The 72,089-nt window shown below is 36.1% G+C and overlaps 1 protein-coding gene across 3 annotated transcripts; it reads left to right on the top strand.

Annotated features, from left to right (window-relative positions):
* The first annotated feature begins 36,257 nt into the window (after positions 1-36,257).
* tlx2 (T cell leukemia homeobox 2) lies at positions 36,258-58,040 on the top strand. Of its 3 annotated transcripts, none has more exon segments than NM_153651.2 (4): positions 36,309-37,214; positions 44,653-44,890; positions 55,183-55,363; positions 57,652-58,040. In NM_153651.2, coding segments are annotated over 4 exon segments (906 nt in total). In that variant the 5' UTR covers positions 36,309-36,739; the 3' UTR covers positions 57,664-58,040.
* Positions 58,041-72,089: the final 14,049 nt, after the last annotated feature.

Raw genomic sequence — 72,089 nt, 5'->3', positions numbered from 1 at the left:
TCACGCCGTCAACGGCTTTAGTTTTTTTTCGCATTACAAGCTGACAGCTTACCTTCTTGAGGACGACTTTACTATTTTTATATTGCTTTTGAAAATATTGTAGGTTGGGTTTAGGAAAGTGGGTGGGTGGGTCAATCTATGCTTTTGAGAACACTATTGGTTGGGTTTAGGGAAGGGGGTACGTGGGGATGATCAGTCGGTCAGTCAGTAAGTCAGTCGACAGTGGCCTCTGGTGTATTTATGTGAATACAACTAGTGCGAATGGCACTTGGCAGAGAAATTTGAGATCTGAAAAAATGTACACAGGTGGATTTTAAAAAACAAAAGTTCCAAAAAATGTACCTCTCCAGAAATGTATACTGGGGTACGTATCCATAATGAGCCTGGGTTGCATTTTTATCTTGGTTTTGGTGGTTTATGAGTAATCGTAAAAAAGACTTATTACAAAGCCTTACACAACTACAACCCCTAAACCCAAGGCATTCACCAAACCTGTTGAATATATTTGTATGTCAAAAGACCCTATTTAAGAGTAAGCCATGTCCTCATAAACCACTTCAATGTTGTTTTTACATAAATCATACTCATGTCAGTTTACAAAATTCTGTCCTCGTAAACCCCAAAACCAGTACACAACCAAATCAGTTTCTGCAGATAATTCCAAGCCAAAAAGTTAGTCAGGCAGGGGCGGACTGGCCATCTGGCAATTCTGGCAAATGCCAGAAGGGCCGGACCATTTTTTAAATGTGGGCCGGTATGCTATTTTATTATTATTATTATTATTATTATTTTGTATGTATCGTTTTTACATGCAGGCAGCTTTTATCTCTTGCAAGATGTGAATATTATGATGATGATGATGATGATAGTAGTAATAATAATATTAAATGTTAAAGGGTCACGAAACACCAAAACACATGTGTTTGAGCTGTTGACAGTCGTATATGTGTCCCACACTGCTAAAAACACCATTAGGACACCTATATTTCACTAAAAAGTGTAAATTGGTTGTTTTTGCGCTATTTCAAGCAAATTTGTACTTCCTGTTTGAAACGAATTTTTGAAGCTGCGTCACGGTCATGACATAATAGCGTGTATTCCAGCGTGCAGACTGGGCGTCTGTGCCAGAGTGTGTCTTATTACGTCTTACAGTGTGATGCATTAATGCATGAGTAAGGCTTGGTTCAAACCAATCAGCGCGCTCTATTGTGCAACTTCATTAATATTCATTACTGTCACAGTGTAGACGGCAAAGACGCCACGTTGTGTTGGCAAAACAAGCGTGAAGTGTTGCTTTTATAGTTTGCTGCAGTTAAGTTTCGTTTTCATTTTCTCTCTGTGAGAGCTCAGAGTCACGCGTGGATTAACAGTGTACGTGACGCTCGACAACAATAACTTACGTGTCTAAGGAGGATTATTGTTTACCTGAGAGCTGTTCTCATCTGCAAACGCTGAGATCCAGATTGTAGTCTCCTCTAAATAAAGACGTGGCTCTATTTGCTGGTGATTGTCCTGTCTCTACAGATTTGGTAAGTGAGCGACCAGTGCTCTTTGTTTATTCAGTTCGTATATTATTCGTATCAAACAAACTATTGCACCAAGTGCAATAGTTAGCACTAACAGTTACAACCAAACTATAACTAATTTTGTGACCGGAATAACACACGCGGGAAATGCTGAGTTTCTTTTCTCTCATTCACCGTGCGGTATCAAACATTGCATGAAAAATACACGCTTAGAGCAGCGCCTCGAACCAAATATCTCGTTTGTTGCAAGGGACATGAATGAATTCCCTGAATGAAAGAGCCAAACTGCAGTTAAAGTCCACCATTTAATAATTTGGCAAATAATTCGACTACAGATGTCCATGTAAACAGTCACATTGTCCGCTGTGGTTGTGTGTTTTGACTCTGAAACTCAGCGCGCCCAAATAGACACTCCCATACCAAGCCGCTTTTCTTCCTCCAACACTCCCCCCTAAACAGAGCTGGACACGCCCACTTTTCTGACTTTTTCCAAAGTAGAGGTGTGAAAACACACTGCTGAAACGAGGGGGTTTCATGGCCCTTTAAGCATTGGCCCAATCGGCAATGGCCGGCTGGTTTCGAGATGAGCCGACCCAATTAGAGGTTACGCAGACGTAATCAAAATCTGGCAAGAATTTCAAACAAACAGTAAGTGCAACACAAGCTTATTGTCAGAGATGGATGGTAAAAATGAAAGCCGGTGCCGAAAAATTCAGAGAAAGCAAAAAATTGCTCTAAAATCAGACGCTGCTAAATGCAGAAAATTAACTGAAATAGTCTTGAAAGTTGGTGTTTCTGTGTGGAGTTTGCATGTTCGAATGGGTTTCCTCCCGGTTTCCCTCACATGTCCAAACATTAAATGTTTAAATATCTATTACATATGGTACAGCTTATATTATTTCACAATCTGTACACCAATAGTGAATTGGCTGTACATCAAGTAGTGAATGTGCGTGTCCGTGGATGGGGCTGTGTTGGTGTGGTTAAGTGGACTGGTGTGGCTATAGTACCAGGGCTGATTTTTAGTCCCAGTCCGCCCCTGTAGTCAGGCACAAAACAAAATGTGCATTTCACCAAATGTCCTGCGTAGAACCCTCCAATCTCCAGGATACTGATGGGTTATAATTATCCCCATTAACAGTGAACCATTCACTCAACACTCCGCAGAATTTAACTCCATCATTTTTTATTTCTCACTGTTTTATGCTCTTTCGAATCCGTATGTCAAACAGCACTTACAAAATCACCCGAGCATTTACCCAAAATGTTACCGTGGATTAACAAATAGGAGATGGGACTGCAATGGATCATCAGACGAGGCACGTTCGGACACATCTTTAATACATCATCAAAGAGTGTGAAGGCTCTCATAGTCACTTTTAGGCAAACAGCTGAAGATGCTTCGCATGATACGCTGACACCAGAGCGGCTAAAGACCAGCAGGCTGAAACAAAAGCATGCTGGCGCTGCTTGGATTTCTGCAAACGCCCCCAGCTTCGGGCCTTTGGGGCCTGGGCGTGAAGTTAAAAACCCCGGGCCTCATCTATCAACCAAAACCATCACAAAGCATCGGGGTTCCTCACATCCTGGCCGTTCATCCGGAGATCAGAATCTTGCCATTTCCCAAGTAACATATGAGGGCGCTACAAAAGGCAGCTTTTTTTGGGGCGGATCTGCACTAAAAAAAAACTTATGGGTGCTGAGATGTCTTTTAATTCATTAGTGCCTAATGGTTGCGAAGTTAAAAGTGTGGAAAAACAGCTTTACGGCTCAGTGGTAAATGGTTAGAGATGATCAATCCGTCATTGTACAGAACAACATCTCCGTTATTTCAGGTTAAAGGCCACCGATGTGTTCTCACTTGGGAAATGACACAATCAGACATGTGCAAACAGTTTGTGCTATAGACGTGAATCATTATTAGGAAACCAAAATGGAAACTTCTGTCATCATTTACTCACCTTTCACTTGTCTCAAACATGTTGGAGTTTCTTTCTTCTGTTGAACACAAAAACTGTTTTGAAGAATGTTGGAAACCTGCAGCCTGTCACCATCACCAGAGATCCAGGCTTGTAGATTACTGGAAATTATTCACTCAAATCTGTTACCATGTGGACTACAAATCCTGTCATGCACCACACACTCACACCTGTTCGTGTTTTCCACTGATTGCCAATACACACACAGCTGAAGCTGTTCACTTTGTTTTGTTTATTTACGTTGTCTGCTGCCTGCCTTTTGACCGTTTGCCTGTTGTATGACCACGACTGAACAAGATTTGTCTGTGTACATCTGTTTGCCCCTGTGTTGACCGTTGCTTGCCTGACTATTCTATGTTGAATAAACCCTGCATTTGGATTTGCACTTCCCATCACACTGAACAACCACTGGATTCCATAGTATTTGTTTTTGCTTTATTGAATGTCAGTGGTTACGTTCTTTCTAACATGTTTTTTTTAAAATATACATTTACCGGCCACTTTATTAGGTACACATTACAAGTACCGGTTCGTGTGCCCTTTTGCCTTCAGAACTGCCTTAATCCTTCATGGTATAAATTCGAAAAGGTACTGGAAATATTCCTCAGAGATTTTGGTCCATACTGACATGATAGCATCATGCAGTGGCTGCAGATTTGTCGGCTGCACATCCATGATGCAAATCTCCCTTTCCACCACATCCACTATTGGAGTTCTGGTGACTGTGGAGGCCAATTGAGTACAGTGAACTCATTGTCATGTTTAAAGGGTCACGAAACACCAAAACACATTTTTTGAGCTGTTGACAGTCGTATATGTGTCCCACACTGCTAAAAACACTATTAGGACACCTATATTTCACTAAAAAGTGTAAATTGGTTGTTTTTGCGTTATTTCAAGCAAATTCGTTCTTCCGGTTTGAAATGAATTTTTGAAGCTGCGTCACGACCATGACATAATAGTGTTGTATTCCAGCGTGCAGACTGGGTGTCTGTGCCAGAGTGTGTCTTATTACGTCTTACAGTGTGATGCATTAATGCATGAGTAAGACTTGGTTCAAACCAATCAGCACGCTCTATTGTGCAACTTCATTAATATTCATTACTGTCACAGTGTAGACGGCAAAGACGCCACGTTGTATTGGCACATCAAGCATGAAGTGTTGCTTTTATAGTTTGCTGCAGTTAAGTTTCGTTTTCATTTTCTCTCTGTGAGAGCTCAGACTCACGTGTGGATTAACAGTGTACGAGACGCTCGACAACAAAAACTTACGTGTCTAAGGAGGATTATTGTTTACCTGAGAGCTGTTCTCATCTGCAAACGCTGAGATCCGGATTCGCTTTAGTCTCCTCTTAATAAAGACGCGGCTCTTGTTGCTGGTGATTGTCCTGTCTCTACAGATTTGGTAGGTGAGCGACCAGTGCTCTTTGTTTATTTAGTTTATTCGTATCGAACAAACCATTGCACCGAGTGTAAACATGTTAGCGCCACAACCAAACTTTAACCTCGTGTAGGGTTTTTACCGCATTTAGTGACAAGAATAACACACCCGGCTTTCTGATACTACCTGCCGTGTGCATCTAAGTTTCCAGGAAATGCTAAGGTTTTTTTTCTCTCATTCGCCATGCGGTATCAAACATTGCATGAAAAATACACGCTTAGAGCAGTTCCTCAAATCAAAAATCTCGTTTGTCGCGAGGGAGATGACTGAATTCCCTGAATGAAAGAGCCAAACTGCAGTTAAAGTCCACCATTTAATAATTTGGCAAATAATTCGACTGCAGATTTCCATGTAGGTTAAACACTATCACTTTCTCCTGTGTGTGTCTGTGTGTATTTTAATTCTAAAACTCGCGCATGCCCAAATAGACACTCCCACACCATCCCACTTTTCTTCCTCCTACACTCCCCCATAAACAGAGCTGGACACGCCCACTTTTCTGACTTTTTCCAAAGTAGAGGTGTGAAAACACCCTGCTGAAACGAGGGGGTTTCATGGCCCTTTAAGAAACCAGTCTGAGAGAATTCGTGCTTTATGACATGGTGCGTTATCCTGCTGGAAGTAGTCATTAGAAGATAGGTACACTGTCGCCATAAAGGTATAGACATGGTCAGCAACATAATTAGGTAGGCTTTTGTTGTTGACATGATGCTCAATTGGTACTAATGGGCCCACAGTGTGCCAAGAAAATATCACCACCACTAGCAGCCTGAACCATTGACACAAGGCAGAACAAATCCATGCTTTCATGTTGTTGATGCCAAATACTGACCCTACCATCCAAATGTCGCAGATCATGTTTTCTCAATCTTCTATTGTCCAATTTTGGGGAGCCTGTGCCAATTTTAGCTTCAATTTTCTGTTTTTAGCTGACAGGGGTGGCACCAAGTGTGCCGCAAGCCTACGTTTGAGTGAAGGTTTCGGCCGTTAGATCGCCCCCTGGGGGCTGGCTGCAGTACAAGTCATAAAGCCCGCCTCCTCCGTGTTAATGAAGGAGACTTGAGCCCAAATAAAAAAAAAATATTACACTTGCAATAAAATGTCCCGAAAGATAGTTCTGGTCGATTAAGGCACTGGTTATTGTGCTGAAATAGGTGCAGATCTTCATTTTTGTAAACAGTTTGTTTTTAGCAGTAATTTAATGCTGGGCGTGTCATCGTGATTGACAGCTGTGATTGACAGTTTCTCAAAGCGCGGCGTCTGAGCTTCGGCAGGAGACTGAAGTAGACTGAAATGTTATTATTCGATTTCTGTGTTATTTTACCATGACAAAATGAGTTCAGCAGTAAACTATAGTTTCTGACATACATGATCCTGGTGGAACACTGTTTATTCGCTAAGTTCAGGGCTTTTTTCGGGCTTTATTAGTTTGCTGATACACGCCTAGCCACCCAGATAGCAAAACACAGTTCCGGCTAGATTCTCGCCTGCCGGAGACTTATCTCTTAGAGCTCAGACTGACTAATGTTACCTCTGCTGGACCTACTCCGGATGCCTGGACTCACTACCCAATTCCAGCCCGAGTCAATCGAGCCAGATGCGGCGGCCGAGCGAGCAGGCGCTGCCGCATGCGAGCCGGAATCAGCCCGCGACGCCGCGAGTAAGTTATGCGCTGCGGCCTGGAGCTGGCGCGATTGAATATATAAAACCCTCATATTTGTTAACGTTATTACATCCATTTGTGTTTTTATGACAGCAAACGCATGCTGAGAAGTTCGGGGGGCGTAGTTGATTTTACATAAAGCGTTTGATTGGAAGCTCGACTCCGCTCATTTTCGCGGCTCCTCCTCTGGCTCCATCAGACAGTCCTTCTGCGCATGTCTGGCTCCAATTTCAGCAGTCTTTTGCGACAGTTTGTGCCCGTCAAGCAGGCGTTTTGCCCTCAAGGCGTTCAATGGGAAAAAGGGCTGGCGCCATATTATGGCGTCCATATTTTTTACAGTCATTGGGTTGGATGTGTTGTGCATTTAGAGATGCTCTTCTGCATACCTTGATTGCAACGATTTAAGTTACTGTTGCCTTTCTATCAGCTGGAACCAGTCTGGCCATTCTCTTCTGACCTCTAGCATCAACAAGGCATTTGCGCCCACAGAACTGCCGCTCACTGCATACCTGGGTGCCTGTGCAGCATAACGCAGTATTGCATACTCCTAAAATATTCAGTTATTCAAACTTGACTTGTTCTTTTAGGATGGAATACATTATTGGGTGTACATTTTGAATTCACAAAGAAATACAAAAGCTTACATGAAAAGAAATATTAGAATGAGTATAAAGGCTCTTACGCACCAGGATACTTTCCGTTTGCATTTATCGTCAGCGTTTTTCCGGATAAAACCCAATTAATTTTCACGTTAGATGGCACTACACAACTAAGCTTCTCACACCAGCTTGTAACACAGAGGAAGAAGACACGCTTGTTGGTAAAGTTACTGGCGATTCGAACAAGCATGGATGGTCCCAAGTAGCAGCTCCAGCTCTAGAAATAAAGAAATGATCACTGTTCATAGTATCCAAATTAATTAAACATTTTTTAAACCAATCATATTATTTGTTTTGTCTTTATTATAATTAGCAGGTTGCGCTAATACTCTCTGATTGAGAATTTAGGGTTCCCACCCTTCTAAAAATTCCCAAACAGAGACTTGCTTTGTTTAATTCTTTCTTTCAAGTCTAGTTTCCATGCTAATATGATTAAGCATCTCTCCGATTCTGCTTCAGAGACAAGCGTCATCTTAAATGTCAGAAAACACAAGCGCAGATGATTACAGGAAACCGGCGCATGTGGGCACTGCTTCCAGAATCTGCAAAGACAACATCCCGGGCCGTTTCTAATCATCCCTTCATAATGTGAGTGAAAAGACGGAAGAATGACAAATACTGCGGCTTTGTGAAAGAAGGGATGTTTACATTCCTTCTCTGCCTTCTCTTAAGTGCTATAATGATTTTAAGGTGCGTGTGTGTGTCTGTGTATGTAATAAGGGTGTGTTGGTGTTACACTGGAAGCAGTACTACTGTAAAATGATGGTATCACAAATACAATTATAGAAGGTATTAAATAACTACCAAGGTACTTCATTTATATTCAAAAGCATTTACATTGTGCTCCAGCATCATATGCTATATAGGCTTTGTTGGATGTTATTGTTTACTTACTATAAATAAATTTATTTTCTACTGAAAAACTAAAGAAGCAGATTATTTTAAATAGGTAATCTAAATAAGTTGCTTATACTGTGTACACACTTGCAGTAAATACTTTAAATCAATTCAATAGTCCTAAATATATGTATAAATTCAGAGAAGCAGAGTGATATAAAATTTGAAGAATAATTATATTTTTCAAATAAAAAAGAAAAGATTTTTCATTCATTAAGACTATTGCATGCGCTAAAATAAATAGCAATTGAGTTCTTGACAATGTGAGGTATGAAGTCAGAGAAGCAGAGTAATTGTAAAAGTGTGTATATACACAAGTATATATTTTGTATATGTATATATTTTTTGCGATTTAGATATTTTGCTTGTTCATTTTTCAACTAAAGAAAGCTTTATTTGACTGACAACTGCACATGCATAATAAACAATTAAATGTTTTAGACATGTATGACAGTATATTTGTTTAAGGGTGAGAAGATTTTTCAACACATTTCTAAACATAATAATTTTAAGAACTCATTTCTAATAACTGATTTATTTTATCTTTGATAAATGATGGTTTGTTCTGTTGACTATCGAAAAAAAATTCAGTTGAAGTCAGAATTATTAGCCCCCCTTTGAATTTTATTTATTTATTTTATTTCCGAAATGATGTTTAACAAAGCTAGGAAATTTTCACAGTATGTTTAATAATATTTTTTCTTCTTCTGAAAGTCTTATTTGTTTTATTTCAGCTAGAATAAAAGCAGTTTTTAATTTTTGAAAAACAATTTTAAGGTCAAAACTATTAGCCCCTTTAAGCTATTTTTTTCGATAGTCTACGGAACAAACCATCATTATACAATAACTTGCTTAATTACACCAACCTGCCTAGTTAACCTAATTTACCTGGTTAAGCCTTTGAATATCACTTTAAGCTGTGTAATAGTTTCTTTGAAAATAATCTAGTAAAATATTATTTACTGTCATGATGGCAAAATAAAATAAATCAGTTATTAGAAATGAGTTATTAAAACTATTATGTTTAGAAATGTGTTGAAAAAAAAACTCTCTGTTAAACAAAGAAAATTAAAAAAAGAAACAGGGGGGCTAATAATTCTGACTTCAACTGTATATATAGCTTAAAGGGGCTAATAATTTTGAAATTAATTTTTATTAAAAACTGCTTTCATTTTAGTTGAAATAAAACAAACAAGACTTTCTTCAGAAGAAAAAAATATTATCAAACCTACTCTAAAAAATCCCTTGCTCCATTAAACAGAATTTGGGATATATATATATATATATATATATAGTTTTTTTATAATTTTATTATATATATATATATATATATATATATATATATATATATATATATATATATATATATATATATATATATATAATTATATATAATTATATATATATATATATATATATATATATATATATATATATATATATATATATATATATATATATATAATAAAATGATAAAATGAGTTTCTATTGTCTATGCAAAATTTGAGGTTTATGTGGAGTTTTAATATTTAGTCAAGTAATTAAGTTACTTATTGAGTAACTTAAGTTACTTTTCAAAAAATGTAACTTGAAATGTAATGTAAATGTAAATTTTATCAAAAAGTGAAGAGTAAGTTTAGGGTTATTAATTCAATATCCTAAAGCAAAGAAAGTTGACTTTACTTTAAAAGTGAGTAAATTAACTATTGTGGCTGGAAGGGCACTCACAGTGTAAAACATATCCCAGAGTAATTGGCGGTAATGTGGCTGTGGCGAACCCTCATAAATCTGGGACTACACCCAAGGATAGTGATCCAATAAATTAACAATGTGCAATGTGCAAAAGTTACGTTAAATCAACTTAATAGTTTCAAGTTTCAACAGGTTTGCTTGATTATTAAGTATCTAATCTCCATTTTAAGAATGTGATGTTGAGTTTCTATCATGCTAAAGTCATTTAACTGTGACATACTTACTTACGGAGCCACGATGAGGGCGCATGAAACAGCTCATGCCTGTTAGACATTACTTTTCCTCTGATCTCTGACACTACAAAAGACAACCAGCTTCCTTGTGTTTCACTTACACACAGCACGCATGTACATGCATGCAGACACCCACACACCCATCCACACATAAACACACACACACACACACACTGACTGAAGAGCACTCAGCATCGTCAGCTGTCAGCACAGGGTCTGCGCGGGTTCGAGGGCTGACGAGTGGAAGAAGATACGGAGAGAGGTTTGGAATTAAACTGTCAGTAGTGCGAGCGACAGGCGGCGAAACGACTGGAGAGGTGAGACAGCTGACAGAGTGAGACAGCAGCTTCTTGTACAGAGTCATCAAGTACAGCGGCCCTTCTCCAGCGCTCTCAACAGAGCTGTCAACGTGACGGAGGATGAAAGAGAAACTCAGAGCTTTGCATAGACCTTCTCTGATTTCTATATTCATTCCTCTCGTTGTCTTTCAATTCATTTGGAACAGAAGAGCGGACGTTTAAAAGAAGTTTAAACAGTCATTGACTTCCAGTGTGTGTGTGTGTGTGTGTGTGTGTGTGTGTGTGTGTGTGTGTGTGTGTGTTTTGTTATTGTTCCCACTATGGCCGTTTTCTTCCAACATTCTTCAAAATATTATGTTTTGTGTTCATGCATAATTCATAAAGATCTAAGCCTTAGTTTTTGACTCTTCTAAAGCATACCACTATCATAAAATGTTTTCTAAGTGAACATGTTTACCTGAAAAGCAATGCTAAAGTCAGTTATTTTCCTTTGAAAATATGTGTTCTGGATCAGAATGTCTGTCTTTGTTTTGATCCGTGTAGCTCCTCCCACTGACAAATTACCCAATTATATTTCAGCACCCTGGGTTCCCTTGGTGGCAAACACAGCATATTTCATTTTAGTCGTAAAGGCTGCCTCGATGTATGTGGGCATGGCCAAAAATGCGACCTACGAAGGACAGTAGCAGAGTTCTAAAAAATCATGTGATGGATTTTAAATGGCAAATAATATAAATATTACAAATGTAAACATTTAGCCCAGCAGCCAAAAGTGTAAGACTTAATGGTCAGTGTCATCAATCTGGCAACCAGCATTTACATAGTGTCATCTTCGAGGGGCCGGGTGAAAAGAAAAACTCCCAAATATTTTGAATTTGGACTGCAATACCCAGATCAACCACTTGGTGTCAATCCTACCGGAAAAGACTTGAGTGTATAACAGTCACATGTATCCGTAAACAATGGAAATATGAGATTATGGCTGTTTCTCAATGCCAAGAGCGCAGAGAACGGACTTGCGTTCTTCTGGAGATCGGTTTTGCCAGGTGTCCTCTGAAAAACGAACTCGGGAGACTGCGAGGGCAAAGAACGTGTCCTGTGAGAAATGAGATGCTGCGTTCTTCCTGATGGTCACATGACCTTCACGCATTTTAAATGGTAAATTATTTAAACAGTGCCGCATTCATTCAACGATTTATTGTTTTCCCCCTTTTCAAAATATATAGTTTGCATAAAAACATTATCAATATACTCTGCACAATATAAATCAAACAGATTTTTATACGAATTTCAGCGAACAAACACCCTTAATGTGTACTTAATGTGTATATTCCTTTATTAAGATGTCCATGTTAATGTTTACTTTCACCGTTTGATTGAGGGAAACTCCTGAGGTAAATAAGTTACATCTTTGAACTTTAATAATAAATCTAAATAAAATGCTGCGCTTCCCACCTCCAGTCCCAATGACTTCTGGGGCTTTTAGAGCGAGTTTGGTGCTCAAGTCTGCATCAGTTTAAAAAACTCTTTTTTCACATTGTCATTATAGGGTATTGTGTGTAGAATTTTGAGGAAAAAATTAATTTAATCAATTTTGTAATAAGACTGTAACAATCTATCATTAATTTCCTTGTTGGCTTAGTCCCTTTATTAATTTGGGGTCTCCACAGTGGAATGAACCGCCAACTTATCCAGCAAGTTTTTATGCAGCAGATGCACTTCCAGCTGCAACCCATCTCTGGGAAACATCCACGCACACACTCATACACTACGGACAATTTAGCCTACCCAATTCACCTGTATCGCATGTCTTTGGACTGTGGGGGAAACCGGAGGCACGCAAAGGCAGGGAGAACATGCAAACTCCACACAGAAACACCAAGTGAGCCGAGGATCGAACCAGCGACCCAGCGACCTCCTTGCTGTGAGGCGACAGCACTACCTACTGCGCCACTGCCTCGCCAAGGCTGTAACATAAAAAAATATTTTGAAAAAGTGAAGCGCTATGAACATATTTGGAGATACTGTTGTCCTAAAGAACAAAAGAAAATGTAAATAAAAAATCATACACATACCTTAGGATCGGTATAGCAGAAAATTTTGGCAGTTTTGCAACCTTGAATTTTCCAAACAGTGATATTCCTTGAAAACAGTTTTCATCCCATGCCTACTTATGACTGGTTTTGTGGTCCATGGTCACACATCACTAAACCAGTCTAATAATACATCTATACAAAGTTTTTCCTATTAAAACCCATACTGCAAAGAATAAACAAAACAACTTGTACTGTTTGACCTTTTTAAGCCTTGATGATGACTTGTCATATAAAGAGATCTGCATATTTCCCCAAAGCAGCAGCTGTGTGAGAGCCGGCTTTAGTCAGTGAATGCTGGTAGTGTCTCGCAACACCTGCACGGATCACCGACCTCTCCTTTAACAACATGAGGCAGACGAATTAAGCTAATCAACTTGCCATATTTAAAGCCTCTCATAAATCTGCTGGCTTTATATCGAAGGTACTTCCTTTATTGCGTATCTGGTTACCAATGCGTGTTCTGCCGTTCTCTCTCTGTCTTCAGAACTAATGCATTTTCCTCATGGAGGCCTGCATGTGCGACTGGACAACCTCACATCAACGTGCTGAAAACGAACACTGCTTCATCTCGGGCTTAATCCAGATATTTCTTCCTTGACGTTTTTATGGAAGGTCCGAGCAGAAGAGTGTTGAAGTTGCATTACGCTGGAACAAAACAAGCCTTTAGCTACAGTAGCCAAGAATCTGGAGAGCAAGTGCAGATGTGCGGGTTCAGATTTCAGGTGAGCCGCGAGAAGGAACTGCACGTCTCCGCAAAACACAAGAGGTGAGAAAAGTGTAAAGTTTCCATCGAAACATGGATTAGGGTGGCATGATATTAAAAAAAATAATGCTGGCTTCCACACAATTGCTTCATGTTGTCCCAACACAAATTGATAAAGTTATTGTTTTTACAAAATTTAGTGGAATGAACAAGAAACAATTATGTTGTCCCCAAAAAACATGTCCAAAAGTCTTAATCTCTCCTGAAACGTACAGTCACAGGACTTAAAAGCAGATGCAAATGATAAACGTTCACACGATTATGGTTAAACTTGTACTGTAAAAAATGCTGGGTTCCACACAATTCCTTCATCTTGTCCCAACACACATTGAGTTAACTGAATTGTTTTTACAAATTTAAGTTGATTTAACATAAAACAATTAAGTTGTCCTTGGAAAACTTAAGAATTGTGTTGTTTCAACTCATTTTTAATTGTGTACAATCAGCAAAATAAGCAGCAAGATTTGAACAAGCAGCAAAAATCATTTTTGGAATGTGTGATATTTTATTTTTCTGCAATAAGTATTGCGATATCAATACACTGTCAAAAGATGGTTTGAATAGCTTTAATTGACGGTATGCTGGGGAGTCTAACAGTATTCAGGTAGAGAAATATAATAATTACAATGCAAAAAAACCCGACTTTTCTTTGTCTCTTTTTTAGTCAAAATATCAAAAAATTCTTAGATTAAATAAAAATATTGTTTTGCTTCATAAGTCAAAATTAAGAGTGTTTCCTTAAAACAAGCAAAATGATCAGAAATAATGTTGTTTTTATTTTTTATTTTTTTGGAAATGTAGACATTTGGACTAGAAACAAAACTAAAATTCTAAGATTTTTCATTTTGTTGTTGTTGCATGAATCATATAAATAATTAAATACAGTCGGTCGCAATAGCCTAGTGGTTAGTGTGTGGACACATAGCACCCAGATTGCCGTTCATTGCCGTTCCTTCTTCTATCTCTGCTCCCTAATATCAATAAGGTGAAAACCCCTAAAAAAATAATTATTAAAAATAATAATAATTTAATACAATTAAACTTTCTAACACCTTCAAACATCATCATTTTTGGGTCCAAATAGTTTAAACTCTTGAAACGCAGTTACAGGCCTTAAAAACACATGCCAATGATGATAAACTTAATATTAACAAATTATGCAACAAAAAAAGAGATACTTAGATTTTGTGTTTTGTTTCCAGTCCAAATATTTACATTTCACAGCAAAAGCAAGATTATTTCACTTACCCCACTGGCAGATAATGTTGCTTGTTTTAAGGGGGGGGGGGGGGGGGGGGTGTTGACATTTCTTCTGATGTTAAAAACAAAGCATTATTTTTACTATCTCTAAAACTTTTTAGATTTTTAGACTAGAAACAAGAAAAAACAAAGCAATAAAAGTATTTTTTTTTCATTGTGATTATTTTATTTCTGTACCTGAATACTGTTAGACCCCCCAGAATACAATCAAGTAGAGATATTCAAACCATCTTATGAAACTTTCCAATTTTTCAAATGTTTTGCTCTATTAGGTTCCACACAATTCCTTTAAGTTGTCCCAATGCAAATTGATTAAGTTACCTTAGCATTGTTTTTACAAACTAAAGATGATTGTACATTAAACAATTAAGTTGTCCCCCAAAAAACTTACAAATTGTGTTGTTTCAATTCATTTAAATTTGTAGTTTAAACAGGAGAAAAAGTCATTTTTGAGAGTAATAAAGGTTCCTTGTTAACTAATTCAGACTCAACATTGCATATCTTGCCATGTGAATATAGCAGATGAGCACATTGCGATATCAATGCTAAAACTATATATCGTGCAACCCTAAGGTGGATGCTGTAACAGTAGTAAAAACAATAGCTAATCCGGTTGCAGAGCAACAACGAATTGAGCGTATTAATCCTCGGTCTCTGCGAAACACAAACATGGCTGCTAATGTGAGCTCCTCAGACAAAACTCAAAATGCCCTTCGGCCGGCGGGAGATTGCGGGCAGGACAAGTGGATTGACCTCGTTTTTGAAACATGAGAAAGAGCAGCACTCTGGAATTCACAAACTTTCATCTTGTTGGTCCAAAGCTTTCAGCACCGTCGCCTCAAAGAGAGATAGAGAGGGAGAGTCAGCTGTCACGATTGTGCAGAGCGGATGAGCAGAGACCTGCGGTTTAACACACAAGAGGAAACACTCACACTCTCAACACTGGCTTCATGTGTTGTACAAAAAAAGTTTTACAAATCTAAACACACAGACAGGTAGATAGAAGGCTAGATAGATAAATGTCACATGTACATCAGTATTCACAGCCTTTGCCATGAAGCTCTAAATTGAGCTCAGGTACATTCTGTGTCCACTGATCATTCTTGAGATATTTCAGCGGCTTAATTGGAGTTCACCTGTGGTAAATTCAGTTGATTGGACATGATTTGAAAAGGGATACACCTGGCTATATCAGGTCCCAGGGTTCACAGTACATGTCAAAGCACAAACCAAGCATGAGGACAAAGGAATTGTCTGTAGACCTCAGAGACGGGATTGTCTCGAGGCACAAGGCTGGGGAAGGTTACAGAAAAGTTTCTGCTTCTCTGTAAGTTCCAATGAGCACATCGGCCTCTATCATTCGTAAGTGCAAGATGTTTAGGACCACCAGGACTCTCCCTATAGCTGGCCGGCCATCTAAGTTGAGTGGTTGGGGGAGAAGGGCCTTAGTCAGGAAGGTGATCAATAACCCGGTGTTCACTCTGTCTGAGCGCCAGCGTTCTTCTGTGGAGAGAGGAGAACCTTACAGAAGGACAAACATCTGTGCAGCAATCCATTAATCAGGCCTGAATGGTAAATTGGCAAGACAGAAGCCACCCCCTTGTCTGGAATTTCCCAAAAGGCATCTGAAGGACTCTCAGACCATAAGAAACAAAATTCTCTGGTCTGATGAGACAAAAAGTGAACTCTTTGGAGTGAATGCCAGGCGATACGTTTAGAGAAAACCAGGTAGATTATATAGGTAGTGCTCATCACGAGGTTAGTGAAGCATGGTGGTGGCAGCATCATGCTGTGGGAATGTTTTTCAGCAGCAGAAACTGGAAGACTAGTCAGGATATAGGGAAGGATGAATGCAGCAATGTACAGAGACATCCTGAATGAAAACCTGCTTCAGAGTGCTCAGACTGGGGCGACAGTTCATCTTCCAGCAAGACAATAACCAAAAGCACACCGCCAAAACATTAATAGAGCAGCTTCACAACAACTCAGTGAATGTCCTTAAGTGGCCCAGCCAGAGCCCAGACCTAAATCTTATTGAACATCTCTGGAGAGATCAGAAAATAGCTGTACACCGTCACTTCCCATCCAACCTGATTGAGCTTGAGAAGTCCTGCAAATCTTCCCTATCTTCTACTACCGTAGTAAAAGTACCATTAAAATATATGATTAATTTTTTTCTTCAGCTTTGTCCCTTTATTCACCAGCGACCCCCAACTTATCCAGCATATGTTTTACACAGCAGATGCCCTTCCAGCTGCAACCCAGTACTGGGAAACACCCATACGCTCACACATTAACATTCATACACTACGGCCAATTTAGTTTATTCAATTCACCTAAAGTGCATGTGTTTGGACTGTGGGGGAAACCGGTGCACAGGGAGAAAACCCACACCAACAGAGGGAGAACATGCAAACTCCACACAGAAATGCCAACTAACCCAGCTGGAACTCGATCCAGCAACCTTCTTGCTGTGAGGCGACAGTGCTAACCACTAAATCACCATGTTGGCCATTAAAATATTTGATTGAATAAAAAAATAAACAGAATCAACAAAAAAGTAGAAATAACTGAAACAGTGTGTGCTTCTGCTATTGTCAGATGTAATACAGTATCTGATTTTAAGTGTTTTGTGCAAATTTGGTAAAGTTCATACTAGAGCTCCTGAGGTTAGTCAGGGATTAATTTAGTATTAAGAAATTAGAAGGTTGAAAAAAAGACAATATAAACTGAAAAAAAAATAATAATAAATAAATAAATATATGGGAAAAGCTGTGGCGCAGTAGGTAGTAGGTAACACAAATCGTTTGAGGAAACCGTATGCAACAAACCATTTAATTTCAAAAACTAATCCTAATGAATAATGTGAACTTAATGCATTTGAGTAAATTAATGTGTAATTTACAACCTTTTCCAAAATAATTTTTTTAAACAAAAAATAAATAAATAAATAAATAAATAAATAAATAGAAAAGAAAACTCAAACAGGCTTGTGAGAAGTGAAGAGTGAGTAAATTATGACAGATTTTTCAATTTTGAGTGAACTATCCCTTTAATTTTCTACAACTTCAGAATTTGCAAATGTTACTACTTCTTTTTTTTACGGTGTAAAAATTGCTGAGTTCCACACAATCGATTAGCGTTAACATGAAGGACAACAGTTAATATTTTAGTTTTTACAAATGTAAGTGGGTTGAACAAATGAATAAAGGAAGGCCTAAAAAGGCATAGACAGCAGCTGAAATATCTCAGAAGTTAGAAAGCAACACTGTTCCTCATCATTGTGAATGAATATTAGCAACTTTAGTCTCAACAATCATTTATTTATAGGGATCCATTAATCCTTTTTACCTGACACAGACACACACACATATACAGTTTACAAGGAATAGTTCCCCCAAAAATCACATTTGCTCACCCCAAGTGGTTCCAGTTTCTTATGAGTTTAATTATTCTGTTAAACCCACACACAAAAAAAGATATTTCGAAGAATCTTACAAACCGATAACCATTGACTTCCATAGTAGGCAAAACAAAGAAGGAAGTTAATAGTTCCTGGTTTACCTTTTCCAAAATAACTTACCTTTCTTTTTAAAAACCCTTTTTAACTTAAACAAGTTTGTGAGAAGTGAAAAGTGAGTAAATGATGACCGATTTTTATGCATTAAGTGAACTATCCCTTTAATAATACACAATTTCAGATTTCGCAAATGTTACTACTTCTTTTTGTAAACAACGTCATGTCAATCGGTTAAATAGTTAACTTGTCGTGTGAGTTTGAATGAACCTGATGCAACCTGAACTCTCCGACCCTCATCACTCATAAACTGAAATCATATCATGTTTATTCTTTTCACCGACTTCATCAACAACATTACTGCACGGTTTTGCATCAATCAATGACATTTCAGCAAATGTCACTGACAGACGTGTGGTAATTGTAAAACTGCTGTGATTCCCCTTCGTGAGCGTGTTTGGCATTCGTCAGATTCCACCGAATCAGTTCTTTTTAAGGCCGATCAGACCTGTTGATGTGCCGGGATCTTCTGGCAGCGCTCAGATCAGTTTAATGAGTATTTGTGCGGCGAGGTGACGCATGGAGCAGAAGAGCTCAGACTCCGGCTTTAACCGCTGTCAGTCTCGCCCTGTCATCACTCATCAAAGCCTGAAGATCTACAGGGTTCACCTGCAGCGAGGAACTATTGACATCAGTTACCTGACTGACATCTTGACACATACACTTACAAGTGCGCAAACACACTGAGCCTTATACACACACATCCGCAAATGAGCAAACACAAACATATAATCTCACGCACTTAAAATACAAACACATTCAACTTTGGTTACAAGCTATCAAGCACATGTTCGCTCGTGCCAAGAGCAGATGTAGAGTTTGATGCCGATGGAGAAACTCTTGAACTTGCTTAAAATAAGGTTTCAATCTTTGTTGCTGTCAAGCCTTCATGTGTGGGTGTTTTAAAAAAGTCCAAATTAGTACATACATTTTTATAGGCCACATCAAAAATGTGGCATTAATGATTCCTACTGGAAATTCATACAAAGTTCTTTGTTTCACATTCTGTACTGCAATATTTTTTTAGATTTGCTCTCCTATGAAATAACTAAAAATAAATACATTTAAAAAAATGACAGTGTGCACCATATAGAGGGGATAAAAAAGGCATTGAGGACGTTGGAATTTTCACCAGATGTCATTAACAACTAAAGTAATCCATCCATACAAAGAAAACAAAACTAATTTAATGAAGTTATGTGTAATAAAATTAAATGACACAGGGAAACACATGAAGAAAGGAAGGTGTAAATAGGCATGGAAAGCCCAGACAGCAGCTAAAATATCTCAGAAGTTAAAAAGCAACCCTATTCCTCATCGGTTTAAATGAATATTAGCAACTTCAGTCCTGACATTAATATATTTATAGGGATGCATCAGTTTGTTTTTGCCTGACACAGATACAGATTTAAACTAAAACTTTTGGCCAATACCAATATTAGTCAATTGCATATAGGATTTATACAGTACTAGCTATTTCTTTCTGCATTATAATAATAACAATAATTTTAGCTATTTAATATTTATCTGTCCAGCAGTTTATGAGGCACAAAGTTAGATTACAGCATAAAATTAACATCTGCCTTTTTTTTATTTTTTGCCAATAAGCTTTATACATATACAGTACATACACACTCGACGGCCACTTTATTAGGTACACCTGTCCAACCACTTGTTAAAGCTAACTTGTTGATGCCAGAGGTCAGAGCAGAATGGCCAGACTGGTTCGAGCTGATAGAAAGGCAACAGTAAGTCAAATAAGCACTCGTTACAACCAATGTAGGCAGAAGGGCATCTTTGAACACACAACACGTCCAATCTTGAGGCGGATAGGCTATAGCAGCAGAAGACCACATCGAGAGCCATTGCTGTCAGCTAAGGACAGGAAACTGAGGGTACAATTGGCACAGGCTCACAAAATTGGACATTGAAAGGATTGGAAAAACGCTGCCTGGTCTGACGAGTCTCGATTTCTGCTGCGACATTCAGATAGTAGGGTCAGAATTTGGCATCCACAACATGAAAGCATCAAGCTGCTTTGTATCAATGCTTCAGGCTGGTGGTGGTGGTGTAATGGTGTGGGGGATATTTTCTTGGCACACTTCGGGCCCATTAGTTCTAATTGAGCATTGTGTCAACGCCACAGCCTACCTGAGTATTGTTGCTGATCATGTCCATCAGTTTATGACAGCAGTGTATCCATCTTCTGATGGCTACTTCCATAACACGCCATGTCATAAAGCACGAATCTTCTTAGACTGGTTTCTTGAACATGACAATGAGTTCACTGTACTCAAATGACCTCCACAGTCACCAGATCTAAATCAAGCACCATTTGAGATGTGGTGGGAGATTCGCATAGATGTGCAGCCAACAAATCTGCAGCAACTGTGTGATGCTATCATGTTAATATGGACCAAAACCTCTGAGGAATATTTCCAGTACCTTGCTGACTCTATGCCACGAAGGATTAGCGCAGATCTGAAGGCAAAAAGGGGTCCGACCCGGTACTAGTAAGGTGTACCTAATAGAGAGGTAAATATATACTGGATTTTTCTATTTATACTACAGGGCTGTTCAATGCTTGATGCTGATTGGGTGGTGCCACAGAACTAAAGTAGTTCTAGGCAAGTTTTGACCGCATTACAGTGACATATCACTGCACTGAAACATTTCCATTACTTCACAGCCAACATTTGTCAAAAATCAAACTAAAACCAAGATAGAAGACTTTGGATGAGTTGCAAAACACACAGGAACTGTCTTGAATTACAACATCTGAACCATGTCTTTAGGTGTGGCAAAAATGGTATAACCAAAATAATAATTCACCCTTCCCCACGTAGCAACCACTTTGAATACCCCTTTAATAACCAGCAAGTAGTTATTAAAATTAATTATTAGAAAATAGATGTAAAAATGAACAAAGATATAACACCTAAGAACTACAAAGAGAATTTCAGGATAGTAAGACAAGTCTGTCCTGTTCAATCTTTCGTCTTTTTCAAGCTGCAATCATTTTCTCGTTAGTTGTTAATGCATTCATTTCTCCCTTTCCCACTGCAAGACTCATGGTGAGTTTATTTTAACCCTCTTAATTAGCAAGGGGACAAAATATTCTGTTGCAGACACTCCTACAGGGCACCGAAGCAACCCTAAACACAAATACTGTTCATTAGATTTGTCCTTTAGCTTCCACCACCACTGATTCTGCCACTGAAAGGGTGACCGGATCGATTTGCCGCTGTTTGTGAAGACATAATGAAGTCCTCAGACGGTGTGTTCTTATAGAGTTAAGCAGGGCAGAGGCCACTAGCAGACTAGCTGTTACTCTCAGATTTATTAGACTCAGCCTGGAGGTCCAACCGTGAACTGTAATAAATGATATCAAAGCGGCCATATTTCTAGATAACTACATTATCAGCTAAAATCTCACCTCAGGATCTCAGGGATAATATATATTATTGATCTGCACACCTTTTTAATCAAACACGTGAAATGGAGTGATCAAGATAGTTTGCTTACACACCTTTAGGCACATTTTAAAATGGCCAGCAAATGAATGGTGGTGCATGTACGGTGAAAAAAAAACATGTCCTTAAATAACCCTTCTATCCTGATGGATAACTCTGGGGTTTTGCCTACAAAATCACACAAATGGAAGTGTGGAATTTGCATATAAAATATAAATAAATTCAAGCGACAAGGTAGCTCAGTGGTTAGCACTGTCGCCTCACAGCAAGGAGGTCGCTGGTTCGAGTACCGGCTGGGTCAGTTGGCATTTCTGTGTAGAGTTTGCATGTTCTCCACTTGTTGGTGTGGGTTTCCCCCACAGTCCGAACACATGCGCTATAAGTGAATTGAATAAACTAAATTGGCCATAGTATATGAGTAAGTGTGTATGAGTGTGTATGGATGTTTCCCAGTACTAGGTTGCAGCTGAAAGAGCATCCGCTATGTAAAACATATATGCTGGATAAGTTGGCGGTTCATTCTGCTGTGGTGACCCCTGATTAATAAAGGGACTAAGCCGTAAAGACAATTAATTCATTATTTAAATTTCTTCGCATGTATTATTTTATGAAGAGCTTTTAACATCAATACATTCCCAAAAATAAAGTTTCCAAAATTGCTTTTTTATTTCTTAAGAAATGAAGAACTGTTGGTTCTACTTCCTAGTGACCCCATTGGCACCATCTGCCAATGCATTGATGAAATTAACAGTTGGATGTGCCAAAACTTTCTTTAGTTTAACAAAGAGAAAACTGAAGTTATTGCATTTGGGAACAGAGATGAGGTTCTTAAGGTGAATGCGTACCTTGGCTCTAGAAAATCAAACAACAAAAAATAAGGCAAGACTTATTCTATTATTCTGGAGTCAGATATAAGTTTCAGTGGTCATGTCAAAGCAGTAACTATCAGCATACTATCATCTCAAAAACATTGCAAGAATTAGATGCTTTGTTCCCAATGAGAAACTTGTTCATGCGTTTATCAGCAGCAGGGTGGATTACTGTATGGCCTTCTCACTGGTCTTCCCAAAAAGTCAGTCAGACAGTTGCAGCTCATCCAGAACACTGCTGCCAGGATTCTGACCAGGACCAGAAAATCAGAGCACATCACACCTGTCCTCAGATCTTTACACTGGCTACCAATTACATTTAGAATAGATTTTTAAGTATTACAACTTGCTTATAAATCACTAAATGGGCTTCATTTGGTAGCTACATTACAATCTAGGATTAAAACACATCTATTTAATGTGTTTATCTATTTTATTTGCTTTTACTGAATGAGCACTGTGTTATGTCCCACAGGTCGCACTATTATGTTTTTCTTTTCATTTTTCATTCTTTTATAAACTGTTTTTAACACATTTTAATCTGTTTTAATTACTGTTATTTATTTTTTTATTTTCTTATACTTGTCTCTTTCAGTGTTGGGCAGTCGCTACAAGTAGAGGCTACTAGCTTAACTACATTTCTCAGTAGCGTGGCGGTAGCGTCGCTACTTTATAAATCTTTATAAACAAACAATAAAGATTGTTTGTTTTAGCTGTTATATACTATAATGTGTTTCTGTTTAGCACAGCATATTATTTAAAGTAATTAACTGAACTATTATGCCTCATATGTTTCATTGACAGTTTTATTGATTGGATATGATTGACTTGGATTTAAGTTGCTTCGATTTCAAAATGAAAATTGTAAAAATAGCTTAGATGTAGCCAAGCTACTTTTGCCATGTAGCTTTTAGCTTAGCTTGCTACATTTGCTTGGGGTAGCTTTTAGTGTGGTTAAGCTATTTTATTGCATTAAATTTGAATTGACAATATTGAAACCATCCCCATCATCAGCAGGCCAAATCAAAGGTTACCATGGGCCAACTTTGGCCTGCAGGCCCAAGTTTGGGCATCTCTAATTAAATCTCTAAAATGCCACTTACCTCCCAAAGATGTCTATGAAAGCCTGTAGACTTATTTCAATGTGAGGTATATGTCAGGACCATTTTGCAAGGAAAATCAAATGGATGTGATGTTTTCGCGCCCTTCCCACAGCCTCTTCCATTGAAGCGTCCTGTTTTCATATGAACGTTTGCTTATGGAATGTCAGAAATAATTGCCAAGTGAGCTATGGTAACTAAAATTATAATTTCACAAAGCCTAGTCTGTATTCTCAAATATAGCCTTTATCAAAGTATATAAAATCTCATTTTAATTTAGCCTACCTTATCTGTCACAATCAATGGTGAATTGCTGAGCATGTGCAAACACATCCATGTCTTCATGATCAGACCTTTACTGCCGTTTTCTTGCTGCCATTTTGTTGTTTGTTTATTTAGCTTTATGGTATGGTAAAAAAAAAAAAAGTATAGCATATATTCTTCTAAATGTTGTTCAATGTTGACCCCGTCACCTTCACATACGAGCAGGCGCAACCATTTGAATCTTTTTGGCTCGACACTTCCGGTTTCATTTTAGACATTAATAACAGCTCGTAATGCTGCTTGATGTTGCAAACTTATATTTTCTTATTATACTATTTTACTTGGTCTGTAGTCATGCAAACACTTGTTTGTACAGCGAGTAGTTTTATCGTTTTTGACGTTAATTAAAACTAGTCATTTCTCCCATAGGCGACTGAATCGTAAGTCCTAAAACAATTGCAAAAATGAGCGCACTTCCGCATTGAAGAATAAGATCGTTCTGGATGTTCGTAATGAGTATATGCTAGCACTGCAAAGGTAGGCTTTTCCCAACTTTCTTTCAAGTAAAATGAAAAACAACCTCAACGTGTGTATGATTATAGTTCGCTTTACTGCCAAGTTTGCTAGTGTTTACCCCAGGAGGTCTATGTATTTGGATAGGCTAGTTTCCCTAAAAATTACCTTCTTGTCGTTATAATCAATTTCCCTCCACTTGTTCCAAACATAATTCTTCAGTTTAAACGAAAATAAGATATTTTGAAGAATGTTAAAATTGCCTTCTTCCTACCACAGATGTCAATCTCTTTAAGGAGGCGTTTTTATTATTGCCCTGTTGAAAAATCCAGCTTAAACCAGCCTAGGCTGGTTGGCTGGTTTTAGCTGGTCGACCAGGCTGGTTTTAGAGGGGTTTTGGCCACTTCCAGGCTGGTTTCCAGCCATTTCCAGCCTGGTCTTAGCTGGTCAGGCTGGGAGATGACCAGCTAAAACCAGCTTGACCAGCCTAGCCAAGCTGGGAGTCCAGCCAAAACCAGCTATATCCAGCTTAAACCAGGCTGGTCAAGCTGGTTTTAGCTGGATTTGGCTGGTAATTTTCCAGTCTGACCAGCTAAGACCAGGCTGGAAATGGCTGGAAACCAGCCTGGAAATGGCCAAAACCCCTCTAAAACCAGGCTGGTCAACCAGCTAAAACCAGCCAACCAGCCTAAGCTGGTTTAAGCTGGATTTTTCAGCAGGGTGATTACTAATTAAATTAATTTCGGTCTGTAGTTCAGTGTTTCAGACTGTGAAAAACAAAACTATAACTATCTACAGTGATATGGAGGGCCGGTGTCCTGTAGATTTTAGCTCCAACCCTAATCAAACACACCTGAACAAGCTAATCAAGGTCTTACTAGGTATACTTGAAACACAGGCAGGTGTGTTGAGGCAAGTTGAAGCTAAACCCTGCAGAGACACCGGCCCTCCAGGACCGACATTGGTGACCCCTAAAAATGGGCTGAATCAACACAATTCTTAAGGTTTTTTTGAACAACTTAATTTTTATGCTCAATCCAGTAATATTACTAAAAACATTAACTCAACTTAGACGATTGGTGTTGGGACAACATGAAGAAATTATGTTAACTTTTTTATACTCAATGTTGATCTAAAGATTTAAATGAATGCGTTGTAGCAACATCGTGCAATAACAATGCATTCCATTACATAACATATACCCGTGTTTAAAATTAGGGAGGTGGGGTATGGGGAACATATAACATTCTTCCACATGACTGAAAATAAAGTGAACATGAACCTAAAGCACATTCATTTACTTTAAAATTCATTAAAATGTCGAAAAACTGCTTGTGCTTGCATGTTGGTTGCAAAGTCTCCCTCTAGCTCTCTCTCTCTCTCTCTCTCTCTCTCTCTCTCTCTCTCTCTCTCTCTCTCTCTCTCTCTCTCTCTCGTGATGCATGGGGGCTTTTTGCGCGCGCTCATTATGATTAATAACGCGCACGCTGTGGATGCTCCATTGTCGCGAAAGAAAATGGAAAATGCAATTACCCGTTCGAGATGGCTGGGAAAACAGGACTCGGCGAAGACTGACTGTAGCTGGCACGAAACTAAACACAGTAGGACCCTCAGACGACAGCAAGATTATTGAAGTCCAGTCTAGACTTTGCAAATGACTATTACTTACAGTTTTGTAGATTAACGCGTACAATACAGTGTCCCTGTTGATTGTATTGCATCATGTTGCATTAATTACTGGTCACGTAATAAAAATAGAAATGAGCGCTACAAGCAACCCCTTCAGGAATTGCCCAGCTATAACCATGTGAGAGATTTTAATTTCTGGTTGAACTATTTACTTACCCTCAAGTAGCCCTGTACTGAACAGAAGATATTTTGAAATAAGCTCAAATCCTGTAATTTCCATTATTGCAAAACGAAGTTAATGATTACTTGAAGCTTTCTTCAAAATATCCTCTTTTCTGTTCAACAAGAAACCCATAAAGGTTTGAAACAAGCTTGATTAAATGATGGCGTCGTTTTCAGTTTTGTGAACTATCCCTTTAAGCTTAAACACAGGCTATCACAACACGTTAATAAAATGATTTTTTACACATTAAAAGCTCCTAAATGACACTTGGTAACATAAGTGGTTCCTAGCCTTGTACTGAACAGAAAAGAAAATGATTTGAAGAAAGCTGAAATCCTGTAACCCTTCCATTATAGGAAAACCCATTCTATGCAAGTCAATGGTTACAGGTTTGCAGCTTACTTCAAAATATCATCTTTTATGCTCTACAGAATCAAGAAACTGTTTCATGTTTGGAACAAGTAGGGTGATTAAATGATGACAGTGTTTTCAGTTTTCTGAACTATCCCTTTAAGCTTAAAAATGCTGATAAACACAGGCTATCAAAACATGGTCATGAAATGAAGTGACTTAGAATATTTGTGTCGTATTTTTTACACATTTAAAACTTCTAAACGACACTCAGTTTCATTCAAACCAGAAGACCAGAAACTTTAAAATGTTATTAAGTGCATTTATTTACATATGTGCTGGCCAAAAGTAATTTATCGACTAACTACCTATTTTCTTAATCTGTATTTTATAAAAAAAAAAACTTACAAAAACTTAAAATATTATTTTAGTTTTTATTTCTTTATTGATATTATTTCCAAAAAATTTACACATTTTTTAAATTATTGTTTTAGATGAAATCCTACACCACTTTATTTTCGGCTCACTGAAAAAAAACTTTCTATAATGCATATACTTGAAATGTAAACAAAGACTAATGTTTTCTTTTTACTAAAAAATACTATTTAGATTTGTATTCCTCCAACTCCATGTTATGGGTAATTTAATGTTTTCACCATTATTTATATCATTTAAAAAAAAAAAAAACTTTACTAACTTAAAACAAATTGTTTCAAAGGAAACTCAAAAAAGAATAACATGAATAAATAAATAAATAAATATAAAATATAAAAATAAATAAATAAATAAATGTAAAGGATGACATAAATAAATGAATAAATAAATAAACATTAAATATAAAATAATTGAATAAATAAATAAATATAAAATAAAAAAATATTAAATGAAGAAAATAAATAATTACAAATATAAAAATAAATAGATTAAAAATCAACAAAAAATATAAAAATAAATTATATAACATAATGAAAAATAAACAAGATAAAATAGATAATTACATAAAAAGATTAAATAAATAAATAAAATAAATAAATAAAAATAATTAAATCAATAATATCTGGTTGACATAAAGTCTTCATACACAGGAGTAGAAACAACAAATCATGCATCAGCTTGACAAATTCTAAAGAAATCGTTTTAACAAAGACAAAGTGCAAGCATTATATTATTCTTAGCCCTGTTTTACCCCGAGATGTATGTCCTGTCCTCCCAATATTTCATGCAAATGCCTTGTAATTAAAGTCATTCAGCGCTGTCATATGATGGGCTATAAGGCCAGTTTGATAGACACCTTATTGAGTTAATGCTGCGAGGACTCTTTCCAAAAGCCCTAAATTGCAAGGCCATCAATCTCAGCTAGTGTTTTTCCTCACTCAAAGGGAGTCATCAATTAGGAGGCTGGTGCTGCCTGTGTTTTGGCCCAGACGCTGGTTCCCCCCCATCTAATACAACAGGCCTGTCTGTGCTGAGACTGTGCAGAGATGAGGAGAGAGAAAGAGAGAGAGAGAGAGAGAGAGAGAGAGAGAGAGAGAGAGAGAGAGAGAGAGAGAGCATGTAGAGGGGCTTTATGATAGACAGCACTAAGCCTGAGGGTACATCATTATTACCAAAACCTCTTTCTTTCTTTATCTTCCTTCTTCTTCTACTGTCTAGTTATCTGTCTCTTTTTCTCTCTCTCTCAGAAATAAATGAAAATAATAAATAAAATTATTAATTTAAATAAAAATAGAATAATCTATAATACTTTTACTTTACCTGTAGCTTAGTCCCTTTATTAATCAGGGGTCGCCACAGCAGAATGAACCGCCAACTTATAGCATATGTTTTACGCAGTGGATGCCTTTTCAGCTGCAACCCATCACTGAGAAAATTATTATTATTATTATTATTATTATTATTTATACAACTACTACTACTACTACTACTACTTATAATAATAATAATAATAATATAGTAATAATAATAATAACAACAACAATAATAATAATAATAATAATAGTAATAAAATATTTAATGTTGATTTAAATTAATTAATTGATTTTTTATTGCATTTTAAGCTAGTAAACTCAATTTTATTGGTGTAAGATATACAAAATAAATAAGATATTATTTAATAAAAGCAAATGAGCAATTATATTTATACTTTGTTATTATATATTTCATACAATGTTGGGTTATTTCAGGTGTGTTGTGTAAAAAGTCAATGTGTTGTCAACAACTGAATATAAACATTGCTTATGTTTTATTCAATAACAACAAAAATCTTAGAGACAACATTTTTAATTGGGATTTAGAAGGAATGCCTTTAATAGTGTAAAGAACAAAACAAAATTTGTTAATTATTAGTAAATAATTGTTTTAATCAAAGAAAACTGAATCACACCCATTTTCAAGCGGTCTTTTAATTTTGTGTTGAATGTTGAGCCTGACATATTTAATCAATAAAACAATGGCTCAATTTTTGTACTTCATATGTAGCTATAAATACTGCTATTTTTACTTTGAGATGCTTAGTATTTCATTTGTATTCATGCCACGTGTTAAATGTTAAATCTTTTGAGATTTGAAGAGTAATTGCCTGTGTCACGCTCACGATGCTCAAGTCTTGAGTCATGCAATAAAACAAAAGAGTGAACAAACTGTTATTGTTACACAGATTTGAACATTTCCCGTCTGTTTTTATTAGGTTGGCTCCTGCTCCTCCTCCCCCGGTTCCTCCCCCGCAGGTGGCCGGCAGAAGGTCCCTCTTTGGCCGAGCCCGCGGGCATCAGCACTGCGTCCGCGCCGGTGGCGGCTGGTGGAGCAAATTAAATTACTGCTCGCGGTTTGTAAACAACACAAAGCCAATGATACGCTTAATTACGTTTTTGACACTTCAACGAGACGCGTGTAGAAACGCGATCGGAGCGAAAGACACAAAAGACGGATAACAACAAAACAATAATTGCTGAAGCAGATGCGTTTAAATTAAACATTGTTGTTTTATTGTTATCTATCTATCTATCTATCTATCTATCTATCTATCTATCTATCTATCTATCTATCTATCTATCTATCTATCTATCTATCTATCTATCTATCTATCTATCTATCTATCTATCTATCTATTTATCTATCTATCTATCTATCTATCTATCTATCTATCTATCTATCTATCTATCTATCTATCTATCTATCTATCTATAGTGCTTATATAGATTATCAAGTGCGTTAACTGACTGATGCCTGTATCAATTATTAAATTATAGTTTGATGTGCAGCGCATATATGAACACTGATGACAAATTTAATTAAAATTAACCAAATATTCTGTCAGTCAATTGTTAAATGAAAATTGTTTCCTGACCTTTTAATGCTTTGAAACCACAAAAAAGGGATAAACAATTTCATAAATAGGCTAATTGTATTTTAATGTTTTATTTTTTGTGCCACAACTTGTACAAGAGCAACACAGAAATGCCCTGAACTGGTTTAAAAATACAAATAATGACAAAGGGGCAAAAATATTCACGTTTAACATTTTTAAAACAAGTTATTACATTAAACATCTTGCGTATTTTATTTATTTTCTGCTCAAATACATTTGTATTACGTGCATAAAGTCGTTGTAATATGCAATCAATGTTAAGTAAAAAATAAATACAATTTCTGAAATATAACCAAAGATAAAACAAAAAGGTAACACAACTGAGTATTATTTATTTATTTTTATTCGTTCATTCATTAAATTGGCTACAATAATAACGACAATAATAGGCCAAATAATAATAATAATAATAATAATAATAATAATAATAATAATAATAAAAGGATATATAAACCACTGCTCTAATTATATACATTAAAAATTAAATACATAATCAAGAAACACCATCATTATTCGTCCTTATACATTCGTTTTGTCCCCCAAAGCCCATGCGCGCGCAAAATTTATATCGACAAAGTGAATAAAACAATTCATTATTCCAACACTTTATCTGTTCAGGTCACACAAGACCTTGCGATGTTATCCCGTCTCCCCAGCCCTCACACCTCTCATTTAGCCCACATTACCAGATGACGCATCGGAGATCCCGGTGCGCTTTTTTTTCCTTTCGGCGGTCCGTCCACTTGAAGCGTCTGATCGGGCAAGGAGGCGCCAGGTTCTCCCGGGGGAGAGAGAAAGTCAAGGACTGCAGCTCGAGATGCAGAATAACGTAATTCAATCTGCTCTGAATTCAACCTAATTACAGCAGAAAGCACAACAGTCATGGGAGGGAATGGTGCAATGGATGCGAAGCTCCTTTTTTGACAGGCTCATCGGCGCGCGCATACACACACACACACACACACACACACACAAACGCATTTGAGGGGCACAAGGCCAAGATGCACACGAGGAAATGCTGAAGGTAAAAGGATGTACTGACACTAAGAGGCGCAGGGATCACCAGAGCTGTTCCGCCATTTGTCTGCTGAAAGACACCACATAAAGTCTCTGATATTTCAAGACTGCAATATAATGAGATTAAAATAAAATTTAAATACATAAATATAGCCATTATAATACTAAATAAAAAACATACCTATTTAAAAGCAAATAAATTACAATACGGCAATGAAAATGATAATAATAGGCTAATATTAATAACAACGATTTCCATTACATCTATAATTAGCCTGTTGGCATATTATTATTATTATTATTATTATTATTATTATTATTATTGATGTTGCACTCATGGTAACACTTATGACTACTACTACTACAATAATAATAATAACATCGATTTCCATTATATCTAAATAACCTGTTGGCATAATGTTATTGTTATTGTTGTTGTTATTGTTATTATTATTATTATTATTATTATTATTATTATTATTATTATTTTGGGTTTTGCTGTTGCACTCATGATAATAATAATGACTAAAATAATAATAGTAATAATAATAACAACAATGCATTATTATTATTGCTGTTGCACTTAAGAACAACAATGTATTACTGTTGCTGCACTTCATAATAATAATAATAATTAATTTTTTGCATTATTAGTACTATAAGTTACTATAATAATTAATAATATTATTATTAATAATAATAATAATAATAATAATAATGATAGTATGAATAATAAGTAAACACGTAGGCTATAATAAAGTAGCCTATTATTGTTGTTGTAGCGTTACATGTAGCCAATTTCTATAGGCAATATCTTGGGTTGTTTTGCATGCAATATCAATTTAGAAAATTACAAAAGTAACAGTAGCTGTTAAATATCGTGCACTTCGTCTCACATTTAAATTGAAAAACAGATGCGTCGCACAGTCAATCCTCATAATCTATAGATGGATGCAGCTGTGATGGGTGGGATTTTCCTTTCAAACCCACGTGCCGGGTTCATATTGAACACGGCCGGCAGGTGTTCTGGCTGTGCAATTTTAATGGCTGTTTGGTGTTTTGGTTTCGTCTGCTTATTTCTGTTTAAAATGAAAATAAAATAAAAACAATCACTCAGTGTCAATTAGATTAACAGCACATGCAAATACCTAACCTACAAAAAAATAGAGGCTTGGAGTAGCCACTTCGCTACTGACTCATCTCATTCTTTATGTAGCGTTGTAATCGCCATTTGTCATGAGCTGTGCTGCTTGGTATCGCCTTCCAATCCCTGTGGCACCATATTGAGCAAACACTATCGCAGTTGTTTGCAAATCTCCGAAAGCGCTCTGAAACAGGTTACACCCGGGAGGGCGGCGGGTCACCGAATCTGTTGAAAAGCGCACTGTGACAAATTCTTTTTGTCTTCGCTTTGTCTTTATACTTTATTATCCACACCGCCTGGAGATTCCGATTTATCAATGACCCCCATATACACTCAACGGCCCCTGCCAAGACATTGCCACAGGGCAACCAGCTATAAGGGCTTTTATATTAGGCTTTCACTGGGAGACCGTGGTAGAGAGGCCGTTTTATAAGCCTTTGAGCATAAACCAAATTTTGCCAAAAATAAAAATAATATAGTAAATAGTAAAAAATAATAGTTTTGGTGTTGTAACTAAATGCATTCGAAGGTTTACAAATAATTCAGTGCACATTCAGAACCTTTAAACACTCCATTAAGGGACATTCATTTTCTTCATTTTCATTTTCTTCACTGAAAGGTTGTTTAAGGCTTCACAAATATATAATAATTATAAAAAGTTTGATTAGTACACTGTAAAAACATTATGATCAATTAGTCCTGACAGCATATATGTTTTTATGTCATTGTAACTTATTAAACTATAACTTAATTAACTTGATAAGTTAAGTTACGCAAGCTGCTTTTAGTCTGTTTAACATAATACTAGTTCAGTGTACTCAAGGTTAATTTGATTCAGCTTGAAAATTACGAAAACCAGGATTTTTTTTTACAGTGTAGGAATATTTAACGGGTAAGTAAGCATAGCAACAGCAGCCAGATCGCTTTCTGCTATCAGACAAATACAAGTTGCCTGCTATTGTTTACACTACACCGTCTAAAATCTGACTGGAATTCTACTAAAATAATGACTGTATTTGTTTTCAAATGATCTCTGCAAGCATTTCAGACGTTCTCGTTTGAAAATATTTCTGCCTTGAGTCTACATTGCAACGTCTGTACAGGACATTAATTGGATGGAATTTGGAATAAACACTCCATAGCACCTAATGAAATGAAACAAGAGTTGGGTAGGCGCGGTTTGTCAGGTTCAATCTTTTGAGTGCTTCTTAGTGTTACAAATAATTACAACTTAAACCAATTAGTAACCATCAGATAATATTTTGCCTCCGTGCTTAAAACGTAATTGTATTCAACGTTCACTGCTGACGAAAACAACCGGAGCGTTGTGGAATTGAATTCAGCTCAATAATAGCAAGAGAGAAACGCAATTAAAATATTTTGAGCAGAGTTCATTTAGTTGGATAATAACTGTGGTTAAAAGAAAGCAATCTGAGGGAAAATAACTGCTGGAGGAATGTGAATGTGCACGAAATTAGATCTTAAGGAATCACAGAAATTAAGGCGGGAAATAATAGTTAATTCTGCCGGTAAATTGTGATCGAGTTCATTTATTTATTTATTTATTCATTCATTACTGGTTCATGGTGAATGTTGTCTCATGATGACCTCAGATGGGCCTTTAAAACAGTAATGTTCTAAAGCTCTATAGGGTGCCCAAACTTTTTCTTCTGAAGGACCAAACATGATTGAGTTGGCCGAAACATAGCTGCCATGTGTGGTTTCCTTATTTTTTTAATAGTAGGCTATTCAAAAATGACCACATTCCTTTATAACAACCAATACAGTATACTTTTTTACATTTTATAATAAACTTATTACAGTAAAAACAAAAACATTCTTATTTATGACACAATTGCTCTGCTTTTGCAGACATTGGCTTAATTCCCTGTCTTTTGCATAGTCCTCTATCAATCGAGTGACAGTATTTACATTTTAAAAAATCAGATTAATTCATTCATTCTCCTTCGGCTTAGTCTGTATTTCAGAGGTCACCACAGCGGAATGACCCGCCAACTATTTGAGCATATGTTTTACGCAGCGGATGCCCGCAAGTCAGTACTGGGAAAAATCAGATTAATTTACAACATTTAACTGAACCATTTAATTCGTTTTCTCTTTCTCTGCAATGAAACAAACGAACAACGTTATTAAATTAGAAATGGCGATCTCTGTGTTGAAAGCATTTGCCCCAGCCCTCTCCATCATTCTCACTCTCTTCTCAGATGGAATGATGGGCCAAATCAAAGGTTACATTACATTGGGCCCTACTTTGGGCATCTCTGTTCTATACGTTAATGATCCCGACTAAACACCATCATCTTCATCATCATCACCATTTTGCCAAAGCAATGAAATATAATCATCATTTATGTAAAGCAATAGCTTCGGTTTGAATATGCACAATCTGCATGCATGCATGCCCAAATGATGACGTTTTCACATATGACAACAAACGCCCATTTTCAAAGCCTGGCTGTGACTGAGATGGGTTTTGATGTTGTTGTTTCACGACACGACCTGGTGCAGTTAAAAGCCACGACTCCGGGTTGCTTGATTCGATATCATTGAGAACCAACAACATGTTTTCCTGCTATTGAGACACACAAGAGCGCTTATTATTGATACAGCTTTGTATTCAGAAAATTGATTTTTATGCTTCCCTCTAGCCACTTTGTGCTGCGGAGAAATATTTTTATTCGAGCGAAAGCTGAAATAAGTACGTAATAAAACGATGATATATTAAATTCGTTTTCCTTGCTTTCAGGTTTTATTATGCGCCATTTTTCATTTTTATTGAATTGAAAGAGGAGAATCTTCCACTGTAGCTTCAGGCGAAAAAAAGGTTAAATTATTTGCGCCAATCACACCGGCTTCTGCATCACTAAAGGCAACTGATGCTTCTCTGGCTTGGCCCTTTATTTTACGCAGCCAAAGGCAAGTGCACTTCAATGAAATTCAGTTTCATTTGATTAAGCAAACGCATTGCCATGTGTAAAGCTGCATGTTTCTGTACCCTTGACGAAACCTTAAGAGCCCTTTTCTTAATTGATCCGAACATTTAGGTTTTTAATCAATGGGGAAATTAATAGTAATATGCATTAGTTTGGCATGTTGTCTTTCAAATCATTAAACATCAAATGTGTTTATTATTATTATTATTATTATTATTATTATTATTATTATTATTTACTATACATGGGCTTAGTAGGCCTGCCCGATTCATCAGGGGTCGCCACAGCGGAATAAACCGCCAATTACTCTGGCATATGTTTTTTTATGCGGCGTATGACTTTCCAGGCGCAATTATTATTATTATTATTATTATTATTATTATTATTATTATTATTATTATTGTCATTGTTACTATAATTATTATTAATAATAATATATTAGCCTATTGTTCACTCACTATAATCCCTAACTCATCAGGGGCCGCCACAGCGGAATAAATCGCCAATTATTCTGGCATATGTTTTTTTTAATGCGGCGTATGACCTTATTATTATTATTATTATTATTATTATTATTATTATTAGGTCAGAAAAATGTCTTACCTTAAAAAGGTTAGCAAACAAGATAATTAAGCCATTACGTTAAATCCATTATTTTTCTATTCAGGTTGGTTTCATTTGAGACTGTATACCATAAACTATACAAATATCCATGTATTAAGAAAAATACGCCATATTAATGAAGCACAACAAGTTTTAAGCAACAATAGAAACAATTAAATGTGTTAAAAAATTGACCTTGACCCACAGCCTGTTGTACGTTTTATTGTCACATGACATCAAAATGGCTTCCTGCAAGCTGGGTAACCACACAGATTTTAATTTGCCAAACAATTTCCCCAAAAACATTGATAACTCCAAAAAATGCCTCATTGCTATTTTTTAGAGAAACTGAGAAAAATATTGTTAAACTATAATTGCATCAAAAAATTTTATCATAACTCTACTGCTATTTTTATTCCCTCCATGAACATGAAACGGTTTATTTTAAAGCGTGAACTGTGAAACAGCCCTAGTAAAAAAACAGAACGGGCTCTTTAAGAGCGGGGTGCGGGCGAGAGGCATTGTCTACAGAAGCGCGCAAGAGCCAATGGAGAGGCGCGTGACAGAGTTTGGGCAGAAGGGGTTTGTCTCACCTGCTCGAGATCACTTCAAGAGGAGCGTGAACAGGACATTTTCAGCTCACGACAATTAATATGCACGTATCGGACAGTTAACACTTCACTTTAGATAACAGCGATGAGCTCAAGTCTGGGCCGTGCGCCTTTCTGAGGTACTCCAGAAACGCGTCAGTTTTCTTTGCTACAACTTGGCAACTCATCACTCCGGGGTTTAACCGCGGAGCACGGTCGAGCTGCTTTTTAGGCATCATCATGGAACTGAGCAACAGACAGACGCAGTGCAAGAAAGTGTTGGATAACGCCGATTTGATCGCGAGGGAGTGATTTCTGTTCGTATTTTTTGTATGTGTGTGTGGTGTGGCATTGATATTAATTGCATGGGCTCTAAACACTCCAAGGAAGAATATTTTTTGTTTTTTTGTTTTCTAAATAAACACCTTTGGGAATAAATCTAAGTTTTAGGAATTAAACAACCTTCCAAGCTGTGCGTAACATATAGAACCGCGGAGATGGAGCACACGGGGATCGAAGAGGTGAACCAGACCCACCAGCAGCACGAAACCATCAGCTTTGGAATAGATCAGATCCTCAATGGCTCGGACCAGTCGAGTAGTTGCATGCTGCCCAGCCGAACCGGCGACCCGGACTACGCGCTCACGCCGAACGTCTACAACGGCTACAACAGCATGTATCCGGCCTGTTCGATGGCGGCAGGACTAGCAGGTTCCTACAACGTAAACATGAACATGAATGTGAGCATGAATATGAACGTTAATGTGAACTCGGGGAACGCTGGAGGTGTCATCCGCGTCCCGGCCCACAGACCCATGCCACCCGCACCTCACCAACCGACGGCTGGCCATCCACCGAGCATCGCGGCGGGAATTCCCACTATGCCCACAGTACCCAGTATGGGCAGCCCCCACAGTTTCACGTTCCCCTGGATGGAGAGCAGCAGAAGGTTTGCGAAGGATAGACTGACAGGTAACACTTGATGATATTTAAAGCCATTAATTTTGGGAGAAATAGTGTAATTATGACCAATGATAACGAGGACTGACAATCCGTTTGCTTTTCAGTCAATGTCTAGCTATAACTAATATCAATACAGTCTGAAAATGCAGGGTTGTTGTAGCCTAACGTTGGGTCAAAATGGACAAACCCAGCTGTTAGATTAAAAAGACTTTTTTATTTAAAATTAATTAAAAACATTGACCCGACGTTGTGTTATGACAACCCAGCATTTTTAGAGTGTACCTCACTGAATGGATTAATTTTACGTAGAGAGAACATGCTGAATTAACGTAAATTGATGTAAATTAAGCCCATAAATGTATATTGAATGGAAAATTAAGACCATAAATTTCTATAAAAATGCAGACGTTTAAAAAAACAGCAGCAGAGAAACAACACATAAATATGAATAATAATAACAACACATAAACTGCTACGCTATTTTTACATTACCGTTGCGTGCAGTAATACTGCTACTTTTAAAACAATTAAAGGATTGCTTGAATAAAGAATAGGATATATTAATATTGTAAGCAATAAATGCATAAATTAAATAAAAATAACTAGTATATGCCTCTTAACATCTTCAAAACGTAAAACATTAAAATGCTTTAAGATTTCTTTTTACCATTTACATATAATATATTCACATTTAATCTAATTTAATTTAGATATAATATAATCACATTTAATTTAAGATTGCATATAAAAGAATACGTGCGTAAATATCTTGGATTAACAGTATACTCAAGATTATTTTTTTGTCTAGAGCAACATTTACTTTATTCTAAAATGAACTGATGTTCAGTGTTTTTATTATATTCAGGTCGATGATTTTCATAGCTAGTTGTTGTTCTTTTTTTCTTTAGCTAAAATACATGAAGTTTTACACAACGTATTGCGCTTCGATTAATTACAGAAATCCCTTAAACACGCCATTAGCTTATAACCAGCAGAACATCTAAATAAAATTGACAAGTAACACAAAGATAATCTTCTAAAATGTTTATGGCGATTCATTTTTTTTTATATTGAGACAGCCCGCGTGATGTTGCATTGAACTCCGGCGCACAGCAGAACCAAACATCCCCTCGGCCTGTAGACTCAGCTTGTATTGCTCATAAAAACACAATGGCTTTAAAATCACAATTTCTTGTGGAATCCTTTTTATGACACCATGTCACGTCTATATTCTTGAGCTATTGTCTCTCTGGGCCTTTAGGACAAATGAATCATGATGCAGTGGTTGCAGGGAGCTAAATGTTGCCAGTGTGTCAGAGCCAGTAGTGATGCGTAATGGCATGTTGACAAATCGTTTTAATCTACGCAAACGTAATACCAATAGAGATCCAACAGAGGACGATTTTGGATACATTTCCAGGTGAGACTAAAAAAACAAAAACAAAATAAAACAAACAAAAAAAAAAAACCTTTGTGCACGATTATCCTATAATTTTGATAAGCCCATTATTACATTATACAATTTATACACATCATTTAGCAAGTGCTTTATATTAATAAGTGTATTAGAGATAATTATTCATGAAAAAAAATATGTGGACCTTGTTGTTTTTGTTTCGTCTATAACCATAAAATCATCCTCCGCTTTCTGTACAGTCCGTTCGCGTCTTCACATGACGTCACTCACAGCGAGATGAAAATGAAGAAGAATATGGATTTCTGTGCATTAAATATTCAGAATTCCGCTCCATTCTCATTAATTTTTCAAATGAGAGAATGATATGTCAACTGCAAAAGCTCTTTTGTAAATATGCTTATCAATTTTACTCATAGTCACTTTGGGCCACTCATTTATTATTATATTTTATATCTTCCCTTTTTTGAATTGCGCTGGAAGGTAACGCAGTGTATGCCATTTTTTATCTATACATATCTATATTTTTAAGCATAAACGACATTAAAACGTATTAATCATAACCCTATAAGCGTTACATAATGAAAATAAATTATGAAAAAATACACTTACAAATGTTTGCTGCAATCCAAAGCTTTTACGGAAATATATTCCATGCTGCTGTTGTTATTAGGCCTACATTTTAATTTTCGAAACATTTATATTAAATTATAGTAACATATGAATCTGTAACATTATTTTATACTCTACAATTAATGTGAGGCCTTACTTCTGTTTATTCTATAAGCCACTTTTAACGCACGCAGGTCTCGCAGTACAGCCCCGATGCCTCTCTGAAATAGGTTTCTCTTTTTCCAACTATTTTCTCCGGCAGCTTGAATTGCATGTCTGCATTTCACCACAAGTGTCACGGCGCGTATAGGTGCACGGACAGGCCTGAGACTCGATATGCTCTGCAAGCCGGACATATCATGCCGGATTGGGAGGCGATGAAAGGCTATACCGCATGTTTTTTTGTTAATTGACTCCTTGGCAGTTTGCGAGTTTATAAAAATCCAGAAATGCATAAACAGATCAGTCGCTTTCCAGTCAATAAACAGGTGCTCAAGCTGACGTCCCGCAGCCTTTACGCACGGCTTTTCTGTTCCTGTTAATAGCCTTGCTGATTAGAAGGAGCTATATACAGTACAACAATTTAAATAAAAGAACGTTTTTAAATAAATGCACAATGTGTAGAGACAGAAAGGAAAAAAGGCACCTGTATTTGCGGGCGCGCGTGATCTGAAAAGGCACATACACAAATCATATTCATCAGCAGGTATATTTATTTGTGTTATACCGCTGTCGGTGGGGGGCGTCGGGTCCAGCTGCATCACAACAAGGGGCAGGTGATGGTCGTAATCCGATATCGCTGGCCTTGGAGAAATTGGAAAATGAAATTGCGCGTGGATGCCCCTCCATCTGAAATGACAATAATGATCTTTACCACCCATAAATACAAATGATTATGAAACCGAGACGAGGCCGTGTAGCCATGGCGACGGTGTCTGAAGGGACGACGAGGCTCTTGAGCGGACGGTTTATGGCTTTGCTTGACAATTATTTTATTTTATTCGATATTTCAATTCCCAGCATGGGGGGAAAATTTAAAGGCGCGTTCTGCGCGTAAATAGCGACAAATGCCCATGTTATATTTCAATATCGCGCTTTGAATCCATTACATGTATATTTATTAGATTTCTACAAAGGTAATATTCGCAATGGGAAAGGCAGGAGCTGTCGCACGAAGGTGATATCACGTATAACTGATTTTATTACTGGCCGCATATTCTCCAAGGCAAGCTTTGATTTTTTGATGCGCTCACCATAAATTTTATTACACAGACTTATCATTTAGAATTCCCTCTGCTGTCGAGAGCGAATACGGGGATTGTTTTTGTTCCATTTGACCCACATATGTATCAGCGGAGGAGTGTTTCGGGGAAATGTATTATTAGTTTTGTTCTGCAATCTGCACACCTGACATTTATAATAAAAAAAGGGACCGACTAAAAGCTGTGACTTAAAATATCCACGAAGATGAAGTGTATCCACTATTATAGGCTATTTAAATAAAACATAGAAGTCTAATTCTGACGTCAAACGTTCTAGAATCAAACCGAACGTTACCCGTGTGTTTAATTGATGATGACGCGTGCCGCCTGTCACTCAAGACCAGCGCTTTAATTAAAAGCAATCAAATCCAATTACGCAAAAGAATAAAGAGTCTATGCGCTTAATCCAATCAGACGCCCTTTTGCTGGCTTCTTTAATAAAAAAACTAATGATTTTGACATTATTAAGATCAAAATAAAATATCTAAAATCACCTTGCATTACTCCGATAATATTAAGTGGCATCTCTAAGGTTGACCAAAACAGATTCAGTGTCATCCTGACCTCACGTATAAGGCCTTGAGGAATCCCAGCAGCGTGACTATAGTGTGTGATCTGTTGAGAAGTTCTGACAGCCATCGACGAGTACTGCAGTCAATCTTGAATTACACAAGAACGTGAATGAATGTAGCTGAGTGGCCAAGAACAGACATCTAACATGGTATTATCAGAACTCCAACCTGCCGAACAGAAAACTCCCGTTTTAGTCTTCACACATGGCCGGCCAACCATTGCAAGACCCGAGTGCTGCCAAAAGGATCACAGAACACCTTGGTCGAAGGTCAATTTCTTACTTTACGCAACAAAACAGGTTTTTATACAGTATATTGTTGAATACTGTCTCAGCTCCTTTATTTAATCATTAATTTTCCCCTTTTTAAAATTTTTATAACGTCAAACCGTTTACACTCTAAAAATGCTGGGTTGTTTTAACCCAACTCTAGGACAAATATAGACAAAGATCCAACAGTTGGATTAATTTTTTTCATTCATTAATTTTTTTCATTCATTCGTTCATTTTGTTTCCGCTTGGTCCCTTTATTTATCAGGGGTCGCCACAGCGGAATTAACCGCCAACTTATCCAGCATATGTTTTACATAGCGGATGCATTTCCAGCTGCAACCCAGTAATGGGAAACATCCATGCAAACTCATACACTATGGCCCATTTAGTTTCACATGTCTTTGAACTGTGGGGAAACCTTAGCAACCGGAGGAAACCGGGGAGAACATGCAAACTCCACAGAAATGCCAGCTGACCAAGCCGGGACTCGAACCAGTGACCTTCTTGCTTCTTCACCGTGTTGCCCAATAATATGTTATTAAATAATATTATTAATACAAATAATAATAATAATAATAATAATAATAATAACCAATTAAGTTTTTCCACATTTGACCATGTTGAATACGAACCAGCATGTTTTAGAGTATTTAAAACGCGAATCTAGAGCATAAGTTTTATTTTAACTTTTAACAAGTTTATATCAGTGCTACGCAGATGCTGTTGCTGTAAATATATTTTTCAAATGTTCCATATTAGATTCCCTTCGCCAAACACACACACGCACGCACGCACGCGCGCACACACAAACAGACACACACACAGAGATCAGTGCAGCCCCCAAATAACAATTGATTAATTGCATTCAATGTCCACATTATTCTACTCCTGCATTTGATTTGGAACATTAAACTTTATTTGCATTTACTGAGCTTTATTTGCATATGCAAATCATTTGTATCAGTTTCATTTGAGACAGTCACCAAACGGGGATAATTATTTAATACATATTCATCAGCGTTGCTATGGAAACGTTCACTTAAATTGCAGCACATATTAAACACTAATCATTCATTCATTTACCATCAGCTTAGTCCCTTTATTCATCAGGGGTCGCCACAGCGGAATGAACCGCTAATTAATTATTATTTATATGCTGCTATTTTAAATATAGAAAACTATTCAGGCATGAACAGCTAAATGTATTTGAATGGTAAACCCATTTATAGTGGATTTTTAAATGTGTTTAACATAATCCTATGTTTTGAGATAGATGTGTTTTGAGTTCACCAGATACTTAGTTTGCCACACATACTCATCATAAGAAAGGGAAACAGTTTGACTCCTAACCACCAATTAGATGTTTTGACATGCTTCCAACAAGTGTGTTAGCGTTTAGCGGAAAGGTCACAAGCGTACACTGTTATATACAGTATATATAGAACTATATATTGCTGTAATACTTATGTGAGTGTTGGCTAGATTTAGAAAATGTGTGTCTGCCATGGTGTTCAAATCTGTTATTCACATATGCACATTAGGTGTGAAGGTAGTCAAATAAACACATTCACAAAAAATAAAAATGCAAAAATCAAGACCTGTGTTGTAAAATCATGAATAATGGATAAGCAATGAAACCTTGAATGGAAAAAACTTGCCTTAATCGATTTGTTTTTTTTTTACAGCGTACATAGTTAAAGTTAAGCGTGATGGGCATTTTTAACTTCACCAAAATTAGTTGAACGTTCACAAGCAAAAGTAAGTGCTTATAGTAAAAGTAGTAACATTACGGTAAAACACAATTGAACGTTTCTTTCCTTTCCGTTGAAGTGTAATAATCACAAAGGCCTACATAAACCGTTTTGTTTACATCGTCTGCTAATGAAACTTGAACGAAACAAATGTACGTTTTTGTTATTTACAATAGAGGAATAATAGACTACGTTTACAAATCTTTGTAATAATAATCTAATAATCCTTATTCATCATCATAATATTTCATGGACATACTTCAAAAATGTCCGCTTGAAAATTTCATAGGCGAAATGTTTGGTGATGAAATTTAATTTTACAAATTTTGCTTATTGTTTGTTCTTAATATACTTTTCAATATTATGAATGAATAAATGAACGATAAAAAATAAATTTAATACAGGAAAATAGTTTTCTCATATAAACCTAAACTTCTGTAACTTTAATTACGCATTTTCTTCTTTAAAACATAAACTTTCAAATGTCTTTTTTTTTAAGAAACCAAAGTATGAGTTTAAGCTGTAATTTAATTTCCAGGTGGTCAAACACATGTAGGATAATAAATGTTATTATAACTAGCCTACTATTAAAGCACAATGACATAAAATACAATAATTTTCACATACACTAGCTTTAAAACATTTATAGGCAACAACAGTAGCCAATTTTAGCAGCAGTGAGGGGTTAAGATGTTAAACGTCAGCAAAGTGCGCGCCGAACGTTCACGCCATTACCAGGCCTATAAATCAATTCATTTTGATGTTTGTTTTTATTTTTTTCATCTTTCAATCCAGTTTGATGCAGTAGCTAGTGCATTTTCATTATATAGCCGCATGGCTCAGCGTCACACCTTAGATGACCTCCTGTTGTTTGTTTGTTTATGCCCTACTGACCAAGGAGATTTCCTTGGATTTGTTATGACGGATGCAGTGCCGTTTTTGACCATAAACTAACGACATATTCAAGACTTTAAAATTACAATAAGAAAAAATTTAAACTGAAAACATAACAAAAATAATAATCAAAAACAGATTTTTGTTTTGTGTGGAACTGATTTTTTACAGTCTATACTACTGTATATACAACATTTTAGTAGGCTACTAAACTTGCAAATGCTTACAATTTATTTGAATTAAACAACCAATTTACTACATATTAATTTGTTTGTTTAAATTCTGATCATATAAATTGCTTGCAAACACACAGAAAAATGATTTCTGCATAATTGTTGCAAAATTTGTGTTGAATTGAAACAAATTAAAATTAGTAATGTTAATTTGTTTGTTTAAATTTAGGTCAAATAAATTGTTTATAACCACCTAACTTAAAAAATAGTAAACCCAAGGAATCATCTTTAAATAATTTATTTTAGTGCTCTTACTTTACATTTTTTTAGTAAATCCAATAAATATATTTTTCAGTGATAGCTACAGGGCCCACCATAAATATAATTATCAATTATGTCATTACTTATTGGCTTTTTGAATGTTACTGGAAATGTTACAGATTACATTTTATTTTTGAATGTTATACTCACACATAGTTCCTCTTTTTCCCTCTCAGCTGCTCTGTCCCCGTTCTCCGTCACACGGCGGATCGGTCATCCGTACCAGAACCGGACACCACCGAAGCGAAAAAAGCCGCGTACGTCGTTCAGCCGCGTGCAGATCTGCGAGCTGGAGAAACGCTTTCACCGGCAGAAATATCTGGCGTCCGCGGAGCGCGCCACACTCGCCAAGGCCTTGAAGATGACAGACGCTCAAGTCAAAACCTGGTTTCAAAACAGAAGAACAAAATGGAGGTCAGTGAATACAAGGACCATTTCAAATACATCATTTCAAAACGGTGTCTAATAAATACTGCAAAGAAAATTGATTTAAATATTCTTGTCAAGTTGTTATTGACAATTTTATAGCCCAACAATATACCACGAGCAGTTTTACTGAGTAGAATTGAAGTTTATTTGCTCATTTTTATTTCAGTTTCATTTGCGGACCCTGTTTATTCAGAGCTAAAATTTCTCGGCTTGTTTTGTTTCTACAGACTTGTCGAAATGTGTTTATTTTTAATGAAATCTCTTACTCTCTAAAGCTGCATTAACTGCTCAACACATATTGAAACAGAAACATTTAGAACGTATTATTATAATTTATAAAGCCTGTTTACAATGCAGTTTATGATTATGATGAACAGTTTCGTTTTCTAAATTATTACTATTAGTTATTATTATTAGTTTTTTTTAATGACAGTTTCCAGTGTCACAATATCCTTCAGAAATCATTCTGATATGCTTATTTGTTGTTTGAGAAACATTGTCATTGTGTTGTGCTGTGTACGTGTGTTCTTAATTCTTTTATTCATGAAATATACTTTAAATGGATAAAATATACTTTAAATTTCTTAAAACATCATTAAAAGATGCTAGCAACACACTCAAATTTAAACAGTCATGAATTGATTTAATTTAATTTTTAAATAAATATATTCTCAAAAATAAAAACCACACTGTCATAACATTTAACTAATGTTGCTATTAATTGTATCTTGATCAAATAAACAGCTAAGAATAAAATCATTAAATAAAAACATTTAAAAATAATATCCTCCACACATTTGACAAGCAATGCATTTTTAAATGGCATTAACGATGATTTACTCGCAATCCCGCGATTATGTGAACAACTGCAGCTTTTAAACCCTGTAGATTGTTCTAATTGACATAATTAAAATGACTTACATCTGAATAAAAGGCTTTCAAAAGTGCAGCGTTTCTCAACAGCAGTTAATTTAGCCAAGAATGAGCTTAAGTGGACGAGACATTTTGTGCAGAGGTTTGCATTTTATTTGATTATTTATTTTACAATGGCCTCAGATTGCCTTGACCAAGCAGAAACTTTCAAGCTCTTAAAAGGCTCGGTGGAAACTTGCTGCCCATGCAGGACAGAACCTATACTTCTGAATAATTGAGAGCATGTCCATCCTCTCCCCCCATAATCTACTCAACCTTTTGCTGTTGGCTCTTTTAGAGCAAATAAGTGGCCAATCTAATTAAGAGCAGGCTTACTTACCTTTGGTTTTTACCAACAGGCTGCCATAAAGACCGAGAGCATGGCTGAGCGTGATTTATTTATAATGAAGCTGAGTCATGGCCTTTAACGAATCAAAATTTATTACGGTTGCTTCAGTGTATGCCGACTCATCAATATTTATGGAGCTCGACTTAATTCAACAATTATCCGTATCTGCTGAAAGCTGCTGGGAAGCATTCATTAGCGCGGTCACTTGCTTTTAGATGCTCTCTTAGGAATGAAGTTCTGGTAAATCTTACATCACTACTATTGGATGCCAACCAAACCTGAATATCAATAGCAGCAACTCTGAAAGAAGTCGGAATGAATTCATTTTCCTCAATGGTGCATGAAAATCACAGAGTTTATTGGCCAAAATGTGTCCAGCATGAGGGTTTAAGTCATTGTTCCATATACCTGCCGTCCATTAGCCACACGTCACGGCTAAACGCATCACGGTAATGCGATTGCACTTGGCTCATTTGATCACGGGCTTGTTACCCATACAATTGACACACAAATACATCCTTCATTCGCAAAGAGTGTCTCCAGTTGAAAATTATTAAGACAAAACTGGAAAACCTGCATGGAGCACGCTGCTGTTGCTTGCATTTTCCATTTTGCACTTAGATATTTGTGTATATATGAATGTGATAAAATATTAAAACGCTTTGTTAAATTGTATCCTTAATTTGCTCTTAAAAGATAAAAAATAAAATACCCTAACAAGTGTTATATAGGCTTTTTTAACTACACCTTTAACAACAGCCTGTAGAATCTACAGTAGTTTACTGTAAATCAACAAGAGTACTGTATTTACAATCACAGCCCCACTTATCTTGCTCTATATGTATGTTCAGTATTGTATATCGTTACTGTAAAATATACAGTAATTTTCACAATGCAACTTTAAAATACAGTAAAATACTGTATAATTGTCCTACAGTAAAATACAGCTCATTTTTCCACTTCCACAGTTAAATACAATTTACAAAAATCGTTAAAGGTGTATGTTAAGTTAGTTTGAACAGCCTGATGTTAATGGTAATTAACATTTTTTACTTTTAATAAAATAATAAATCACATTTAAGCTGTGCTGTAAAGGACAAACATTTTATTTTGTGCATTTAAATTAGTTTTGCATATAAGGGGACAGATTACTCAAACTCAAATCCTGTCAGCAGTTCTCCAGAACCATGTTGCACCAAATCTGACTTTCAGTTCTTTTGCCCATAGTTCAGACAGGTTTCAAGCATTACAACTAAAAGTGTTTTTGTATTTATTCATTTATTTATTTTGTATTTACTTTTATGTATTTAAATGTATTTATTTTTTCCATACCTCAAGCCTGTGTAATTCAAATTTTAAAATTGTATTTATTTATTTATTTATTTATTTTACATTTACCTCTTTATTTATATTAATTTATTTACATACCTCAAAACTATGTATAATTCAGATTTTAAAATTGTATTTATTTATTTTGCATTTACTTTTATTTAAAAACAAATTCTACACCTCAAAAAGTGTAATTCAGATTTTAAAATGTTATTTATTTATTTATTTATTTTTTGTATTTACTTTTATTTATTTCCATGTCTCAAAACTAAGTGTAATTCAGATTTTAAAATTGTATTTATTTTGTATTTACTTTTATTTATTTCAATGCATTTATTTGCATATACCTCAAAATTAAACATGTATTTCAGTGTTTAAAATTTATTTATTAATTTATTCATGTTGTATTTACTTTTATTTATTCAAATTTATTTATTTCCATATCAGAATGTGTCCTGTTTATGATTTTTATCTGACTATGACAGATTTTTACCATGTTTTACAGTAGACATCTTTAGTCATTCAGCCATTCAACTAATTGAAGAAAATGGATTCTGTTAATAAACATAAAACTAAATTTAGATTAACTATTAATTATTAATGTTATATTATAAAATAGTATTATTAAACTGAAGCTAACATGCCAACTAACTGACATAAAATAAATTCAAGTCTAAAAGAAACTAACTGAAATTAAGACCGAAAATCTTATCCATTCACTGTGAAAAAATGTTATATGATCAATTAGTCTTGACAGCATATGATTTTAGCTCATTCTAACTTTTTTAATTAAGTTAATCATGCTCTAACTTAATTTCATTAGTTACATAAGCTGTTTAAGTCAGTTTAACATAATACAAGTTCAATTGACTCATAAGGTTAATTTGATTCAGCTTAAATATTTAATTCAACCAGGGCTTTTTTACAGTGTGTAAAACCATTAAAAACAGCCACATTTAAAAAATAAAAATCATTTGAAAGATCACAGTGCTGCTATAAAACACTAATTATTATATATTTTTATATTATATTATATATAAATGAATATTTAATATAATATATAATTATATTATATGTTATTAATTATGATTGGTAAGGATAGCAAATGTTGCCATTTGTTGTGGTTAAAAAAAACTGGTTATTCCATCAAACATTGATTTCTAAACTCCTCCGATGTGAACACATGAATACGTATAAACATGGCATCTTTATATAATTGTATGAACAGAGGCTCTAAATCAGGGTTGCCCAAAGTTTTTCCTATAAAACTTGATTGAGGACTGTGGACAAAATATAAACCATATATTCAGTTTCCCATGGGTAATTTACTAATTTATTAGGTAATAATTAAGTAGAAAATGTTGCTTTAAACTAATGCAGTATAATTTAGAAAATTTTATAATGAACTTATTACAGTAAAAACATAACCAATCCCATTTATAACACAATGGAGTTCAATGCTGAATTCAAGCTGTGCCTTGATTTGCTCGCGGATGTCTTGTGCATTGCCCTTAATCTATTAAGTGACAGTGTTTACATTTTAAAGGTCTGATTCAATGACAACATTTAATTTAAGCTGGCTTTTTTGGTTGCTCAGCAATAAAACAAAGAAACAAAAGGCTACAATAAATTCTGAATGACAATCTCTGTCAAAAAGCATTCGCCCCAACCACTTCTCGATCATTCTCCCACTCTTTTAAGATGGTATGCTGGGCCAAATCAAAGGTTACCATTGGCTAACTTTGGCCGGTGGGCCCTACTTCGGCCATCTCTGTTCTAAAATGATTCAACATATATTTTTGTTTTGTACTGATGGCATGTCTTCCTAATTTTTTTCTTCACTGAGAAACATAATTATAAATCATCAGTCCAGATCATTTTTCGGCTGGCCTCTTAATACTTTTGTAAACATAAATAAATATATAAGTATTGATCTGCTATACATGAAATAACGATGATTCATATAACAAAAACAATCATAAAACAATAATTGAACCATTAAAAGGAACTTCCCCAAGTATGAAAATGCTATTACTTATTTACTCACTTCAGTGTGTTTCCAAACCTTTATGACTTTCTTTATTCTGTTAATGCACTGAAGAGGATATTATGAAGGATGATAGAAACCTGTAACCATTAATCCCATATTATTTGTTTTTCTTACAATGTGATCAATGGTTACCGATTTTCAGCCTTCTTCAAAATATCTTCTTTTGTGTTTGACAGAAGAAAGAAACTCAAAGGTTTGATGCCATTCGAGAGAGTGTAAAGTGTGTAAATGTTCATTTTTAAGTGAACTATCTCATTAAAGAAGACACTTATAACTTTTTTTTCAACATCATTTGACGCAGAATCAAAACAGGATGTCATACGCAATTAAAACCCAAATCAAATGATTGCAATCAAAAGTATATAGACAGACTATTCCCTTCAGTCAACACATCTGATAAAAGGATTAATCATATTCAACAAACCATGTCCCTGGACCAATAAAACAGCATTCATTCATTGTGTTGTCATGTACACTTAAATAATAATATTCCTATCTATTATTCTGACAGCTCCGACAGGCTCCCTGTGTGTATATTTGGGCCATTATTAAATGTACAGAAGCATTAGCATTCACATGTTTCATTCAAAATGACAATTATTTTTCACAAAGCCATGTGTGTGTGCGGAGAGCTCAGATCTCTCCAGGTAATTAAAACCAGCCTATAGGACCTGCACTAGATAAACATGATAGTCTACATAATCTGCTTTTGTGTGCTTCAAAAATGGGGTCAATGAACATCATGTTCAGGCATGGGATGATAACCAGATTAAGGTTTACGTCAAAATCAAGTAAAAAAAAAAACGCTTAAAGTTTCTATTATACTGTTCCTGCATATGTACACTACCTGACAAAAGTCTTGTCATCAATTCCAGTTGTAAGAGCAACAAATAATAACTTGACGTCTAGTTGATCATTTGGTAAAAGTGGCAGAAGGTCGAATTCTCTGATGAATCATTTGTTGATCTGCATCCCAATGATCACAGATACTGCAGAAGACCTACTGGAACTCACATGGAGCCAAGATTCTCACAGAAATCAGTCAAGTTTGGTAAAAGAATGGTTTGGGGTTACATTCAGTATGAGGGCATGTAAGAGATGTACAGAGTGGATGACAACATCAACAGCCTGAGGTAGCAAGACATTTGTGCTGCTCATTACATTACAAACCACAGGAGAGGGCAAATTCTTCAGCAGGATAGCGCTCCTTCTATAGCCTGGTTTATACTTCTGCGTCAAGTGACCGGCGTAACCCACGGCGCATGCAACGCGCGTAGCTGTGCATTTATACTTCTGCACGCTGTCTCTGTTGGTCTGCATTAACACTTCCGAAATGCTAGTTGGCAGTAAAGGTGTAAATGTTCCTCTGTGTCGAGTTTCTTCGCTGCTGTTTCGCTTTTCTTGAACACTTCCGGGATGTACAAGTGGCTCAAACTCGCTCATTTTGAGGCAGGAACCAGCTGATGTGCAACAACTTTAACTATGAGGTAAACACAAAACAAAACTTTCCATCCGGAGCTCCTTCATGCGACTCCACACTTGTAAACAATAGCTCCATCAGGCTCGCACCATTCACGCGTCTCTCGGTCCCGCCCAGATTCGTCAGCGCTACCAAGCCGACCAATCACAGAGCTTGCGCTACGCGTCGTTGTGACATGTAGTTACATTTTTTGAGAGGTGCACGTCAGCGACGGCCACGGCGAAGGGCTATTCGTTAGCGCCGTACCATACGCCGGCGTTTGACGCATAAAGCCTGATTTATACTTCTGCGTCAGGTGACCGGCGTAACCCACGGCGCAGGCAACGCGCGTGGCTGTGCATTTATACTTCTGCGCGCTGTCTCTGTCGGTGTGCATTAACACTTTCGAAACGCTAGTTGGCAGTAAAGGTGTAAATGTTCCTCTGTGTCGAGTTTCTTCGCTGCTGTTTCGCTTTTCTTGAACACTTCCGGGATGTACAAGTGGCTCAAACTCGCTCATTTTGAGGCAGGAACCGGCGGACGTGCAACAACTTTAACTATGAGGTAAACACAAAACAAAACTTTCCATCCGGAGCTCCTTCACGGGACTCCACATTTGTAAACAATCGCTCGCGCGGCGTCGCGCCATTCGCGCGGCTCTCGGTCCCGCCCAGACTCGTCAGCACTACCAAGCCGACCAATCACCGACCAATCATTTTGGGGCGGCACGGTGGCTCAGTGGTATGCAAGGTCACCTCACAGCAAGAAGGTCGCTGGTTTGAGTCCCGGCTGGGCCAGTTGGCATTTCTGTGTGGGGTTTGCATGTTCTCCTTGTGTTGTGGGTTTCCTCCAGGTGCTCCGGTTTCCCCCACAGTCCAAAGACATGCACTATAGGTGAATTGGATTTACCAAATTGGCCTTAGTGTATGAGTGTGCATGTGTGAATGTGAGAGTGCATGGGTGTTTCCCAGAACTGGGTTGTGGCTGGTAGGGCATCCGCTGTGTAAATATGTGTAAATTGTATAAATATAAAAATGTAAATGATGGAATAGTTGGTGGTTCATTCAACTGTGGCAATCCCTGATAAATAAGGGGCTAAGCCAAGGGAAAAAGAATGAATGAATGAATGAATGTACTGTTCAAAAATATTTGAAATGTTACATATTGTGTTTAATAAAGGAAAAAAAGTTGCTGTTTTTTACTCAGACATTTAAAAATAATATATTTTAATCACAATACAGTGATATTTTTACCCAAGGTTATCACACCTAAGAATCGTATATTACACTGTAAAAAATTAATGACAACAAGATAAGACAACAAATAAACAAATATCTTTATGTTGCTTTTACTAATTTTAATAAGTTAATCGGGTTTCGACTAAAAACATTTTAAGCTGTCCAAAGTTTAAAGGCCACCTGTGATGAAATGCTTTTCATTTTGTAAGCTGTTTGGACAGAACTGTGTGCGGGTGTAGTGTGTCCACAGTCATACTGGAGTGATATAAACACAATAAGTCTCTTTTTTTTTATTTTTCTGGCGTTAAAATAGGATCCAAATCCCTCCCATTTTAAGGCCGACCGCAACTTGACATAGGAGTGCGGTTTCCCAACCCACCAAATTGATTGACAGCCGCATAGTAACATGTCTTCGCAGTAACTCGTATGATTATATCAACAAGACAGGATGTGTGCAAAGCAACTGGGATTAAAAGATCTTATCAGCACGCTGTGATCATCAATCATCATCAATTGTGATCAAGAGCGAGTTTCTCAAGTTTCAAAGGTTTTTAAAACAGTGTATGCTTGTAATGAATAACAACCATTTTATCGTCTTTACTTTTTCACCACAGCCGCATATCAGTACAATTATAAAAGAAGAGGCTTCAATCCCGGTTTGTGGACATTAAATCAGGTTTATTTTGTAAATTAACATAACGGATATCCATACAGGAGAGGAGATTAACTTGTATCCTGTCACATTTGCATGCAAAAGCGTGAACTTTGTAATGACATTGTGTGTGACTCATCATTGCAGGAAGTCTTGAATTAACTCCACGACAAATGCATCAAATAATCATTCCCCAATAGCAAAGTTTCTCTGGCCCAGAACTGGCCCACACAATTAGCTTTTGCTTGGCCCACATGCCGCAGAGAACTACGGTACATGACTGGACTGAGTCTGTCTTCCTACAAGAACCAAACATGGACCATATCTGGACCAAGTCTCAGCCAAGTTAATAACCCATAACTGGGCCTAAACTGGGCCAGATATGTTGGTATGTCACGACTGCCAAGAATTTGATAAACCCATGAAGCATTTCGCTTTATGGCCATGCTTTTTCTCGAAGCGACCTGATTGGTAGAATTTTTTCTTTACTCAAAAATAATTTAAATGTATTTTAAAAGTGGGTCAAGTTAAGCCAAACTTACGTGGCCCACATATACATTTTTAACATATGGGCCAAATACTACATTTGACATCTGGCCCAAGTCTTGAGTGCCGCCTTATTGACGGTTCCATCTCTGCCAAAGCTGGGCCATGATTGGCCCACATGCTGTATGCCAGTGCCGGATGAATGCCTGTTGTGCCAGCTTTAGGCCAAATCTGGGCCAGAATTCTTAGCTACCTGGCTTGGGATAGTTCTTACTGTAGCATTTCTCATGAATATGACGTGAGATCTGCTTCCTTCATTTCTGTCACTGTGCTGTTTATCTGACACAACATTAAGGCACACTCCGACAGGCATGTGGGAATGGTGGGCGGGGAGAACTAGCATTAAATGCACAGACCATAAAAACAGCTACATTGGGCTCTATTTTGACGGTCCATGCGCAAAACAGAAAGCGCAGGGCGCAAAACGGAAAGCGCAGGGCGCAAACGCATTCAGAGAGTATCATAATCCATATTTTCTAATATAAGGATGGGAAAATCCGCTTTGCGCCATGGTGCATGGGCTAAAAGGGTTGAGTTTATTTTTTTATGAGTTATAGGTGTGTTTTGAGAATAAACCAATCAGAGTCTCATCTCCCATTCCCTTTAAGAGCCAGCTGCGTCGCACAATAAGCGCATTTGCTATTTACATGACGTAAAGTAAGTTCACTTTCACTTTTGCTCTCGTGGATAGGGAAACCTTAACGCACAGAAACATCAATTAGCCTATAAATAATTAATTTTATTTGTTAAGCGCAAAGATTTGTTTCAAAACTATTTCTAAATTCAGTTCTAATTTCCAGCAATTGAATAAATGAACAATAATAACGAAGTGTGGTCAAAATACTGAGTTATTTCCAAACACACCTGCTATGCCCCATATGGTCTAAAATCTGACAGGTGGACAAATCTAAGCTTGTTTTTAATAAAACAAATATAAATATGGATATAATAAATAATACTGCTAATAATAATAACATTATACTAAAGCAAATTGAATGAACTGAAAAAGCCTCCCAAGATGAAGAAATTATGAAGGCAGTGGTTTTTAAATTCTTGTAGGCTAGAAATTAATATGTTTTGTAATATTTTAATCATTTATATTTATATCCTATATATATCCTTATTATATACATCCTTAATATATTCTATCTTTTTCATATGTAAAGATATTTGCGTATTGCTCTACATCTTGTGTGTAGTGTGTAAGCCAGGCGTACTTTGCGCCAGACAATAGACCGACTTTATTCTGGTTTAAAGAACAGACTATTTACAGTTTCTCAAAATAGCAACGCGCCAAAACACGCCTGCTTTTTTAGACCAGAACGTCTATGGGCGCACATTTGAGCGCAAATGCATTTGCTATTTAAACAGTGTGGTGCAATGCCTCAAAATGACCCTTGCGCCGAGCTGAAAGTAGCAAATAACAATTGCGTTGCGCCTTGCGCCACATTGCGCCAGGTGTATGATAGGGCCCATTGTGTTTAGAGCAGAAAATTCCAACATTCTGTAAGGTATGATAAAATATCTGATGGGTATTTTGAGCTGAAACTTTACAAACCCATTCTGGAGACACAAAAGACTTCTCTTAAATCTTAAAAAAGGGTAAAATAGTTGCCCTTTAACTTAACATTTTTAGTCAGTTTGAATAATGTAAGTCGAGATGACTAGAAAAGTTCATTTGATTCAACTGAAAAAATAAGGCAGCAGTGTAATTATGTTGACTTAAATATCTCTGCTGACAGGAGGCAGACAGCGGAGGAGAGGGAGGCCGAGCGACAGCAAGCCAACCGTCTGATGCTGCAGCTTCAGCAGGAGGCCTTTCAGAAGACCCTGAGTCAGCCGCTCCAACAAGACCCGCTCTGCCTTCACAACTCCTCGCTTTATGCCCTGCAGAACTTACAGCCCTGGGCAGAGGACAATAAGGTGACGTCGGTCACCTCAGTCGCATCTGTGGTCTGACCCGCAGCTCTCATTGTGTGTGCTATAGTTAACCGAGAACGGATTTATAGTGCTTAACGTAATTTGGGTGGATCTGGCATCCTGATTGGGACTCACGAAGCCATAAGATTTTTTGTTTTCAGTGAGACCTAAAAAAAAAATCTTTTTTCAATCATATAGCTACTGTGTGGAATTAATAGCCTCAGTAGCATGAGGTTAAAATCACTAAACAATCCCGGTAAAATAATAAACTGTATTTATTTATTTGTGTGTTTAATTATCAGTTTTTCCCCAACACAAACATGCCTATTTAAAACAACACTCCACTTTATTTTGCTGGAAATGGGCTCATTTTATAGAGTTATACAGCTGAGAATTTGCAGGTCTGTTGGAAGCACTTTTAGCTTAGCTTAGCATAAATCATTGAATCAGATTAGACCATTAGCATCTCACACAAAACATAAAAAAAAGTTTGACATTTTGAGCTCGACTCTTCAGTAGTTTCATCGTCTACTAAAATTGACAGAAAATGAAAAGTTGTGATCTTCGGGTTAGTCAAGAGCACTTTTATCTTAGCTTTGCATAAACTATTGAATCAGATTAGACCATTAGCATCTTGCGCAAAACATAAATAAAAGTTTGACATTTTCAGCTTGAATCCTCAGTAGTTACATTATGTACTAAGAATGACGGAAAATAAATAGTTGTGATCATCAGGTTTGTCGGGAGAACTTTTATTTTAGCTTAGCATAAACCATTGAATTGGATCAGACCATTAGCATCTTGCGCGAAACAAAGTTTTACATTTTTTCTATTTTAATCTCGGCTCTTCAGTAGTTACATCGTGTACTAAGATTGACAGAAAATTAAAAGTTGTGATTTTCAGGTTTGGCAGGAACACTTTTAGCTTAGCATAGATTACTGAATCAGATTATACCATTAGCATCTCACTCAAACGTAAAAAAAAAAAGAAAAAAAAAGAGTTTGACTTTTTTTATTTAAAGTTGGACTCTTCGGTGGTTACATTGTGTACTAAGATTGATGGAAAATGAAAAGTTGTGATCTTCGGGTTTGGCAGGAACACTTTTAGCTTAGCATAGATCACTGAATCAGATTAGACCATTAGCATCTTATTCAAACTTAAAAAATAAAGTTTTACATTTTTGTTAAAGTTGAACTCCTCAGTAGTAACATCGTGTACTAAGACTGATAGAAAATGGAAAGTTGTGACCTTCAAGTTTGTAAGGAGCAACTTTTAGCTTAGCTTAGCACAAATTAATAAATCGGAATAGACCATTAGCGTCTCACGCAAAACAAAAAAGTAATTTTTTTTCTATTTTAAGCTTGACTCTTTAGTAGTTACATCGTGTACTAAGATTCATAAAAAAAGAAAAAGTTTTGGGTTTATTAGGAGCACTTTTAGCTTAGCTAAGCTTAGCATAGATCACTGAATAGGATTAGACCATTAGCATCTTGCTCAAAAAAAAACCTAATTTTACATTTTTTTGTTTAAAGTTGGACTCTTCCTTAGTTACGTTGTGTACAAAGATTGACGGAAAATGAAACAGTTGTGATCTTCAGGTTTAGTAGGTACACTTTTACCTTTGCTTAGCATAGATAATTAAATAGGATTAGACCATTAGCATCACACGCGAATAGGTTTGACAATTTTCTCTTTTAAAGCGGGACTATTCTGTAGTTATATTGTGTGCTAAGACTGATGGAAAATAAAAAGCTCTTATTAGGCAGATATAGAAACTATAGGAACTATATTCTCATTCTGGCGTAATATTCAATATATTCCATCGCTGAAGCAGGCACATTGATTTTACGCAGTACCTGAAAATAGTCCTCAAGAAGACAACATTGCTGCATAATATAATTCCACCTGCTGCAGCTAAAGTTTCATGATTGTTACACTAGAATGAGAGTATAGTTCCTATCATTGCAATTCAATCTAGAAAATAGCAAGCTTTCATTTTCTGTCAGTTTTAGTACACATGATTAACTACACAAGTGTCAAGCTTTAAATAGGAAAATTATCAAAACTGTTTTATTTTTGAGTGAGATGCTAATGATCTAATCTGATTCAATGATTTATGCTAAGCTAAGCTAAATTCCAACTGTTTAACTTGTAAAATGTGCCTATTTCCAAAAATGCAGTGTTCCTTTAAATCTTGGCATGGATCAAAAATGTATTTCCAGTTAAATTGGAAATAAACACAAAAACTAATCTCGTCCCTTACGCTACATTCTCGTTCCTCTTTCTTCAGCTACCCATCTAACAGAGGGACGGGCTTTGTCCTTTCCAACCCCAAACCGCAAAGCTGTCTGATGAATTTCACCCATCAAGACGGCTGTTTGTCTACGTGCCATTTGGCATCGAGGAGACTGACTCAACCCCAGACTCGTTCATTCTTGTTCTTTTTATTTGTGTTTGTTTTGTTCTCCCCCTTTGGACTTTGTAAGATGTGTTTGTGATGCATGTTCTCTACATTTCCTGTATGAAGAGATGGACTAAAAACGGTTAGTTCTGTCAAACTGGAGTCCTTCCTAAAACGCACTTTGGAAGCAATTACAGAGGCGCTCTTTCTCTCTCTCTGGATTCTTCATGACGTGACGTTTAAAGGTGTTTTATATTAAAAAGAATTGTGACTTCTAACACTGTTCTGGTTCCTCCTCCTTGAACAGGGGTTTTCAACCTTAGACCTAAGGAAGTACTAACAAAAAAAACAAAAAAGAAATAATAAAAAAAAAAGAAATAATAATGATTTTTTTTATTTTAAGTGCTGGACAAAGGTTAATCGTAATTAATTGCATCCAAAATAAAAGTTTGTTCTTATGTAACATATGTGTGTGTACTACACATTTAACACACATTTATACAGAAAAACAAACTATAAAAATTATTTACATCAATATTTAATATTGTTAATTATAATAAATATTATTGGTATCATTTACCTGTAAATATTTTATTTATGTTAAAATATTTAACTAATATTAACTTATGCATGTATTTTTTAATTTATATTATGTAAATACAACTTTTATTTTATATTTTAGATGTGATCAAAATCTAAATATATATATACTCTCAGAGATAAAGAGTTGTGATTGGGGGGGTACCTTTTCAAAAGATACAAATTTGTACCTAAAAGGTCCATATTAATACCACAAGGTATATTGGTACCTAAAAAGTACAAAAGTGTTCCTCTTACTAATATATACGTCTGAGGTATGGACCCTTCAATTACAAATGTGTACCTTTTAAAAAGGTACCACCCCAGTGACAGCTCTTGTACCTTTATTTTAGGAGTGCATATATATATATATATATATATATATATATATATATATATATATATATATATATATATATATATATATATATATATATATATATATATATATATATATATATAAATATATAAATAATTTTTAAAAAAAAATTTTTCAATGTTTTATTGTCCAGTTTTGGTGAGCCTGTGTGAATTGTAGCCTCAGTTTCCTGTTCTTAGCTGACAGGAGTGGCACCTGGTGTGGTCTTCTGCTGTAGCCCATCTGCCTCAAGGTTGGATGTGTTGTGCATTCAGAGATGCTCTTCTGCATACCTTGGTTATAACGAGTGGTTATTTGAGATACTGTTGCCTTTCTATCAGCTCGAACCAGTCTGGCCATTCTCCTCTGACCTCTGGCATCAACAAGGCATTTACGGCCACAGAACTGCCGAACACTGGATTTTTTTTTTTTCAGACCATTCTCTGTAAACCCTAGAGATGGTTGTGCGTGAAAATCCCAGTAAATCAGCAGACCAGACCAGCCCGTCTGGCATCAACAACCATGCCACGTTCAAAGTCACTATATTCACCTTTCTTATCCATTCTGATGGTCGGTTTGAACTGCAGCAGATCGCCCTGACCATGTCTACATGCTAAATGCATTTAGTTGCTGCTATATGATTGGCTGACTAGAGATTTGCGTTAATGAGCAGTTGGACAGTTGTACATAATAAAGTGGCCGACGAGTGAATGCATTTGTATAATATAGATATATATATATGTGTGTGTGTGTATGTGTATGTATATATATATATATATATATATATATATATATATATATATATATATATATATATATATATATATATATATATATATATACACACACACAGTATAATTGGTTATTTCTTTGAAAACTTAATTATGAAATTTAGAATATTATTAGATCATAATAAACAATAAAATTCTGAATAGGACTCAGAAAACATATCTTCAACATTTGACTAAAATTAAAAAAAAAGATTAAAACAAGTAATTAACTGTGCAAATAAATAAATAAATGGTTTATTAAAAACCATATTACACTTTATACATCCAAAAATAATTATTCAAAACAAACATGAATTGTCCACCGTATAAATGAGGTTGTTTTACAAGAAACTAAAGGTGGCCATTACATTATAAGATGGGGGGTCCCTTGCATGAAAATGGTCATACTTGGAGTCTGTGTCATCTAAAAGATTAAAAACCCGTTTAAAAATCTTTTGCATCACTACAAACCACAGATAAAGCCACCACAGTTGTTGTTTTCAGGAAATTAAGCTTAAAATTTTCATTTTCCTAATAAGAAAAAGTACAACTAGTATACCTACATTAAAAAACCTGATTCATTGGATTTACTATTTTTTTTAGGTAAGTGTTTGCTAACAATTTAAATGGGCTGAATTTAAACAAATAAATTAAGTTGAACATTACATTTAATGTGTTTTTTAAATTCAGCCCATATAAATGGTTAGCAACCACTTACCTTAAAAAAATTGAGTAAATCCAATGAATCATTTTGGGGCGGCACGGTGGCTCAGTGGTATGCAAGGTCACCTCACAGCAAGAAGGTCGCTGGTTTGAGTCCCGGTTGGACCAGTTGGCATTTCTGTGTGGAGTTTGCATGTTCTCCCCATGTTCATGTGGGTTTCCACCGGGAAACGCAATCTCACGGCAATTCAGAACTTTTTGATTTAGTTTCTCATTCGTATGAATTTGTACGATTTAATTCTTACAATTTAATACGATTTGCTCATCACCAAACGAAAGTTGGGGTTAGGGATGGGGCTGAGTGGCACACCATTAAAATTGTTCATTTTCATACAACTAGACTTAAATTCGTACGAATTAGTCACTAAATTGACAAAACGTAAAATACTTACGTTTCCTTGTAAGTTCAGGCTGGTCAAAAGTGATTTGAATAAGCTAATTTGCCTGTAGTCTATGAAAGTGTATGGGTGTTTCCCAGTGCTGGGTTGCTGCTGGAAGGCCATCGACAGCGTAAAACATATGCCAGAATTATTGGTGGTTCATCCCACTGTGGCGACCTCTGAAATAAAGGCTAAACCGAAGGAAAATAAATGAATAAATCTATTTCTTTCAGCGTATTAGTTTAAATCATCACACATTGCATGTAAGAACCTGTTAAAGAGAAACCAGCAAGTTCAGTTTGTATACAAAAACAAAGCTCTTGATGCATATTTTGAATGCAGCCGTCACCCATGTCCACCCGGACACTGTAGAGGGGTAAACAACTGATCAGATCTCAGTGAACACAAGCAGCAGTCAAAACAGCTCTTTCCTCATTGGTTCAAACAGAGGAGTGAGATCCACGCTACACAGGGAGGGACGAGGAATCATGGCCGTTTTATTCGCACTAAATGAGGCTTTACATTCTGTTGTACACATGACTGCATCTCCCAGGAAATGCTAAAGCTGTAAACTGATTACGGCACTTCACAGCCTGTGGCTTTCAGAAAACAACCAGCAGTCGCAGAAACCGCAGACTGGAAACACCGCTGGAAAACATGTGCGATCGGCACGTTTGAAAATTCATTATGCGTAATGGTTTTCTGGTTTTGTTCTAGGGCAGGTTAATTAAACATATTAAAATCTGGGAAACTGTTTCGGAGATAACAGAAGACGTTACAATGGAGCATTTTATGATTAGCAATAAGGGTCCAACATTAGTTAATAATATTATTCATCACACAACCCCAAATCAGAAATAGTTGTGACAGTTTGGAAAAGGTAAATAAAAAAAAGTAGTGATTTCTGAATTTACTTTGACTTGTATTTCATTGGAGACAATACAACAAACATTATTTAATGTGTTCCTTAGGATTTTTATTTTATTATTAAACATATTAGGACAGGGACAGAAGCACTTTAGTACTAGTAAAGAGATAACGGATAAATAATAATGATGTGATTTGAAACGGGTGATTGTAATTATGATTTGGTACAAAAGCAGCATCCAGTAAAGGTCTAGTCCTTTAGGAGCAAAGATGGGCTAAGAATTTGCCAGTTTGCCAACAAATACATGAGAAAATGAATAAAATGTTTAAAATATATGTTCTTTAAAGAAAGATAAGAAGACGTTTAAATATTTCACCTTCAACAGTGCTTTGCATCATTAAAAGACTCAAGGAATTTGGAGGAATTTCAGTGCGTAAAGGACAAGGGTGCAAGCCTAAGCTGTACTACTGTGATCTCTCTTCAAAAACATTTAATAATTTTGACATTATCAGATATAACTTTTCATTTCAATAATTGGTTTGTAAATAGTATTATGTAATTAATTTCATTTGTTTATCAATACATTCAAAATAATTTAGCAGTTTATTGATCAAGTAATGTGTTCATTTTTTAATTTTTTGGTTAAGTATACATTAAAACATTAAAAAGGAATACATATACAGTTGAAGTCAGAATTATTAGCCCCCTTGTTTATTTTTCCCTCAATTTCTGTTTACTGGAGTGAAGATTTTTTCAACACATTTATACATAGATAATAACTATTATACATACACACATATTATATATATATATATATATATATATATATATATATATATATATATATATATATATATATATATATATATATATATATATATATATATATATATATATATCATAATAGTTTTAATAACTCATTTCTAATAATTGATTTATTTTATCTTTGCCATACAGCTTAAAGTGATATTTAAAGGCTTAACTAGGTTAATTAGGTTAGGGGTAATTAGGCAAGTTATTGTATAATGATGGTTTATTCTTTAGACTATCGAAAAAATAAAGCTTAAAGGGGCTAATAATTTTGACCTTAAAATGCTTTTTAAAAAAAATAAATAAATACTTTTAATGTAGCCGAAATAAAACTACTTCTCCAGTTCTTTAAACTTTTGTAAATCTGTCCATAGACATATTTCTAAAATCCTTTTTTTTTCTTTTGTAAACTAGCTTAAAAACTCAGGTGAACAAAATATGGCCTTTATAGCCTTGTCATTTCATTAAGTTTACATTAAAGTTTACACAATTACATTAAACTTATTTAAACAAATAAGTTTAATGTAATTTTAAGTATAAAGTAATCATTACAGCTAACATATAATAAAAAAAACTCTTAAAGGAACACTCCACAAATCAGTTTAATTTTACAACTCCCGGAGTTCAACATTTGAGTTTCACCATTTTTAAAATTCACTCATCTCCGGGTCTGATTGGAGCACTTTTAGTTTAGCTTAGCATAAATAATTGAAATGGATCAGACCATTAGCATCTAACTCAAAAATGACAATCACTAGTTTATTCATTCATTCATTTTCTTGTCGGCTTAGTCCCTTTATTAATCTGGGGTCGCCACAGCGGAATGAACCGCCAACTTATCCAGCAAGTTTTTACGCAGCGGATGCCCTTCCAGCCGCAACCCATCTCTGGGAAACATCCACACACACATTCACACACACACTCATACACTACGGACAATTTAGCCTACCCAGTTCACCTGTACCGCATGTCTTTTGGACTGTGGGGGAAACTGGAGCACCCGGAGGAAACCCACGCGAACGCAGGGAGAACATGCGAACTCCACACAGAAACGTCAACTGAGCCGAGGCTCTAACCAGCAACACAGTGACCTTCTTTCTGTGAGGCGAACGTGCTACCCACTGCGTCGCCCCATCACTATTTTAGATAATAGTAATTTTCCTATTAAAAGCTTGACTTATCTGTATAGTTCCATTGTGTACTAAGACAGAAAGGAAAAAATAAACTGCTGTGGTGGTAAGGCTAGAAACTATACTCCTATTCTGATGTAATTATCAAGGAACTTTGCTGCTGTATTATATCAGGCACAATAATATTATGCAGCACCTGAAACTATACCAGCAAGCTAACTTCCAAAACTCTCAAAACGCTTTGAGCTGATGCTAATGGACTAATCAGATTTAATGGTCTATGCTAAGCTAAGCTAAAAGTGCTCCTGTCAGACCCGAAGATCAGCTGAATGAATCCAAAAATGGTAAAACTCAACTGTGTAACTGTGGGCAATTGTTTTTTTAAAAAACTCTGCAATCAAAACAATAGACAAACCTCACAGGTTTGTTTAGTGGAGTTTGATCTCGCCTGGTTAACACCCTGTCAATGTGATCTGCTAGTCAACCCTCATTTCCTCTTTCAGTCTTCCAGCTGCCTTTCATCTTCCTGTCGATTCTGTCACTGCGACGTGACTTGGCTCATTTCGCTAAAATTCCTCCAGCCTGTTTTCGAAAGCTCTTCTATTGTGTGTGGCCAAAGGTGCTCAGAGCTTCTCTTTCTCCCGCTTTATGTTTTCTCGCTCTATCTAGTATCTGCACCGCGTCCAATAAAATGTTGTCACACAAGATGAGCGAGATGCGAGAGGTTAAAGTATCACACTTCCCATCTCATTCAGTACTCCAAACTGGCTCCTGTTTATCTCACAGACGCTACAAACCAATATGACCTATATGGCCTCTGCTTTTTTCATAAGAAGTCTGCGTTTTTTTGATTGGATCAGATGTCCGACAGGTTAAACACTGAACGTGCTGCATTTTCAAAACACGAGCAGAAAGATAAACGCAGATAAACAACACTAACATACCGAAAGAGCCAAAACACATGCATCATTCATACTGTAATCTCATGTCATCTTCGACAGCACCATTTTAAAGGTTTTGCAAGTAATATTTATTGTAGATTTACGTGACAATTGGGTAGTAAAAATGGAAGAGTTGTTAAAAAAATTTAAAAATCTATGAAAAAAATGAAAAAGGCTGCATTATGCATGCAAGATGGCGATCCATTACGGTTGGATCAATAGACAATGTCATCGATAGACATCAGGATGCTGATGCTCCACCCCGACCCCTTGCAGCAGCAACCCACTCGTGAAAAATACCCACTTAAGGTGCAAACTGAGGCGTTTTTGCTTGCGTTATCCGTCGACGTTTCATGCCTTGTGGCTAAATAAAGGGTGTCAATGTGATCGAATGCACCAACGCGCAAAACGGCAGGAGCTAAAGAGATTTTCTTTAAAATGCCTCATGCTCGTTTTTTTGTTTCGACACGCACTTTAGTTCACATACACGGAGCTGCTGAAGTTACAGTAAACGGCACTTGGAGGCGCTCAAGTGCAAAACTGTCAATGCGAGCACACGTTGAAAAAAAATTTGCTTATTGCTCTGTGAACGATAATCGTTTATTCATCGCTAGAGCTGGAGCTGCTGCTTGAACCATCCATAACAACAAGCGTGTCAACTTTATCTTCTTCTTCCGTGTTACAAGCGGGTGTCAGAAGCTTAAAGTTGTGTAGCGTTATCTAACATCAAAGAGTGATTCTGCAAATTCTTCTGCTCAATGCCAGTAAAAATCGCTTAGGTTTGAATCCGGAAAAACGTCTTGAAAAATGCTGACGATAAACCCAAACAAAAAGCATACCGGTGTTTACGAGCCTTTAGGCCCCGTTTACACTAATACGTCCTAGATTTAAAAAGGCATTTTAGAACGAAAATGATCCACGTCCACACTGGCGTTACACCTAGCATTTCTGAAAAGATCTCCATCCACAATATACCACTGAAAACGCATATCACGTGACAACACACACACTCTGTCATGCGCTCTAGCATATGCAATGTCTGAGCTTAGGCTGCATGATTATGGCTAAAATGAGAATCACATTTTTTTTGTTTGCTTAAAATCAAATCACAATTCTCTCACAATTCTATAGATGTAAAATAAAGCTTAACATGAGAAGGCTATTATTAGTGTCATTTCTCAAACAAATGATAAAACAACAATATTAATATTAGGCCTATGTGTAGATCTACTGTTGGTTAAATGCAGTGTTGGGCAGTAGCGTCAATACAAGTAGTGACGCTACTAGCTTAACTACATTTCTCAGTAGCGTGGCGGTACCGTCGCTACTTTCTAAATTTAATAGCTTTTCAGTAGCAAAGCTATTTTATAAGTCAAGTAGGGCAGTAGCGTCCACAATAGATTTACCGATCACGGCTCAGTAAGTGACGGCACCGACATTCATGGAGCTGTGAAGCCGGTGTCTAGCCGATGAAAGTAAATCCATATGATGGCGAGAATGACGGTTTCTTCTTCTTTATGTTTTATGATGTTTGACAGCAAAGTTTTTGGTGCGTTACTGCCACCTCTGCTAAAACTTGTTTGACGGAAAGATGACTTTTTTCTGAAGCAGGATTCCTCGTGACCATACCTCGAGAAGTACATTACGATGCAATAACCTAATTTCTGATGCTGTGCTCAAAAAATGAAAATACTCAAACTTTTTAGCCTGCAACCCCCAAAATAACAATGCCAGTAACTCGCAATCCCCAATATCCTCCCAAGTGGTTGTAAATATATAAACCTTGCACCCACCGATGCACATATACCAATGGGCCCAAGTCTATTCACTGTTTATTTTTGGAGAACGCCACTCGGAGACCATCCTCCATGTTCAGTTGTGGTCTGTATTTATTTTTATTAAATACAGAAAGTGTCAGAAAGTTTAACCTGGTGCCCTAAAATAAATGGCTGACACTATTGCTGTGTCTTAAATATAACGTAATCACTCAAAACATTGTTTTTGAGGCCACAAAAACAAAACATTTTGAAAGGCTGATGGCTTTTTAGTTGCATGTTGTTTTCTTAATGTTTATTATTAACATGTTAACAATGTTACTATTAATTACTATTTTGTTGTCAAGGAGGTTATGGATGAATTATGGTAATTATTTTTATAGTTTCATAAAATGTTAATTTTCCCAGAGATGGGTTGCGGCTGGAAGGGCATCTGCTGCTCAAAAACTTGCTGGATAAGTTGGCGGTTCATTCCGCTGTGGCGACCCCAGATTAATAAAGGGACTAAGCCGACAAGAAAATGAATGAATGAATGAAAATGTTAATTTTTAGAAGTCACCAAGCGACCCCCCCCCCCCCCCCCCCCTCCCTCATTGTCTTGCGACCCCTCCGAGGCGTCCCGACCCCCACTTTGAGAACCACAGGTTTAAATTACAGTAACGTCGGACAGTTTATCAAGGATGTACTCCTGGATCGCATCTCACTAAAGATGTTAAACGTGATATTTAATTAATCTTTTCTCTATCTAATGACTCTTCGTTCTTTTGAATCTATCAGGTAACGTGTCACAGCGTCAGTACACTGCTTCAATCTTTTACTGTTTGTACTTAGTAATTTTAGCGAAGACCTCACTGTGCACTTTTTTACCAACCAAGTTTGTCGACACTATTATAAAGACACAGATCACTATCATGGTCGGGTAATTAAAATGGCAGGCTACAAATAATGAATTCCTTATAAATTAATTAATTATTCGTAAATAATTAATTCACCTTCGCTTAAGACAATGCCATCATCAATCGCGATATTTCCAGCCTGATGTCACGAGGAAACGTAAATATTTTACGTTTTGTCAGTTTAGTGACTAATTCGTACAAATTCATACAAGTTCAGTCGTACAAAAATTTATGATTTTAAAAAGGAGGCGTGGCACCCAACCTCACCCCTAACCCCAACCGCCATTGGGTGATGAGCATATCTTACGAAATTGTACAAATTAGATCGTACGAATTCATACGAATAAGCCCCTAAATCAAAAAGTTACAAATTGCCATGAGATTGCGTTAGATGTTTCACACTAGACATCATACAATGCCAAATTGGTCAATATCGCTCAACCCTACTATCCATCCAAAAAAACTTTTAAGTGTCAAAAAAACTGTCTTTGTTTGCCAATGTATTCTGAGAGAGTCATTAATGTTTTTTTTTTTTTTTTCTGAAAACATGCTTGTGTATAACCTTTACTTGAAGACTAATCACCTAGTATTGTCCATTCTTAAAGTTTTGGCAATGCATATTTGTTGGTGTGTTGAAAATAGATTATATTCACATGCTTACATTTTTATCTTTCTATGCAGAGCCACTTAGATCTTCCAACACAATAAACACCAACATTTCTTTTTATCAAAGAATGCCAGAAATGTAGGACTCCTCGCCACAATTGAATGTTGCATAATGAGGCTTTTTTTTTCACAGCATCTGTAGAACAATCTCCGCCAATTGTCAGACCGTCAAAAACATCACCAAAGGAAAACAACACTCAAAAACATCTGATATACCTGTAGATTTACTGACACGTCTAAATAGCTCATCTCCTCTCTCTTTAAAATCAGATAACCAGTTCACTTCCAGAAAGAGATACAGGTCAGCAAAACATTTCTGTGCAAGCAAGAAGCTGGGAAAACATCTAAGAACTGAAATTACCATAATTATGGTGAAATGCACTTTTAAAAAAAAATTAACAGCTCCCTACATCTTGATTTACAGGTGTTTTGCACGTATTTATGCTTTTGAAATTGTATGATGGAACATTGAGATCTGCTCTGAAAACGTTTGATATTTAAGAAATAATATAAGTTGAAATAAATGTGTACAGTAAAGAATAGCTACAGCAATGCATGCAGGTACTTGTACTGCAGGTATCTGTACTGTAATTTGCATGACCATTCTAACCAATATACTACTTTAAAAAAATGAAGTTCATACACAAGGACCAGGGTTCTTACACCTTTTCCAACTTCAAATTACAGCACATTTCAAGCACTTTTAAGGTACATTTGTATGTTTTTCCAGCACCTAGTAATCACGGTTGTATGTACTTTTTCACATTTAAATCCATTGTGCTATTTTAAAAAACTAAAAATTGTTGAGCACTTTAGAGAATAGATTTATTGGGATAGTTTACCCAAAATGATTAAAAAATAAATTTTAAAAAGTTTAGTTATTCGATGAAGTATGTTTTCAAAATGATCTTACAGTCAGATTTTGTTTGGGTGTAGCCACAAACTTTCATGACCAGTCGTTCATGGTATTTCATGTGCATTGCTATATATATATTTTTTTTTTTGCAGTCATTGGATTAGTTTCAGGTTTAAAAATATGTCTATAAAAATCTGATTTAAAAAATTAAGTTGTCTTAAATTTTAGAAGTTCAATAATCAAGTTAAAAACAAACAAATTAAAAACATTTCCAATAGGACATAATCAGTATTATTAACTTACAATTGTTAATAATTCAATTGAACACAATTCAACATCAGATTGTTTTGGCTTATTATTAGCTCCATAAATGCGCACATGCGCTGAACATTTTGCAATGTAAACTGGTCGCACGACAACAATTTATGTACTCGCACAAATGCTCCCAAATATATTTTGAGGTCACATAGACAAAAATGTGTGCATATGCAACCAAAACAGTCACAATTTCAAGCCCTGCAAATTTAAGCAAGTTCAAGCACTTTGTCCAAAATCCTAGCATTTTTCTAACCTTGAAAACACTATATTAAAGATCAAGCATTTTCCAGGATTTCCAGCACCCATAAGAACCTGAAGGACAGATAACATTTACAGATGCTGTTTCTAATATTGCTAATATTCATACATTCATTTTCTTCTCGGCTTAGTCTCTTTATTAATCCGGGGTTGCCACAGCGGAATGAACCGCCAACTTATCCAGCAAGTTTTTACGCAGTGGATGCCCTTCCAGCCGCAACCCATCTCTGGGAAACATTTTGCTAATAAATAAAGAAAAATAAAAAGTGTAATGTAAATAGATAAATTTTTTTATGACAGCGAATACATAATTTTTACAAGAATATAGTCAATGTTTTAGAATAGTATTTATTTGTTTAGTGTTCATTCCGCTGTGATGACCCCGGATTAATAAAGGGAATTAATTAAAGGGAAAAGAAAATGAATGAATGAGTTAATATATTAACTACATAAATAAAATACATTTCATTCACTAGCTAGTAAAATCTCAAACTATCCCCCCCCAAAATATACACATCAAAATACTAATTTACATTCTCGAGTGTTTACAAACCTTTGCCTTTCTTAGAAGATATTTCGACAAAATATTGGAAACCAGCTAACCATTGACTTCCATAAATTTGGTTTTCTTTATGGATGTCAATGATTAGCAGTTTCCAACATTCTTCAAAATATCTTCCTCTTTTTTGCTCAACATGAATAAAGAAAGGCACAAAGGTTTGTTAACACTTCAGTGTAAATTTGTATTTTGGGGTAAACTATCTCTTTCATGGGTATATTTTTGGGGGGATAGTTTGATATTTTATTTGTGTAGTCAAGATATTAAGTAGGATTAGTAGTCAATATATTAACAAGATATTATGATATTAACCACTAAAATAAGTTAACAGTACAACAGTTTCTAATAGTATGACATAACATTTAATAGCCTATTATATCTTTGGTAACAAGTTAAGAAATTGCATTAGAAGCTAAGCTATTAAAAGCTTTTCTTTGTGTACATTTGACAGAAAGAAATGTTTAAGTGAATGTTAAGCAATGTGTTGACAGGTCCCGGAAACTACAGAGAGCTGTGATAAAGCCTGGGATCCTGCACACAGAGAGGTATGCATGCGTTTTGGGGCGTGTGTGTGTGTGTGTGTGTGTATACGGGTCACTCACCTTTAAGTGCTGCTTGTTTGGAAGTGTTTTCTTCAAGATGTCCCTTTTCACTAAGCGCCTGCATGAAGGCTGGAAGCGATTATCTCCTCATTTTTTTATGCTTGTCACCTTTAACAAAACAGAAAAAGTTGTTGTTGTGAATAGAAAATCAAGCAAAGCCTCTGAAGGGTTTAATAAATAGTTGAGGAGCGAGATCATGGCCTAGTAAGTACTGACACGCGTTTATTGCCAGAGCAATTCAGTGAAACGAAGCTTCGACGTTCTTGCGAACGAAAGGCTATATATATATATATATATATATATATATATATATATATATATATATATATATATATATATATATATATATATATATACATACGATGTATATTATAAATGTCGTTGACCATCCCCCAACCCCCCCCCCAMCCCCCCCCCCCCCCCCCCCCCCGGGAGAAATAAAATTACTGTTCAAAAGTAGGCCTAGTTTATAATGTAATTTAATAATTTATTCCAGTGACTTTAAATATGAATATTCAGCTTTATTACACACACATAATGATCCCATGATCCTTCAGAAATCACTCTAATATTATTATTATTGTTATTATTATTATTATTATTATTTTTGTTGTTGTTATTATTGTTATTATTTTTCATTATTATTACTACTACTACAAATAATAATGATTCTAAATACTTTTTGTCTACATTATAACACTTTCAGCAATATTAGAATACTGCAGATGGCTGTTAACAGTAAGCGTTTAAAACTGAATAAACATGATAGAAAAAAATACAGTAAAACCTTGCAACGAGGTAATAAACTAACCAAGGTGGTGTTTATTTATTTATTTAGTAAGTCAGTTAGTTAGTTATTAACTACTACTTCTACTAAGTTAACAATAACAATAACTAGCACTAATAATGATGCTATCGTTTTATTATCTGGGGATGCATGTAAACATGTCTAAAATCACACAGCTAATTAAACCCATCCTCATACAAAACACAAATCAACACGATGTTGTTGAGCAGACAAAAAAGATTTGGCGTTTTTGCCATAGATATATAGACTAGATGTCGCCTGGCCTATTGTTGTCTATTGGACGGAGTGCGTCAATAGCGCCGCCATCTTGCTACAGGGTAGCGCTCCTTTGAAATGAATGCGGGACCACGGTACAATTGAGGACTGTGGCCATGCAAAGACAGAGATATACACATATACACATATATCTGTGATCGGGAGTTTTCCTGGATGTTAGTATGTAATTTTTTTTCTAATTACAAAAATTATAATTTTACATCACTTTTCTACATTGATAGATCAGTGACCGCACGGGAATTCCTGACAAAAAGCTTGTGTTTGTGTGTACAGAAATGTACTATTCACCCTCCCTGTTAAATTTGATCTAATCATGTCCTGAAACACACATCCTCTCCTGCTTTCACTTCTCATACTGACGGAGGGAGCGATTCGTTTGTGAATGAATCCCCCGAACGACTCTTTCACTAACGTTAGCCGACAATAATACAAGTTTCTGGCAGCGCAGCATCTCGTTGTCATATTTCTTTTGCATTGTTTGCTGATTTTATTCAACAAAACTAGCATAAGCCGAGTGTTTAGTGCGAGTTGGAGCTGCTTTGCCGTATGGTGAATGCAGTAAGTGACTGTTATCCTCAATAACGTTACCTGATTAGCATAAAAGTTCAGAACATACAAAAACAGAAAAAAACACAATATTACCTATGAAATGTTTTGCCTTTGTGCTTTATTTTCTTTGTTTGCTCGTTACTACACCCGTAGACAGCGCTAAAGTCCCGCGTCTTCACGTAATAACACTGTCTTGACTAGTGCG

The sequence above is a fragment of the Danio rerio genome, chromosome 14 (assembly GCF_049306965.1).
Source record: "Danio rerio strain Tuebingen ecotype United States chromosome 14, GRCz12tu, whole genome shotgun sequence".
Taxonomy (NCBI): Eukaryota; Metazoa; Chordata; class Actinopteri; order Cypriniformes; family Danionidae; genus Danio; species Danio rerio.
Note: the sequence above shows the minus strand (reverse complement) of the source record. Positions and strands in the feature narration are given on the sequence as shown.

Bases quoted from the DNA above. Each gene is read 5' to 3' on its own strand.
- tlx2 (XM_005173082.6), top strand. From the start codon at position 36,740: ATGGAGCACACGGGGATCGAAGAGGTGAACCAGACCCACCAGCAGCAC. The intron at 37,215-44,652 runs GTAACACTTGAT...TTTCCCTCTCAG, and splicing joins TGCGAAGGATAGACTGACAG to CTGCTCTGTCCCCGTTCTCC. The intron at 44,891-55,182 runs GTCAGTGAATAC...CTCTGCTGACAG, and splicing joins AACAGAAGAACAAAATGGAG to GAGGCAGACAGCGGAGGAGA.